Source organism: Typopeltis vanoorti, chromosome 17, assembly GCF_054136105.1.
Source record: "Typopeltis vanoorti isolate ZY-2024b chromosome 17, IOZ_Tvanoo_1.0, whole genome shotgun sequence".
Lineage (NCBI taxonomy): Eukaryota > Metazoa > Arthropoda > Arachnida > Uropygi > Thelyphonidae > Typopeltis > Typopeltis vanoorti.
Genome location: NC_143565.1, coordinates 37038002 through 37100487, shown reverse-complemented (window position 1 = coordinate 37100487; position 62486 = coordinate 37038002). Strand labels below are relative to the sequence as shown.

The following is a 62486-nucleotide window of genomic DNA, read 5'->3' as shown; positions in this document are numbered from 1 at the left end:
GTGGGAAGTGATGAGAAGAACCATGTAAATATCTATCAGTGTGGGTGGTTTTTCGAAAAATTGAAAATATATATAAAACAGTCAGGAAATCTACTGATCTTTAGATCCAAGAAGGGGAGAACGCCGTTAATCTCTAGTTCAAATGTGAATTTAATGTTTTGATGTTGGTTATTTAAATAGTTTAGGAAGTTTTGCAGTTCCTCTAGACTATGTCCCCAAATAAGGAAGACGTCATCAATGTAACGTAACCACAGTTTAGGTTTCAAAGTAGCTGAGGAAATAGCTTTCTCTTCAAAATCTTCTAGAAAAAAGTTAGCTAAGACTGGAGATAGAGGGCTGCCCATAGCTAAACCGCTAGTTTGTTTGTATATTTTCTCTTCGTAGCAGAAATAGCCGGAATTGATGCAGTGAGTTAGAAGAGCGAACACTTTTTTTTAGAAACCTTGTCCTTAAGAAGACTCAGAACTTCATCCGTAGGAACATTCGTAAACAGAGATACGATGTCAAAACTCACCATTCTGTCCGAGTCTAAAAGATTCAAATTTTTTATTTTTGAGATGAAATCTTCAGAGTTTTTGATGAAGGAAGAAGAATTGCCAACTAAATGTTTTAAAGAAGCTGCAAGATATTTAGACAGATTGTACGTAGTGAGTCAATCCCTTCCACAATAGGTCTTAAAGGGGTGTCAACCTTATGGATCTTAGGCAAGCCGTACAACCGAGGAATGAGGGGATGGAGAGAGCAGAGAGATAGTCTTGTATGTATGTCTAGTCTAGGAAGTTCAGAAGTTGATTTCAGAAGATTGTTCGTACGGTTATGAAGTTCTCTTGTGGGATCACTTTCTAGCATAGAATACGTACTAGAACTTAACAAGTTGTTCATCTTACGATGATGAACTGTAATCTTAGATGATTACAGTTCATCAACTGTAATCATCCAAGATTACAGTTGCATTCCCTTTATCAGCAGGTAAGATAATAATGTCATTGTTGTTACGAAGTTGGGGTATTGCTTTCCTTTCTGTCGGCGATAGATTATCTGTATCTGTCTGTAGGACGACTGTTGTTAATGGTAAAGATGGCATCGATCCTAAATAGATTCGCGGTTTGTTTTGGTAATTATCCAGCTGCCTTCTCAACTTTCGTAAGAAAGAGTTCTTTAGGAATGAAGGTCGGAGAAGGAACGAAGTTAAGGCCCTTTGAGAGCACACTAAGTTCTGCAGGAGAAAGTGTGTGAGAGGATTTATTTTGGACAGACAGACAAATCTGTTTCACTTCGTCTTGAGGAACATAGACGTGACATCTACAGTAGAGCACGAGCGAGCGCCCTTTCCAGTCATGTCCTTTTCTCTGCAAACTCTAACCTTGAAGAGCAGCCACATCAAGTTGATTGGGAACGCACTACTAATTTATATATATTTGCAAGGATGAATTAGAAAGAATTATCGAATCAAAAGAAATACAGTAGTTCTGGACCCTTCACATTTAAACAATAATCTTAGCTACAATTTGCCTGATTCTCATAGCGCCGTAATCCAGTACTGGCGCTCAAAAATTAGCTGTCGCACACATTCTACTCATGCCAACGGTAGCACGCGGTCACCTATTCAAATATGACTGTTTTACTATTCTGCTTATTATTATTAAGCTGTAAAGTTCATTTTTTACCGTGTTATTTTATATCTTATGTTTTTATTTCTCACCTGAAGAAGTCGGAGCACCAATGAAACTAGTTGTGATGTATCAAAGGTTTTTGTTATACTTTCTCGGGTTCTAGTCAGTTAAATTTATTTTCATAAATGTATACATCCCGAGTAAATCCTAATTTCAACAATATACATATAGTATATAGTATATATATAGTATATATAGTAGCAGTTTGATGTGTGTGATATTTAGTTTCCCAATGCAGAGAGAAGATACTATTCCATGTATGGTGATGTGGGAGAGATTTTATTTTTATTTTTAGGACATAATTAATAATTAAGAGACAACTGTTTTCGTCGAAGTGATAGAGCCAGTTCATTTGCTTCTACATAGAGACTTGGAGTGGACGAGGTGCGAAAGGCACCAGTAGCTATATATATATATATACATATATATATACACACATACACACACACACCCTGATGATGGATGGAATCCAATCATCGTTGGGTTCCATCCATGGGTTAGAAATGCGAGTAGTTACTGTTATTCCAGTAACTACAGAAACGAAGTCCAAAGAACTTGGTCTCTGTAGTTACTGGAATAACAGTAAGTCCCATTCTTAGTTCAGGATCTGAGTGAGGAGTGCGTTTTCGACAGAAGTGTACACTTTTCTGTTGAAAACCTGAACCCATTATTAAGGGCCCACAGACAGACATGATCAATTGCTTGCTGAAGTTATCTTTCAATTACCTCATGTTATGTGAGTGACAGTAAATTGTGAAGTCATCAACATTATATATAGAGCATTGTCTACAGTCGGAGGAAGCAGTTCAATAATTGAGTTGATTTTAATAGCAAAAAGGATTACACTTAAGACAGAGCCTTGGAGATCACCTTGTTCTCGAAGATATGGTTGAGATAGCATACTTCCCACTCTGACTTGGAAAGTTTTGCCTGGACAGAAAGTTTTTAATTTAATATATATATATATATATATATATATATATATATATATATAGGGAAGTGTCCTTTAAGACCAAGATATATGTCTTTTAATGTCATCAAGAATTTTTTCAACGCTTCGACCTAGTATATTAGTTGGCATTACCCAATAGAGTATTGTGACTGTTCAAGTCACCCATCAAAAGTATCAGTTCAGGTAGTTGCGAGATACGGTTATCAAGATCAATTTCGTTTAACTCAGCATTTGGCGAGTTAAATGAAATTGAACATACTGCAATAAGGAATCCCACAGAGAAGTATTAACTTAATGGAAAGGAGTATGACTGCCCACTAGGATAGCTGTTCCTCTATGAGCAGGACCATTTCCAGTTCTATCCTTACAAGTTTATTTATCCACTGTTTCAGGGAAGTGTGTGTGTGTGTGTGTGTGTGTGTGTGTGTGTGTGTATATATATATAAAACTTAAATATAAATGACGGTGAATAATTTGATGAAGTTACGTGTATTAAAAGTTATGTCACCAGTGAAAAGACCAAAGAATGGTCTTTTCGCTTAAAAAAATTTTTTTTTCAACTTACACTGAAAAAAAATCAAACTATTGATTGTTATTCAGTTATTTAATGTTTTAACTTTTTGGGGGCCTATAAAATTATATATATATAGATAGATAGACGGCCAGTGTCCATCTCTTCTGCTGGTAGTGTTCAAAACATGTTTTAGGGTCAGTTGGTGTGCTTAGTTTGCTTTTAGTGGGTATCGAGAAATCCGATTTTTCTATGCGAGTGTCTGGTGGCTTATCTTTGAGTGAAGTCTCCACCATAATTTTTTTGACAATGAGTTTTCATTGAATGGTACCATTTTTGAAGTTTTCTCTGGAGTAAGGCCATGGGAGTAATGCGCTCAACAAAGAAGTACTTACGATCGTGAAGTTCAGATATGGTGAAATTATCAAATGGTAGAATAGACATACAGGTTTGAGTTGCTGTTGGCACTTTTTTAATTGTTACTTTTTCAGCATATGAGGATCGTGGAACAGGTGTAATGGTGGCTTTCTTTTTGCATGTTTTTATATCTTTTTCATCTTCCCATATCTGATCTGACAAGCACGAGAGTATGCTGGATGATCTCCCTGACAGTTGACACCATTTATTTATATATATATACAGGGTGTTCGGGATAAATTTGACATATTTATAATTAATTATATTTTTCCGTAAGTTACATGTATTAACACACACTTCTCTTCATTTAAAAGTTTGGACCCTTCTTCATTCATATACAAGATGTCAGAAAGGATGGATAGCTGGAACCCACCTGAATCATGGAAGAGAATAACTTGTATCATGATGATTCGTGCCCGCCATCAAAATAAGGATATTACGACTGCTGCCCAATGCTTCCTGAATACAGTAAAAACAATCAGGCATGAACTAGAGACTTGCAATGGTGACTACGAGGATGTAGCAAGAAAAAAGATCCCTAGCAGACGATCTGATTGCGTTCGTACAGCAGAATTCCTCGCAAATCTGCAGGAACAGGTGTTGAAGAACCCTGGCATTGGAATTCGGGCTTTGCTCGTGGAGTTGCTAACTGTAGTCAAGCCCTGGATAACAAGGGTAGCCAATGGTAGGCCGTATGTATGGCAGCAGGATTCGGCCCCTTGCCACACCTCTGGGAAAAGTAAAAAATGGTTGTCTGAAAATTTCTACGACTTCACCAGTCCAAATGTTTGGCCTCCAAACTCCCCAGACCTTAACCCCATGGATTATTTTGTATGGGGCGCAGTTGAAAAAGACACCAATCGCACTTCCAGTAATACAAAAGCCCAGTTAATGGATAAAATTAAAACAGTTTTTGCGGCCCTTCCCAGGGAGACTGTAGCATCAGCTTGTTCGAGGTTCCGAAGCAGAATTGAAGCTGTGATCGATGCTAATGGTGGTTATTTTGAGTAAATCTTGTTGATAGTATTGTAATTAACTCTGCCTGTAATGTTTTTTTGTCAATTCATTAAATTTAATAGATACAAAGAAGATTTTCTTTTTCCTTACGAAACTGTCAAATTTATCCCGAACACCCTGTATATATATATATATATATATATATATATATATATATATAGCCTTTTTTTCCCACAAGATTTATTTTCATGTTTATTTTCATGTTCTTTACTACCACATCGAGCATAGGTAGTAGAACCACGACAGGCAGTTTGGGCATGTCCATATCTTTGACATTTAAAGCATCTCAGCAGGTTAGGGGTATATATATATATATACATTCTATTCTATATACATTCTATTCTAAGAGGACAGCTGAGATACCCTGCTTTTACAGATGTCTGGGTATATCAAATCAAAAGTAAGGATGGTGTTCTTGGCTGAGATCAGGCGACCTTCCCTGCATATCAGGATGTGCCTCACACCCATCACTGCTTGATCTTTAAGCTCTTAACATATATATCTCATCAGGAACCTCAAGGAGATCCCATTCTGATATCACTCCTCTACTGAAATTGAGTGTTCTGGGAATGTTACTGCAATGTGTTCTACCCACTGTCGTTGCTTTCAGAATGTTGTTTGCATTTTTTCCACGAGGATATCACCAGAACGCAATTTCTTGACAGTTTGGGGGAGATCCAAACGAACATTTCGTAGATGTTCTTTATTTACGAGTGGCCTGATATCGTCATCACTTGAAATCTCGATATCAATAGCATAATTCTCATCGAGTGCTTCGGCTGGTTTAGTTACCAAGAGGTCAGTAATAAGACCTTGCTTACCACTACGGTGCATTTTTTTTTTTTTTTATCAAGTTCATAATATAATACGGAGCTAAACAAATATCCAATTGTCTCCTGAATTTTCTGGGGCGCTCCATTGAGGGTTAATCATCTGTAAAATACCTTCTCAATTTTTTGCCAAGACCAATTCTTCTGTTAATTTCTTTAATGGATTCACCACAATAAGAATCTTCAGCAGAACTTTCCCTGCCATTTGGTTCGTCATTTATTAATTGTATTAATCGTACCAGTTCCTCATTTAAATCTATTTCCCCGTCAATTCACCATTGAAGAGATTGGAGCACTTATGAAGTTCGTAAAGGTTGCGTGTCATGTGCTGATAGAAACCGAATGCATCTCCAGTCTTGTTCAATTGTTACCTTGGCAGATTACAGTAGGTGGAGTTAACCCTACTAAAAAACGCGTATATCGCAAGAGGTGTCTAAGTGGCCATTACTATAAAAATATTTTTTACATAAAAAAAGCATTACATACTGTAACTCACCAAAAATTGCTCATCTGCAGTTTAACACTTATGATTTTAAATGTGCGCTTTTCTGGCAGAAAAGACAATTTTCAACAATGTACATGCATGCTAAAGGGCATTTCCCCTAATATATAAAATCGCTATCGCTACTTATATAACTACATGCGCAATACAGCCAAACACAAATTTAATGAAGATAAAATTTGATTTTTAAGTCGCGCGTTGAAAAATATACATACCAAAAGATAAACGGTTACTAGTTTGTAGTCATCGAAACCGTATATAAGTCCCGCGTTCATCAAGGGTTAGTACAATTTGTAGACAGCGTTACCATGGCATACCTGTATGTTATAGTCTCCCTTAGACACCTGCTTGAGGAAACTCCATCAATGGGCCAACTTCCTGTTTGGGGAAGGGCAGAGCAAAGAAATCTTTCTGCAAAAGGACGGAAATGGCAACTGGAACATCTCTCTGACAGGAAATAAGGAACTGGTCGAGGAAACCAAGCACTACAAATTAGATTTAGTCAGGCTTTCTTTGACCAAGAGGAAGCTCTACTATGGTGTGAACCCAACAATGTTTGCCTGCTCAGGCAGATGTAGGGGGATACTCACAAGTCCCCGCCCACCCACACTCTGTCAGACTGTGTTGCTGAGTGGATCCCACTTGGGGGGGGGGGGGGGGTTCAATGTGTTAGGGCTGCAGATGGAAAGCCATGACCTGGCTGTGATGCAAGCGTATGCACCTAATCTACTCAGAATACTCTGCCTGCCTAGAGGAAGTGGATGCTGCTTTTGACTGACATGGAATCAGTCCTGCTAATGGGCGACTCCAATTCATATATTGGAACAGATCAGATCAGACGTGGAGGGTGTGGTTGGAACGGAGACCCTGAACTTAACACGAATGGTTTGGAATTCTGCTGTACTAACAGCTTGTCCATAATGGATACCTTCTTTCACCACTAAGTCAATATATATATATATATATATATATATATATATATACACACATATATATATATACACACACCTGATACAGGGATACACTTGGACAAAGCTCTCTGATTAATAGTCCTGTGCTGGACGTTCGTGTGAAGAGGCAGAACTGTCAACTGACCACCACCACCTTGTTGTCTGCACTCTATGGCTTCAGCCAGATGCTGCCATCAATCAACACTGGTAGGTCTAAACAGCTGTATATATATACTACATACTATACTACATGAAATGGGAAGCACTGGAAAATGAGGCTGTGAGGAAGAATTTTGCATTGCAGACATTTCCTCCGGGTTCAGAGATTCCCAAGAATATGTATAATGTAATGCAGATATTGAGGAGTAGGAGCTGTTCAGAACAGCTGTCACTGCCTTACACTCTCATGCTGACAGAAAGCGCCCGGAGTGGCTAGAGGCAGTGAGAAAAGGACACCTTGGTGGAACCAAGTGGTCCGGGCAAAAAAGGAGGCCTACCTAACATGGCTTAGGGTCAGGTCACCTGAGATGCGTTTCCAGTACACTGAGGCACGAAAAGCTGCTGCTGGAGGTAGTAAAGCAGAAGGCTTGGAAATCCTTTGGAGAAAGATTACATCCTATCCTAAGCAAAGTATTCTGGCAGACCATCCACCGCCTTCGAGGGAAAAAATCGTGCACAGTAGGGCAATTAAAGCCCCTGATGGTGCTTTAATTGCCCTACAATTAAATATGGGAAAGCATATGCACATTTAACAACCAAGGATATCCTCCACAGATGGAGGAATACTTTGAGAGCCTTCACAAATGCTGGGCCACCTCGGTTAAGGACACCCAAGAGGTGCAGATCAGGGCAATGCTGCTGGTGATGAAATTCGGCCCGAAATGCTAAAAGCCTTAAATCGAGACTGGGTTCTCTGGCTGACTCGAGTGTGTCAGGCTGCTTGGATATCTGGGCAAGCACCAAATGGCAGAAAGCCATAATAATGGCTTCAAGAAGGGAGACCAGAGAGATTGCAGCAACTATGGTGGCATCTCTCTCTGCTCAGCCTGCCTGGGAAAGCATATGCATATGTGCATGCATGCTAGGAAAAGGTGCAGCATAATTGAGTCAAAGTTCCAGGAAGAACAATGTGGCTTTCATCCTGGTAGAAGCACAACTGACCAAATCTTTACTTTATTATTATTAAGGCAATCTTTGAGAAATCTTGGGAATATGCCAAGAATGTCTAGACATTCTGTGGACTTGGAGAAGGCATATGACCTCGGGGTAAGCTTTGGCAAGTACAGGAGCATGGTGTGGATGGCCAACTATTAGCTGCCCTCAAGTTCCTGTATGAATACCCAGAACACACCATACCCAGAACACACCATTGGCCTCCACCAAGGACTGGATTGATAGGCACAGCTGAGGCAGTGTCAGAATTGGAAGATGTAGCATTGGACGTCTGCTTTTTGCAATGACCTAGTTTTGCTTAGCTCTTCCAGACCCTGGATAGGTATGTAGCTGTTTTTGCAGAAGCCAGAATGAAGATCACTGTGACCAAAACTGAAACATTTCTGGTGAAGACAACCATCCCAGTGCACTCTACATGTGAGTGGAGTCCCACTGAGGCAGCTGGAGAAGTTTAAGTACCTTGCATCCATATGACTGATAGAAAGTGGGACGTAGGGCTAGATACTAGGATTGGCTCAGCAAATGCAATATTGCGAGAGCTCGGCTGTTCGGTAGTTTCAATACAGCCTATGTGCCCATCCTCACCTATGGTCACGAGGGTCAGGTAATGACTGAAAGGATACGGACACGAATCCAAGCTGCTGAAATGAGGTTCCTTCGAAGGGGTGGGGGGCTGACAACTCTACAGTCAGAAGCTCTGCAATTCGGGAAACTCTCAAATAGTCAACTGTTGCTTCTCCATCTTGAGAGATCAGTTATGTTGGTACAGACACCTGGTCAGAATTCACCAAGAGAGGCACCCCCAGAATGCCCTCTTTGCCAAGCAAGAGGGTGGGAGGCCACGGACTCGCTGGATAGATATCCAACATATTTGGGAGTCACATCAGAACACCTGAGCTTGATGGCAGAGGATTGTGCCACTGGAAGTTCCCCTTGCAGCTGCTGCCCCCACAACCCAGTTAGGAAAGGCAGACCATAAAGATGAATGAATATATCTACTCTATATTATATTATAATATAATAAGCTGAAATTGGAAAAGAATGAGACTTCAGCTTTGAAACAATGAAAAACCTACATCCTACAAATCAAACAATGAGAATAACAGTACGCACCAGTATTCATCACTGAAATTAGCATAACTGGCTTACCACCCCAGAACTCAGGGGGGGGGGGGGGGCATAGGCTCAATGGGGGAACCCCATTTCAGGTTTTCAAATTCGAGTCATCAGAATTCAAGAATCGGCCCTGTCTGGAACTCGGGGGGGGGGGGGTTGGATGGCATAGGCGTCAGAGCCCCTAGCAAGATAATATATAAATAATAAATAAAAACTTGAATTGTGTCTGCAAGAGCATGGCAGGATTAGTACCAATCAAGCAGTGCCCTGGCACTAATCCTGCCATGTTCTTCCAGACACAATTCAATGAATTTTTCAGTCTGAGCAAAATAGTGCATGTTTTAGTTGCACCAAAGACATATTATAGCCATTTTGATTTTGAAGGACCATTTTTTGTTAGTTCATCCTTTCCTTGTCAGTAATGGGCCAAGGGGCTCCCGCTCCTAGTGGAAAATACCAAATGTTTGCTATCCATAGTGATGGGAAGAGGCGATGTCCGTGTGCAGCTTTCGACATATAGCCTATCGGATAAGCAATTTATCCAATTGCTTATCCGATAGTTGAAGATCCAGAAATGTGAGTGAACCATTAGATTCTAATTCCAAGGTGAATTAATTTTTTTATTTCATATTTATTTGCCAAAATATTGGAAAGTGGCCAGATAGATGGAAATGAGATACTGTATGGGAGCAGCATGGTTTTCTGAAGGATGGTCATGACTCAGTAACTTGCTCACATTTTTTTAAGTGACAGCTGAGATGGAAAAAGGTAATGGATTTGCAGTGATACTGCTGGACTTGTCAAAGGATATACACAAACCAACAGGTGTCGGTGGGAGAACTATCGGCTATTCCATGAAAACTGAAAGAGTGCTAGAACTAGGTTTTTTTTTTTTTTTTTTTTTGGCTTGGAGTAGTGTTCTCTTCCTAGACCAAGAATAAATTGCAATATTACATTACAGGTCTTGAATGTCTAGGTGTTTTTTTCTCATTTCAGAAAGAAAAAAAAATGTGCCCATCTCATAAATTCAGGAAGGTTTTTTGTCGTTTATCTAACTGCCTCACAATTATAGATTTTGAGGGTCTACTAATCAAACACAAGTTTTTTCGGTTTGGCACAAAGCCAGAATGGCAAAAACTGAAATTCAAAGATATGATTTTAACCATAAATGTTGCAAACACAAGAATATGTTAGAAGTTATGCTTTAACACTTTTCAAGGAATGCTTTAATGTTGCACCATTGCGAATGCTCTGGTTTATGGAAATCAGTGCAGCTCATAGGTGCTTTAAGATTTATAATTACTTTTGTAAAACATTTATGCATACAACCGTTTTCATAATAGGAAGCATGCTTTTAACACACTATTTTAACCTCTTTGTTGGTTTATTTCTTCACAGCAGCACAAAAGAAGTATTAACAAAAAATCAATTCAAAGCACTTTTCAAATTTTAACAGACTTCAAGTCAATTTGTCAGCAGCATTTCAATGTTGCAAAATGCTGCTTTAACAAATTACCAAGGAGTTTCATATTATGGATGCCATAATACATGCCTACAGGAAGAATGGTCCAAAATTCCAATTGATCACTATCATACATAACTATAGAAAGTATGCCCCAAAAAGATTGCTGCAGTCATTGCGATGAAAGGTCTTGCATCTTATTAAGGTGGATGACATGGCTGTTTGTTCCTCACATTATAGTGTCAGTTGACTACTTTTTAAGCAGTGTATGTGTACCTGGTCAAGTATTATAATTATAGTCAACCTCCATTTAAATCTGAAGTTATAATATGCTGCTGCATATATAACTTCAGATTTAATTATGACTGTTTTTATAAAAAAAGGCGGCAGCATATTTTTCCTGCACTTACAAAAAAAAAATCCACAAGGTATACACATCCAAAGATGGAGGCAAATTTGTGGACCACAACAGCCTATCCAGCAAGTAGATAAACATGTGCAGGTGCTGAATAGATTAAAGCCAAAAAGGTGTATTATGAAAAGCAGCACTGGGAATTCATTTTGTAGAAAATTATGAAGTATAATAATTAAATGGATCAATGAATTATACAGGACACATCACACATTGAAGTAATACTGAGAATTGCATTGCAATGCTACATTTTTGTGCGATGCTATCAGCAGCGTGCTATTTCCATACATAGAAAAGTCTTTTCTTGTTTAGTTACATTTCGCTCACCTGAAACTTATTTATGTTAATATTTCATCTGAACATTGCGTTCAGGTGAAATATGAATGGCAAGAAACTTATGTTTCACTATTTCAAATTTTTAAAATTTTTTCATAATGGCAATCATCCTTAGCTTTTGGACACCAGTGTATGCAAGAAATAGATATATAGAAAATAAAGAAGTACCCTTAGATCATCCATAGTTACTAATGTACTAGTCACACACCTTTCATGGGTGGGAGTAAAATTCAAGAATGTGCAAGCAGAGTTAATTCCTGTGATAACAGGAATGTTAGAGAAAAAGGAAAGCAAAATGATACTATGAAGAAAAGGGGAAAATAAAAACTCAGAGGAAGACTAAGATCTTGGTGGATTGATGCATTTAGAAGCGACTCGAAATATAAGACTTAACAATACTGTTGATACTGCTGGCCTGGTTGGCTGAGTGATTAGCATATCCGCTCTCCAGCCAAAAGGCTTCAGGTTCGAATCCCGCTGCGAGCATGGATGTTTGCGATTGTCTGTAAAAATAGTGGTGGTGGTCAGCTGTAGATGGTGCACATGATGACAGTAGTTGTGGTTATTGAAGTGTTGAACCCTCCAGAGAGTCCAAAGACTCCCTCAATGAGTCTTTGGACTCCCTGGAGGTGTTATGTAATAATAATAACATAAAGATAATTAAAATATATCTCTGAAGTCTTATCACAGAAGATGGAAGAAACCGATCAGATATTAAAGCACAAGTAATATTAGCCAAAACAGCATTCTACAACAGAAGAAACATTTTTACCAGTAAAGGACTTAGCATACAGCTCAAAAAAAGGCTAGTGAAAACATACATATGGAGCATTGCATTATATGGTTGTAAGGCCTGGACCCTAACAAAACAAGACATCAAAAAGTTGGAGGCATTTGAATTTTGGTGCTGGAGAAAGATGAAAATTAGTTGGACAGAAAGGAAAAGTAATGAAGAAGTTCTAAATATAGTTCATGAAGAGTAGTCATTAATGAAATATATAAGAAATAGCCTAATTGGACACCACCATGAGTAGAAGTAAAGAGGCCACAAAACAGACCAAGAATTTCATATATAAATAACATAATGATGCTAACTAGCACAAAGAGTTATGAAGAGATAAAAAGGAGGTCGCAAGACAGGATGTTCTGTTATAATTACCAATCTTCAGATTGATGCACCAAAGATAAAGATAATATAAATGCCAACTTATGTAATATTATTACAGTACTTTATAATTTCAACCAAAATTCTGTAAAATTAGTGCCATAAGGTTGAGTATAGCCAAGCTTTCACTACAAATTATTTCTTAGCCACAAATTCACTTTAACTTATTGAAGAATTTCAGCTACAATTTCACATAATTTGGACAATGAATAGCAACTGATATATATATATATATATATATATATATATATATATATATATATATATATAAAATGGACTAAAAAATTTCCTTCATAATATCAACAGAATCTACTGGCACATCAGAACAACTAGCTTGTCTTATACATCCAACTTCACCCTATTTGCAGAAAGCCCACTTTCAAAGATATTAATGTAGCTCCTTCATCCATCTAGCTAGAAGCTTGGAACCACTAAACTCCTTGCTAATGAATTATGTCATTTGCACTGTTTTCTATTAACACATGATTATGACAGTCTGTATTTGTTCATATCTATTAGTCTAAATATCTACTATTGATAAGATACTAAATATTTTCCTAATCAATCCTCAGATATAAATTGGAACTGGAGATTGTTCACCAGCCTGATTGGCCAAGTAGCATATCCTTTCTCCAACCAACACCTCACAGGTTCAAATCCCTCCTGTAACAGGCATGGATGGATGTTTGCAGTGTCTTTAGGTGGGAGATGAATTTCATCACACAATGTGAAACTGCAGTCACACTTACTGGAAGCCTGAAGTGATTTGAAAAATTTTCATGTTTGGTTTCTAGAGCAGGATTTCGACACTGTAGAAAATAAACTATATATAAAATTGCTAAAAATGTTAAAAAATCCTTATCCCACCCATCACAGATGGATACATCAGTCTTTGCACTACTCTTGTGCAATGGAATTACCATACATTCCTTCCATTCCTGCATAGGTTTGCAAATAACCTTTTGTGGATGGGAACTACATAAAATTTTGAAAACTTAGTTCTATCTTACAAAAATTCCAAGTTTCTATTTCTTCCTCCAGTTCAAAAACTCCTCCTGGTATTTACTATGTTCCATGTTAATGTAATGTGGTGTCTAGGCAAAGAACGTATGTATTTCATTCGATTCCACTAACTTGGTATGTTTGGATTGTGCACTGATGCCATTAATATTATCACTATGTTAAATGGCAGGAAAGACACTTACAGTTCTTTTAAATTTGCTGGATTATTCAAAGTATTCTATCAGGACTTGCTACAGTAATCAAATCTTAAGCATTCCACGTCAATCTCTTGAATACAGAAAATAATCATAAATGAACATTTAAATTTGTTCTTAATTCTGTTGTGATTTTAGTTACTCTAATGTAGCTAGTGTTATATGAGATATGAGCTCAGGTTTTTTTTTTTTTTTTTATTTAAAGTTCATTATTTAAGCATGTTTTTAATCCACTATAAATCTTTATAATAATGAACACAAACTGGGAATGCTATATAGCAACATAAATAAAACCGGTATTCGTTTTATTATAATTTAATGTACTTAGCCTGAAAGTGAATATAACACCATTCAGTATAGTTTTCATAATATTGTTTCAATGAAGCAATTTCAGACTTGAAAACTCAAAAAGATATTTCCTGAAAAGTATGATCTATAGATCTTCAAATCTAATGTTAAGATTTCTTCTGTCCTCATCAATAATATTAATGTACAAGTTGAACAACTGATGTATGGATTACCATAAAAAAATAAAATAAAATAAAAAGCAGGATTTACAGTGTGTGCAAAAATGAATTTTTTTAAAAATTCATTTATAAAATAGAAAACATAGGCAATCACACCATCAATACTAAGCATTTCCTGTAGTTCTAAAATCCGGCTTAAATAAAAGGCACAAAGCCAGAATGGCAAAAACTAAATTCAAAGACCTGATTTTTGCCATAAATGTTGCAAACACAAGAATATGTTAGAAGCTACAATGCTTTAACACTTTTCAAGGAATGCTTTAATGTTGCACCATTGCGAATGCTCTGGTTTATGGAAATCAGTGCAGCTCATAGGTGCTTTAAGATTTATAATTACTTTTGTAAAAGTAATTATAAATTACTTTTACATTTATGCATACAACCATTTTCATAATAGGAAGCATGATTTTAACATACTATTTTAACCCCTTCGTTGGTTTATTTCTTCACAGCAGCACAAAAGAAGTATTAACAAAAAATCAATTCATAGCACTTTTCAAATTTTAACAGAATTCAAGTCAATTTGTCAGCAGCATTTCAATGTTGCAAAATGCTGCTATAACAAATTACCAAGGAGTTTCATATTATGGATGCCATAATGAAGGACATGTCCTGTAGTAAACCACTGACTATAACATTGTTCCTTTAGTTACTATGGGTATGCTACAGTGATAGTTGTTGTACTAAGAAATACTTTCCAACGCACAAACAATAAAATGTCTGCATACAACAATTGCCTTTTCCATTTTATATACTGGCTATTCCAAATAGGAATAGCCAGTGAGATTAAGAGTCTTGAAAAATTTTTGGTATCCAACAGGTGGGAGAGTGAAAATAATGTGATGAGTTACTGAGTGATCATTTTGCAAGTGTATCATCCAGGTGGAGATTTTGCAGTTGCTGATTTGATGCATATCAATGTGAACAAAGCAATAGGGCAGGATGGCATGTCAACTAATGTACTACATGAATGTGTAAGAGAATTCACTTTGACTCCGATGAAGTTGTTTAATATAAGTCTTAGTTGGTAGGGTTCCAGGTGAATAGAAAGAGTAAGACATTTGGATTGCATAAAGGTGCCACACACAAAATAATATATCAGGAATGGTTGTTAAAGTATTGGAAAAGTTGGTGAAAGGTAAAATCCAACAGTGAGTGGATAGGGATGCGATACTCTATAGTGGGCAGCACAGCTTGTAAAGGATAGACCACTTCTTACTTAATTTAATTACACCATCATGATGTAATTAAATTAATTACACATCATTTTATTATAAATGTGAGTGTGGAAATGGCCACACCATGATACTGCTGTACTTTTGCAAAAGCATCTGAAAGAATACCCCATGAAAAACCATTACAAAAGTTGAAACAAATGGGAATGGATATGAAACTAATAGCATTGATTGCAGGGAACTGATTGACAGATACAGACAGTAGTATGTAGAATGGGATGACTAGTGTGGTACCTCAGGGTCCTGTACTAAAGCAACTACTCTTTAATCTGTATATCAATGACACAAGAAAAGATTTAAAATGAGGGGAAGGGAGAGAGTTTCGGTTGTTTGCTGCTGTTACAAAACTAGAGAGAGCAATAGTTTATAAAGAAGATGCAGATATCATACAAGATGATTTAAATAAATTAGCATTGGGGACAAAGGATGATTGTCAATTTAATGGTGCAAAATGCACGGTTATTGACTTAAGGTTGAAAAGGCTGCATATGGTGTATCGCTCATGGTACTGTTTGCAGGAAATGGATGAGGCTAGGATCTTGGGAATAAAGGTGAAGAGAGTTGAAGTTCAGAGGGCACTGCAAAAGTTGGTAAAATAACTCAAGAGGTTTACTTGGATATTCAAAAACACCTAACAAGTAAAGATAAGGAGGTGAGTGTGATTAAGAATCAAAGCTGTATAACTGAGAGGAGACCTCCACATAGCCTTTAAAGGAATGTGGAGAACTGATCAGGGCTTCTGACCTCATGTCCAATCTTCACCTTCTCGTGGTGCATCCTGTTAGGTATCTACCTGGATACTGAATGAATAAGAATGGGTCAGATGTGGGATTTAGCCAACCAAATTCTATTCTTATCAGCTTAAACCACAATTTAAAATAATGGTACAACATGATGGGGGGGGGGGCTTGCCCAATTAAACAAAGCCCTCTTTGCTTTCACCAGGGAAAAAGGGTAAACAGCAAAGTCAGCTACTGGAACAAATCCTGAAACACATCCCAACTCAGAGTTCAAGATCAGTACTATCAACATAAGAAGCCTGAATAGCAAGGAAATGGATTTTACTGAGGAATTGGATAAGTACCAGATCAACATAATAGGGGTGACTGAAACAAAAAAGACAAAAACTGGTGATATCTTTGAGCAATAAACACAAAATGCATTATTCAGACAATGGCAATCAAGGAAAAGGAGTTTCCATAGTATTCAACACTAAACATGAGGCTAATCTTTTTGAAGGGCAGGCAGTCTCAAATAGAGTGATGTGGGCAAATATCAGAATGGGGAACTGGACAATGAGACTTATTTGTGATTATGGTCCCACAGAAAGTTCTGAATCATCTGAAGTCAACCTGAGGCCCTCTTGGAAAAAATGCGGAGGCATCACATTGCCTTCAGAGGATACACATCCGAAAACCATCACAGTTTGGGGAAATTTAGTCTGCATTACACGAGGAATGTCCTTTGTACTGTATGCAAGCCATCTGTTATTTTGCGTGTTGTGTTTTTGATCCTGGCAAAAGTTTTTCTCATCGGAAAAGAACCAGATTGTTTGTGGTTCCGCAGGATGTTTCACTTTGCTTAGAAGTTTCTTCGCGTTTATCAAACGTTTTTCACGGGCCTTTTCTGTAAGCAGCTGACCTTTGCGGCGCTTGTATGAGTAGTAGCGGAGGTCTTCATTGAGTGCAAGCTTCATAGTAGAGGCTGCAACATTCATTTCACGTGACAAAGCCCGAATTCCAATGCCAGGGATCTTCAACACCTGTTCCTGCAGATTTGCGAGGAATTCTGCTGTACGAACGCAATCAGATCGTCTGCTAGGGATCTTTCTTCTTGCTACATCCTCGTAGTCACCATTGCAAGTCTCTAGTTCATGCCTGATTGTTTTTACTGTATTCAGGGAGCATTGGGCAGCAGTCGAAATATCCTTATTTTGATGGCCGGCACGAATCATCATGATACAAGTTATTCTCTTCCATGATTCAGGTGGGTTCCAGCTATCCATCCTTTCTGACATCTTGTATATGAATGAAGAAGGGTCCAACCTTTTAAATGAAGAGAAGTGTGTGTTAATACATGTAACTTACGGAAAAATATAATTAATTATAAATATGTCAAATTTATCCCGAACACCCTGTATATCCTTTCTCAGTTCTATAAAATAAACACTAGTCTTATTCCCAGGATTACCCAAATATTTTTATTTAGGTACTCCAAATATCCAGAATAATTCTTATCTTCAGTGTAGATAAGAATTTATGATCTGATTCCACTTACAATGCTTTTTTGTCAATTTCTGAAATTGTTCAGCAGACTGAAATAAATAAGATTCGTGTGGAAGGAAACTATTTATAGAAGCTGGTAATAAGGAAAACTTGACTATGCTGAATTATAATAATATTATATACTCATTTCATATCAACAAGATGAATATAACTTGAGTTTGTTTTTTCTCCGAAAATAAGGCATTAAATTGTCTATCAAGTTATTAAAAGGCAGAAGACACTGGTCTGTTATGTGTTACATAAGTCTTATTTAACTTATTACAGCAGTCTTAAAACCTAAGTTAGTGTATGATCAAAATGCAAAGTGTTAAATTCAAGAGCTACTTCTCTAGACAGTTGGATATAACTTTCCTACAACATCAAACATGTTCACTTTTCAGTCTGCTAAGGTAGTTCATTGTTGTAAGTCAGCTGTATGCAAGTTTAAGGGATGCTGAATATAACTTAAGTATTGTTACAGTATATAAGCCTTTGTGATTATTTTTGTTTTTATGACTTCAAAAATAAAACCATCAACTGAAAAGGCAAACAAAAACACACGCATTTATTTACTTGCCCTTACATTCTTATTTGGGCACCATTAAAAGAAGAACCCTAATATTTTGCCCCCTAAATGTTTCTTCCTCGCTTCCTCATGATCCATTATCCCACCTGATGTGGTTAACACCAAATAACTGAAAAATAAAATGAAATTTTATTTATAAAAATACTGTGCTGCTATAGGAGAAAAAAAATGTACAAGTATCTAAAATGAAAAAATAACAACTATAAATTGCATTTTACAATAGTGCATCCATACAAGTCATTAAAACTGGAAATGAAGCATCAACGTTTCCCCTCTGGTGTAAATGAATTCAGTGGAATTCATCTAGAAGAGGAAACTTTTTTTCACTATAATGCTATTATAACTGCTGCAAATAATTCACATTATTTCATAATAGAGAATGAAACCCATAAGGTTGCTTATGCTTGCATCTGCTGAAACTTTTAGTTTCTATATATTCAACACAAAATTCTTGTAGTGTCTCTATTCACCTATGAAATAATGTTGAATTCAATATCCACTTGCACCATCATGTATTATATTTGCATTGTTTTTTCTTTATGTTTTATTGCTTGTTTGCTGAGGTCTAGAGAGTCATTTTGCTTGTTATCGTAGAATTTATGCCGATAAGAAAAAAAAATGTTCAAACGACTCTTGATAACTTCTTTTGATAAAAAAAATTGCAGTAAATAATGTACTTTACATTCATTTTTTATCTTTCCTAAAAGAGTACCATATAAAAACGAATTATTAATACAGTAATCGATCATGGATGAATTGTAATTTTTATCATTGATTATTAGATTTGATTAATGCGATTTTGATATACACGGTAACATCGACAGATTAATTAACAGCGTTAATTAATCCATCGAGGGATGCCTGTATATCAAATATAATCAATTTTCACCATAGTAATTCCTAGAGAACAAGTGAATAGTAAATCTACGTTATTACAAACCAGTCATGTCAGTACAACACTGATATGGTGATTCGGCTGAGACTTAACTTTGAACAAATTCACTATGGGTGCATTTGTTATAGTGAGAAAGCCGATTTAACTGAGTTCTTTACTCTAGGCCAGTATTTCTCAACCTGTGGTCTGCAGGCAGACTTAAATTATATTTTTTAATTATCCAAACAAAAGAAAATTAATATTGAATAAGTAAGCAAAAATTATTGAAATAAAATGGATACTTAAAAACCAAACAAATAGCAGCAGAATGTTCACGGAATGAACATTCTACGGCTACAATAATTTGTAGTGGCACAATGACAAGTAATAAGAGGGGCGAATTGAACAACAATATAGTTTTATTTTTTCCAACTCTTTCCCTTGCTGTTTTGTCAGATTTGAAATAAACATGTGTTATCCACATTTCAACCAATCGCTCAGAGATATATATCATCTCTCCTGTCCTTGGTATCTGAATCGGTATATTTCATACATTTTTCTCCGTGTTTTTTTTTTTTATGTGCACAAATGCAAGATAATTACATGCAACTCTAATGTATAATTATATCTGAATGTTATAACTATCATTATTATAACTATATGCTATACAGTGATCTCTGCTTTTCACATTATCTCACTTTGTGGTTTGAATTATTCACAAAAGTCCCATGCATGATATACAACTTTTGCTTCATTCTGAAATTCGCTGGCTTTCCAGGGGCAAAGTACTAACAAGGTTATTTCAATTAAGGCATGAAGTTTTATTGTTTGTAAATGAACGTAATTCTGATTTTGCATCACTCCTTGTTGACAAAGCATAGTTATCAACACTGTCCTATCTTTCAGACATTTTCTTCAAAATTAAATGAACTAAATCTCTCCCTTCAAGGAAATTCTTCAACTGGTCTTGATGCCTAAGACAAAATAAAGACATTCGAGAAAAAATTGGCGTTATGGATTAGTTATGTAAAAGATAGACAATTTGCACCTTTCCCAACATTGGAATCCTTTTTAGTGGAAAAGGATATTTTTGTTGATTCGGAGTTTCAGGAAAGGGTTTGTGCCACCTCAAAACTCTAAAACCAGAATTTTGAAACATATTTTCTGAATAACTTTCATAAGAAATTTCTGTGGGTTCTCAAATCCATTTCAGGTTTACAGTCACGAGAACGACCTTTTGTTATAGGAAAAAAGAAGAGTTAATTGGGCTTTCGAGTGGCAGTGGGCTTTAAATGCAATTCCATGATCTTGGTTTGTTTCGAATCTGGATTGCCTTCAGTAAGAAGAGAATTTCTTGTTTAATAAAAATTAAAACTTTGTTCAATGATGAGGCACTTTTAATTGTTTACTTCCAATTTAATTATGTATCCATATGTATTCAAAATATGTTTTTAAATTTATCATGTTATAAATGGCACAGTTTTTTCCAAATGTTGGTAATCTCCACATAGGTTTTTTTTAAAAAAAGTATATAACTCAGTGGTCTGTAGAATTGTTTTAGGCATTTTATTGGTCCTTGGGCTTAGAAAGGTTGAGAAACGCTGCTCTAGGCAATTATGATAACATCTTAAATGAAATGCTGCAACACTTTGGTACAAAAATTAGTAATAAAAAGAAACTAAAATCACAGACAGGAAACATAGATTGAAATTATCAGTAGCGAACTATAGAGCAGGTTACATAAGACAGAAGCAGCAGTATACAACAACATAGTTTGTATACTGCTGCTTATATAACTCAGATAATTTTTTAATGTATGGAATAAAAGAAAACGGGTTAGAAATAAAACAGTATATCAAAGACTAGATATCTCAGATATGAGAGTTCAAGAAACGAATGGAAACAGAAGGAATGAACAAATAGAATTAAAAGCATACTGAAAACAAAAGATATCAGGAAAGGACTGCAACATTACTATTTAAGAATACTTAACCACAACTAATTTAAGACTGACCACATCTTAAAGTAGTTGTGGTCAGTCATTTAAACAGAATGGGAGTTTTTTTTTTTTTTTTTTTTTTTAGCAAACATGTTTGAAGTCAAAAATGACAAGGAAAATACCACAAAACACATTTTTATGACAGAACATGATTAGTAATAACTAGTTCATATCCTGAACAGGCATCCAGAAGTACTTACCATTATTATTAGCTTTGCTCTTTTCTCCAAAAGATTTCTGTCAGGTAATCATTTCCTACTCTGCTATTCAAGTCTCCAACAAGGACCAAATTTTGTCTTCTTTGTTGTGTCATCTGCCTTCTCTATGTCTCAAAAAATCCATTTCTTCCTTTAGAATTTTCAGTGAACCATATGCACAAATATGATCTTATTGTTCAGTTCCATATTCTGATGTTTGTCTACACTCTACTTGCTACTACCTGCCACTCAAGACCATCCTCATATTTTGTGAGGAATATTATACTTATTTTCCTTGACTTATTGCTCGAGTATAGCATTTTGTATTTCTAGCTAAAAAAGACAAAAATGTCTTTTTTTCAGCCACATCTATTATGTCAATCTAACACTTATCAAATTCTTCTGCTAGTTCTTTTTCATTTCCATTGATGCCTCTTACATTGATAGTGGCAATCTTAGCAATCTTGAACTCTGCTGGTGTTCAGTTGGGATGTGTTATGGGATTTGTTCCAGTAGTTGACTTTGTATCCTGAAGAAAATAAGGGGAACCTTGGTTAACTGGGAGATGCTCCAGCTAGCATGAATAACTGCCATCATTTTGGTTTAAGCCCAATAAGAATACAATTAGGTTGGCTAAATCCTAAATTGCCAGCCCATCCTTGCTCATTCAATATCCAAGTAGGTACCTAACAGGGTCCACCACCGAAAATGAGGATTGAACATTAGGTCAATAGTCCCAGTCAGTTCTCCGCTTTCCTTAAATGTCTATGTGAAAGTCTCCTCCCAGTTATACAGCTTTGACACTTAAGCATGTCAAGTCAATGAAAAGCAATTGTGAGATGTGAAAGAAACACTCACAAAAATTATAAATAAATAGTTTAATTTAGCAATAAATGGGTGCATGAAGACAATGGTCTAAAACAAGACCAAAATGAGATTGTAAAAGCATCAATAAGAAATATGGTCACCCCTCAAATCAATATATAGTGCTCACAACAATGTTTCATGACGTTTATCACTTTATCATAATGTATAATGGCAAATACCTAACCTGCAGAGATTTTTCAAAGCTTTCTATATGCTTATGGAAACAGATACATGTAACATTCCAAAATTCACCTTGAACTTCGTGATATAGCTATTATAGACAATACAAGCCATTGCTGATTGTTGCCACGCTAGTTAAGGAACACCTCATGATCTTCGAATGTTTTGCGTAGAAAGGCCTACTCAAATTCTTCACTTATTCCACCAGCATGAGATTTTCTCTAGGTGGCCACCTGTCCTATGTAATGCAATGTCTTATACTTATGTTTGAAGAATCCTTCAAACTTAGATTACTGTTTAAAAGATCAGTTGTTTTATTCTTTTTAATTCATTATTATCATTCATTCAATAACATCAATTATGTTGACATGGGATTTCCCTAATATTGTATTAGAGAAATCCCATTGTAACCTCTTGTTGTCTAATTTTTTCCCAATTACGATTCTCGCAGTGATGGAGAGTTTGAGACATTAACAAATTCATTCATATTTTACTCAATTGACTGATTTAGTATAAGGAAGTAAAACACATGAATGCAGATAAAAGAAACTACATGTATAAATTGCAAGAATTCATGAATTACTTTACAGATCTTTGGACAGATAACACTATCATAAAAAAAAAAAAAAAAATTACGCGAAAAACTTCCAAAATGCGTTAAATAATAAAACAATGAAAGAGGGGTGCTTAAGGGTCAAAGCAGTATAACTGAGAGGAAATTTCCACATAGCCTTTAAGGGATTGCAGAGAACCCACCAAGTCTTCTGACCTAATGCCCAATCCTCACCTTCTCGTGGTGCACCCTGTTGGGTATCTACCTAGATACTGAACGAACGAGGATGGGTTGGCAATTTGGGATTTAGCTGACCAAATTGTATTTCTTATTGGCTTAAACCAAATAACAAAGTGATGGTACAACACGACAAAATTTCATGCCGGTTGGAGCGTCGCCTGGTTAAACAAGGCCCTCCGTTGTTTTCACCAGGGAACCAGGGTGAAAAGCAAAAAGTCAGCTAATGGAACAAATCTGAAAAAACACCAACTCAACATCACCAGAGTTAAATATCGGTACAAGTAATAAGGACCCTGAATGGCAAAGAAATGGTGCTAGCTGAGGAATTAGATAAGTACCAGATTAACATAATAGGGGTGACAAACAAAAAAGACAAAAACTGGTGCAATCTTTCTGAGGAATAAATACAAAATGTTCTATTCAGGCAATGACAATCAAGAAAAAGAAGGAGTAGCCATAGTATTCAATACAAAATACGTGGCTCATTTTCTTGCATGTTAGGCAGTGTCAAGTAGAGTGATTTGAGCAAATATCAGAATGGGGAACTGGACAATGAGACTTATTTATCCCTATGGTCCCACAGAAGATTCTACTAAGGTAGAAGTGGAGGAATTTTTTTAGGCTCTAGAGAAAGCTACAGACACAATGAAAAAGGAAAAGTTGGTCCTTGTTGGGGATCTAAATAGCAGGGTAGTAAGTGATTGTCAGACATACAAAAACGTTTTGGGAAAATCTGGAGAAAAGAGCACAGCTAATAATAATGGCAAATACATGTTGGATTTCTGCTCAGGACATGGACTGGTTATTACTAACACCATGTTCCAACATAAAAATGTGCACAAATTCACATGCAGAGAAGAGGCAAGGATTAAGAAAAGTCTCATTGACTATGTTATTGTTGATAGTGATGTTTTGTCCCTGGTGCAGGACACCAGAGTGTACAGAGAATTTGAAATTGGAAGTGATCATTATTTAGTCTTGAGCAGAATAAAATTGAATTTCATATTGAAAAGAATAACATAAGAAAGTTTTAAAGTGAATAAAAGTTGAGCAGCTCTCAGATGAACAGTTGACTAAAATACACAAAGATAATTAAAGAAAAAACAAGAGTTTGAGAACAGGAATCAAACCTTGGAGATTCAGTAGGAGCCTTGAACAAAGCCCTGATTGATTCAGCTAGAGAGGCATGTGGTGAAGTTGTCTGCAATGAAAGAAAAATTAGAACTCCATGGTGGACACAGGAAGTTAAAGAGGCAGTGAAGGAAAAGAAGAAAGCATATTAATAGTTACTGGCAAATAAGTCAGCTTGTGCTCTTAGAGAATACAGAGACAAATGCAAGAATGCTAAACACCGTGTAAAACTAGCTAAACAAAAGTCATGGAACACTTTGATAAGAATGTAGAAAATAAATATCAAGAAGGTAGTAAGATATTCTGGAGGTTGCTGAAGAAGCTTAGGAATGATGGGAAGAGTACTGTAAAAGGAGTTAGAGATGATAAAGATGAAATGAAAATGGGAGAAAAAGATATCCTTGAAGTATGGGGTAATTATTTGAAAAAACTGCTAATTGAAACATGAAGTGATGACAGCACAGTGGTAAAAAACACTGACCAGGCATGGAATCAGGAATACATATCCATACTTGAAGTAGAAAAAGCCATCAAAGGCTTAAAATGTGGAAAGGCAGCAGGAGTAGATGATAACTGACCAGAAATGCTGAAGTATGGTGGTATAAAAGTCTTACAGTGGCTGCACTGCATAGTTCAGAAAGCCTGGACAGAGGGACGAATTCCCGATGATTGGAGAGTAGAGCTCTTATAGTACCCGTATATAAAAAGGGAAATAAAACTGAATGTGAGAATTACAGAGGTATTTCCCTACTAAGTGTTCCTGGCAAGATCTATGCAAGTATATTTGAGAAAAATTGTGGAAGGAAAGGTGAGTGAAGAACAAGCTGGATTCAGGCCAAATAGAGGCTGTCAGGATCAGATCTTCACTTTACGACAAATAGTGGAGAAATCATGGGAATATAACAAAGATCTGTATTTAAGTTTTGTAGATCTGGAAAATGCATATGATAAAGTGCCAAGAGAGAAGCTATCCCATATGCTACAGTTATATGGTGTCAATGGGGCATTCTATCAAGAAACACTTAGTCTTTATTCGAGTTGTAAGTCAGCAGTTAGAATTGAAAGTACAGGACGATGGTTTAATGTTAAATCTGGTGCCAGACAAGGATGTACATTATCCCCTCTGTTATTATCTATATGGATCACATTATGAAGGAAAGTGGTATTAAAAATGATATCAAAATTGGAGATGTTAATGTGAGTCTTTGCTTTATGCGGATGATGTTATACTTCTAAATAAATCCGCTATAAGTCTGCAAGATTCTCTGACTAAATTGAATAACTGTTGTAATAGATATAGTATGAAGGTCAGCAATAAAAAGACAAAGACAATGAAAATAGGCAGAATCATTGAAAATGTCAATTCTGTTGTGAATAGTCATGTATGGTCACTTAAACAGAATGGGCGAGGAAAGATTAGCAAAACAAGTGTTCTTTGCCAAGTTGGCAGGAAAACGACCCAGAGGAAGACCAAGATATAGGTGGATTCATACAGTAAGAAGTGCCTTAGACGATAGAAATATAAGATCTGTTAATGTTGGAGTCTTGACAAGTAACAGACTGATTTGGAGGAAAATTGTAGATAGGAAGTTAGTAATGATGTAAATTTTTCATGTAGTACTATCATATTCTGTACACCCCATTTGAGGGTGCATGGAAGGAATTTGACGATGATGAATTATTTTCTATAAATCCATTTCGCTAAAATGAATGTACAGAGAATTCATTTCGACTATTTTATAGAAAATACTGATTATTTTTACAACAGCCATTTTTATTTACACTGAATGGAATTCTTCAGGGGTGCTTAAGAGAAGCTATTCAATACGCTGCATATGGTGTCGATGGGGCATTATATCAAGCAATACTTAGTCTTTATTTGAGTTGTAAGTCAGCAGTTAGAATTGAAGGAAGTACAGGAAGATGGTTTAATGTTAAATCTGGTGTGAGACAAGGATGTACATTATCCCATCTGTTATTCATTATCTATATGGATCACATTATGAAGGAAAGTGGTATTAAACCTGATAACAAAACTGGAGATGTTAATGTCAGCTCTTTGCTTTATGCAGATGTTATATTTCTAAATAAATCCTCTACAAGTCTGCAAGATTCTCTGACTAAATTGAATAGCTGTTGTAATAGATATGGTATGAAGGTCAGCAATAAAAAGACAATGAAAATAGGAAGAATCATTGAAAATGTCAACTGTGTTGTGAATGGAGAACCTGTGGAACAAGTAAAACATTTCACCTACTGAGGCACGATTTTTACTGAAGATGGTAAATTAAATAAAGAAATAGACAACAGAATCAGCAAAGCTGGTATGGTGGTGAGTCAATTGAATAAATTCATATGGAATAAGTGAGAAATTAGTCGGAACACTAAATTAGCTGTATACAAGACAGTGTTCAAACCAGTTTTAACTTATGGATCTGAGAGTTGGGTCAGAAGTAAAACACTTGACCAAAGACTAGAGACCACAGATATGAGAGTCCTGAGAAAGATTAGAGGCGTGAACAGATGGCATCAATGGCAATATCATATTAAAAACGAGGATATTAGGAAAGTACTTGACATTGTCAGCATCCAGGAATGCATTAGCAGAGCTAATCTCAGGTGGTATGGTCACTTAAATAGAATGGGAGAGGAAAGATTAGCAAAACAAGTGTTCTCTGCCTGGTTGGCAGGAAAACGACCCAGAGGAAGACCAAGATATAGGTGGATTGATACGGTACAAAGTGCCTTAGACGATAGAAATATAAGATCTGATAATGGAGTCTTGACAAGTAACAGACTGATTTGGAGGAAAATTGTAGATAGGAAGTTAGTAATGATGTAATTTTTTCATGTAGTACTGTCATATCCTGTACACCCCTTGAGGGTACATGGCAGGAATTTGATGATGGAATTCTTCAAGCTCAATAGGTAACCTTATTTCCAGAAGAAATAAGTTAATTAGGGATCATTAGTTTTCTTACAATCGTTAATGATAATGAAAACATATTTACCCAAATTGTCGAGATGGAAGAAGATTCCTCATCCATGTTTCCAAATCCCTCAGCTGGACATCAAAACGTGGACTGATGACACCACATTTATTCAAACGACCAATGAGATGTACAACAATCTTGCCTGCTCTATGATCATCTACTATTTCAAATTCTCCAATGTAATCTATAAAAAAAAAAAAAAATATTTTCCCCAAAATTAAACATTGCTAGACATTTTCTAAACATCTATTAATACAATAAATTGAAATATTTTGTTCAAATGTAAATTTAAATTGTTGTCGGATTGTTTTTATTTAATGTACAAAGAAAACAAATTTAAACAGTATTCACACACTTGTTTTTCACATACTGACCACTTTAAAATTATATCCTCATACTAGCATTAATACAAATAAATGCATGTAATTAAAAAATACTTCCATCAACAGTTATTTCAATTTGTTGCTGTGCTAATGGACCAAATTTAATTTCTGGCATAAGTTTTGGTTTGCTTAAAAAAAAAAAAGTCAAGTATTCATAATAATCTGCTAAAAGAAGAGTCCAACAAATTTAGCATAAAACATATTTTCAATGACAAGATAAAACATATTGCTTATCAAAGTAATTTTCAAACTAGAAACTGATAGACCATATTGATAAATTGCTTTTTATTATTGTCATCTTACTATTGTGACATCTGTATTCATGAAACATAAATGTTAGGTTTTCAGAGTGATTTACAAATAAGACACACATTTGTTGTTTTTTCCCATTTTAAAAAAAGGTTTAAGCCAGTTAACTTCAATGAGTAGTTGTGTGATGTGTGTATCAGATGTAATTAGCAAATGTGAGAAAGTTATGGGGTAATATGAAAGTTTCTCTACAATGTGCACTAATTTAAGGAAACTAGTAGTGTGCCTCAAGGATCAGTCCTTGATCCATTGTTATTCAATTTATGCATTAATGACATTGGGAAGGATTTGACATGCAACTATTTGCTGATGAAGCAAAGATAAGTAGGGTAATTAGCAGTGCTGTTGATATGGAGTACTTGCAAAATGATTTCAATAGGCAGGAATAGTGGGCATGTGAAAATGGCAGTCAGCTGAATGTTACTAAATGCAAGGTCAGCCACTTTGGTGTGATTAGATATTAAACGTAGATATTAATAAAAATTCTTTGGAATTATTATTATTATTATTATTATTTGACACCTCCAGGGAGTCCAAAGACTCATCGAGGGAGAGTGTGCCAACAGCATCGAACGATTGGTCCCTTCCAACTACTAACCGCACTCAAACTTACTTAACTGAGCCATTAGTAGCAGAGGCTCTACCAGTCGACCAACCTTTGCTGGCAATGGGATGAATGGGATGCTTTAAAATGAAAAAGGAATGTGTAAATTAGACGAAGAAAATAATGTATTTGGAATGCATTCAGAATAAAGCTGAAAATAACTCGCCACTGTCTTTAATAACACAAAAGTAGTGAACAGATTTCTGGAGCCCTATCTCCTCAGTGTTCATCCCAATTCCAAAAAAGTCAAATCCCAGAAATTGTGAGAATTATAGAACCATCACTTTACTTTCACATGCAACTAAGGTTACAACAAAATTGTGAAACAAATTGCCATTTCATAAGTTAAGACAGGGCTGTCCAAAGCACTGCCAGTGGGCCACATGCGACCCATGGTACAATTTTGTGCAGCCTGCTGAAGCAAAAAAATAAAACAACAATTTGAATCAAATGCGTATCACATATTTTAATTCTATATGCGTATTACATATTTTAATTCTATCACTAATCGATAATCTCGATATTGATAATTTTATTTGGTGTTTTTACATCACTATATACCCATGTGTTTTTCAAATATTAGATGTGTCAAAGAAGCATTCTTACACCATTTTGTTCCAACATACATGCCCCAGGCGCTCATTGGGAACGTTAGTACACAGTGTTGTTCGTTTGTTCAGCTTTAGAGGTTGTGTCACTGCTACTCACCAAATTACTAGACATGCATTGTGATGCAGCCTTGGATAATTTTTTTTTCCTAATCCGACCCTCGGATTACCTAAGGTTGGATAGCGCCGAGTTAAGACAAAATAATTCCTCTTAGATTTTTTTTTTTTTTTTTTCTTGTCAATCAAAGTCTCACGTCATGTACAAGTAGATGAGTGTAGTTTGTGCCCTATTGTCCCCATTATGTTTTTCAGATCAACTACATTTGATCTAAGCTAGAAGTTGACCTAATGTATTGAGTGCATCTGAATGGAGTAGAACTAGAATAATGGGCGATATATGAATACTACAGGGTATGAGGCTGTTTGATGTGAGATAGTACATAACAAGACATAATACATAGTTGGATTCTGCTATAGGTAGGATTATCAAAAGAGGTTGACTGCATAGACACAAACCATGTCGGCTTCAGTGATAACTATGACCAAATATAATCAAATTACCAGCTGACAAATGGGTTGTAAAGTTATCTGGCCATCTGTTTGATTCGGTGTGCTAATGTATTAGCACAAGGTCATAAGTCTCTCATTTTGTCTAAACGTGTTCCTACTATAGATTTCATATAAGACATTGAAAGAAACCCCAGCCTTTCGAAATAGCCAAAGTAATCTATGATGCCAACCCTTCAGATTTTGAATATTCCACCATCAGAATTAAAAGCCCTGAACTCCTTAAAATGAAATAAATACATAGTTATCACCAAAGCGACAAGGGAAATACCACTGTCATCTTAGATATGAAATCATACAACCGGAAAATGAATATATTGCTTCGAGATAGAAATACATACTCCCAGCTAGATTATGATCATACAAAAAAGACAACCCAAGAAACTCAACAAGTTACTGGATGAAACAACATCCACAGATCAGGAAACTGTCAAGACTCAGGAAAATACCATACTAGGCCTCCTAGAATATGGTTCAACCTAAATTACACAAAAACAACTGTCCACTTAGACCTATTGTGAATTTTATAAACAGCCTGACTTACAAAATAAAGATTTTTTGTCTAACCTTCTCTGTCTTCTCATAGGCCACTCAGCTTTAGTACCACAGAATTTCACAGAAAAATAAAAAATGCATTCAACTGTCAGAAACAGATATGCTAATAAGCTTCAATACTGTCTCTCTTCACTAGCATTCTTCACAAGGAGACAATAAAATTGTTAACTCAAATATTTCCATCCGATATTGTGGAACTATTCAAATTTGCTATCACATCCAGATACTTCACATGGAAAGACAAAATTTATAAACAAGAGAAAGGAACAGCAACGGGTTCTCCCTTATCACAAAACTTAGCCAACCTTTTCCTGGAACATCTAGAAGATAGAATTTTCGCTCTTGGACCAAAACCAAAAATATGGATACAATATGTTGGATGACGCCTTTGCAGTCTGGAGTCACTCTGAACAATACTCATTTTTAGATAAGATCAACAACTTTCATCTTTGCATCAAATTCACACTAGACAAAAGAATCATTGCAAGGTATCTTTGTTTCTTACACACATCCAATGTAAACAACATGGTTTACGATAGAAGTGGAAATGTAACCAACTTTTTCAGGTAGTTACATCTACAATTCATCGACTCACCATCCATCTAAAAAATATGGCATCATAAAATCTTTGGTATCCACAGCACAAATTTTGTTCCTCTGAAGATTCTTTAAAACAAAAATTGAAAATTATTAAAAGATATAGCCTTATTAAATGGATACAATAAAAAAATAAAAATTAATATAAATAAAAAATTAAAAAAAAATCATCAGCCACTTCCCTTCTTATCAATCCAGATAAGAAGCCCATAGGACTCCTGTACCATATATCAAAAAAGCATCTCAGAACATCTGTCAAAAATTATGAAGAAATACAAACTCGCCACTACCTATAAACCAATCAACCAGATCCACAATTTGCTACCTTCTCCAAACTCTCACTTATGATGCTACCTGGCATATACAAAAGTTCCATGTTCTTGTAAGATATTTACTACAGACAAACAGGAAGATCTATAAGTAAGCGCATATCTGAAAACACATCAAGACCACATCCGTCTTATCAAACCACACAAATCTGGCCTCGTACAACATGGAGTTGAAAACCCTGACCATAGAATCCAGTGGAAAAACACCAAGCTGCTACATAGATCCTTATATAAACATGAGCATTTATATAAAGAAAGTGCTGAAGCCTTACATCAGACCCAATCTGAACCGTTATGACTGTCTCACTATTCCAAAAGTCTGAGAAATTATTATCCTCAATTGTATAAAATAAATTTTTATCACATATTTTTAATTACAGCTGATTTCTATCTTTTTTTTTTTTTTTTTTTTTGAGAGCGGGAGAGGGTCCTCAAACATGCTACTGTACACAGAGATTCTAATGTAAGCATACGCATTAACTGTTCCATTGAATGCAATTCCTAGTATTGTTTGTAATAACTGTACTGATGATGTCTTAAGATACTTAAGACGAAATATCTACATATTATTAAAATTTAATTACTGTGGTATACGTGTGAATTTTTAGTTATGAATACTCCCAGGTAACATTATATAATAGAGTATTATCCCCATGAAGTCAAGACTTATCTAGTCAAATTCTCTGCAGACACCATACTACAATGAACTGTGTGTGTGAGAAAGAGATCTCCCACGATGAGTTTCTTGACTCTATGAAGGTCTGTTGATATTAATAATAGAAGCCAGAAAAGCAGTACAATTAAAAGTTAAACATTTTGTTTGTCATATAAATTAAAACATAACATCTGAAAAAGAATCTAGTGAAAAATGTCAAATCTTCACTGATGCATAATTACTCTGGTGTCCAAAAGCTAAGGACAAAACTACATTTCATTATTATTATCCCAAGACCACATGAAGTCAAAGACTCATTTAGGATACCATGCCTTAAACATATTCAAATTTTCTGCAGACACCACACTCTCAGGCAAATGCATTTCAATTATTCGCAACTCATCATGCAAAAACTTGATTCTCAATTCCTTGGTCACAACATCCTTATACAGCTTCCAAGGATGACCTCTTGTTCTCCTCCCACAGTTTTATGAAACTCTCTTCAATGTTAATCCTATAATAACCACTTATCAAGTTGTACATCTATCATATTATCCCTTTTCCTCCTATCCACTAGACTGAATTGCTTCTTTTCAACATTCCAGAGATCAGAAACTACCTCAGTCAGTTTGGACCCTTTCCAATATATCCCCATCCTTTTGAAAACCAGATGACCAAATCTGTGCACAATAATCCATATGTGGCCTAATTAAGGCCTTATACAATGGAACCAGAATCTCTACAAATCAGTGCCAAAACCATGTTGCCCTCAGTTTTGGCAATGTGAATTCCTGTAAATTTTAGATTGTTATCCACCATCAACCCAAGATTTTCTCCACCTCTAACAATATATCCTGCCACCAAGTGAAAACTTTACGTCTCATTTGTTTCCCAAATTTAAAACCTTGCATTTTGCAAGTGAACTAGCATCCACAACTATTATGCCCATTCACTTGGTCTATATTCAAGTCTTTCTGTAAGGCTGCAACATCATTAACATACAGGTTAAACAGCACTGTTATAAAAACAATTTCCCTGAAACACACCACTAGTGACTTCCTCTTCCAGATATTGCTTCTCTATATGCAGCTCGCTATTCTCAGATAATCAATCTCCAATCCAATGCACTAGTCTAATATCCACATCCACTCTAATTTGACTATCAACTTAACATGCAGTAATCTATCAAAAGCCTTTGCAAAATCTAAGTATACTACTGTGTATACATCTCTTGTCCAATGATGCTATCACCTTATTGGAATTTAAGATTACAATTAAAGATTACTAAACTCAGACCTCCCTTTTGCAAATCCATGCTGTCCATCACACATAATACCACTGTTGGCAATCGAATTCTGGATCCTGGTTCTCGTCAGCTGCTCCAACAAGATTGGCCTATAATTTGATGCCAAGTTCTGTCATCTCTCTCTTAAAAAGTGGTACAATCTTGCCTTCCTTCCACTCCTTTGGAACTTACCATTTTTTCAATCAATGTCATCCCACCATATCATTCTTTTTGCTGGCTACATATCAAAAGATTTTGGCATCATTAGCAAACTCGGCATTTCCCAAATTTTTCCTATGACGGAACACTTCACAAATCCTGAAATTTTAACGGAACACCTTGGTTAGAGTCTAGTGTAAAAATAATCATAATTAAAATTCTGAATATTTTTACGAATTGTTTATGTTAGAATGTTTATTAGTTTTAGTTTCATAACAATTTGAACCCTAACACGCATTGTCGGCACTTGAAATGTGCCCGTTATTGAAATTGCTTTGTCAAAAATTATATGTAAAGAAGTTAAAAAAAATTGATGTATTTACCAGATTTGATATTTGTATTACTTACAAGAATTTTATTGTAATTTAAAATTATCAAAAGTTGTGTTTAAATGAAGACATTCTCTTGTCGCTAACAGAGACGTGTCAGCCATTATTTATATCTAACTTCTTGCTTACCAGTTTCATGAAGTGCGCATGCTTGCCGAGAAGTGTGATGTGTGATTGACAGCTGACAAGTTCGGTATCAAAGCAACGGGAGAGTAAACAAAGATAGCGTTCAGAAGGAATTTAGAACACAGGCCAGCAGATATTTAGGTTCGGAGGAACTTTTTTATGCGACAGTCTGAAGAAAATTAATAGTATATTCCGAAAAAGGAATCGTGGAACTATTAAGTTTTAATGTGTAATAAGTATGTGGATAAATAAAAGAAAATATTGCTATATGCGTTTTAAACAGAATATTGGAGGAAACACTAATTGAAAGATTTATAGTAGATTCCGAAAAGGAAATCGTAGAACTGTTCAGTTTTTTTTTTAAATGGAAGAGTTAAGACTGTGAATGAGTATTAGTGGATAAAAGAAGAAATTGCTATTTATGTTCTAAAGGAATGTTCGAGAAAACTCTGATTAGGAAGTTTCATCTGTATTAAGGACGCGGATATGACTATTTCTACTGAAGAACAGGGATAGAATTAAGTTCGGAAGAATTAATGTGCTACATAAGTGATGAGAAAGGATCGTGTAAAAATGAAGAATAGTCATATATCTATTGAAAAGGGCCTTGACAGAGAAAGAAACTGGCTATGAACATTGTGATTATGCAAACAAAGTGTTTAGTCTAGTCTTAAGTGTAAGTTTATTTAAAAAGGCCTTGGATCCAATTAATTTGTAGTTAGTCATGTAATATTTGTTTGAAGTGTGTATATATATATATATATATATATTGTTTTTGTTTTATTAAATGTGTTTATATTGTATTTTGGTCTTGAGTGAGTGATTATTTGGATTCTGAAAGAAAGAGTTAAGATCATTGCACCAATTGGAGTGAACCCTTGTGCATATAATAATATATAGGTACACTCAGAAATAAAAAAAATAATCGTTAGAAACAGAGATCATCTCTATGGTGGGATTAAATATTAAGATAATATCTATGAATCTTCTCTATATAAAAATTCACAAATTATTAACACTAGTATCATCGGTCTTGTATTGCATATAAAGCTAAGCACACACACTACAGGCATGCCAGGCCTTGCTTGTGACCGCATGTTTCTTATAATAGATACCTCCGTAGTTTACTCGCGCTCGGAGGTGTCGACAACCACAGGCAGCTGTCAGCCAGCACGCGCCACCCTCAATAGCACAATCCACACATGAAGTGAAGAGCACCTGATTTTCAAACATGTTTGAACTTGTCGCAGCATTTCAAACCATTCCAGACTCGTTAATTTTGATAATTATTCACTTTCTGCAGAACACAGTTTGGGAAACCCTGAGCTAAGTGGTGCTCATACTGCACTTACCAACTGAGCCATGTTCCTTTCTACTTTGCACTCCTCATGGAATTGATTACTACCAATCATCTTATGTTGCCTTCATAATGCCTTCTTTCACAGTATTGCATGCTTAATCTCTTCATTCATACATTTCTCACCTATCTTATTTAACCTTCTGACTTTTGCAATACACTTAGGCATTGCTTCTACTATATAGCTCTTCAATATCACCAAAGTAGCACTGATCTCCTTTTCACCCAATTCCTCATTCCATGCTACAGCTGCAAGCCATCTCCATAATTAGAATCACCCTAAGCTTCTCATAATCACAAACCTTGTAGTTCCACATACCTTTCCTGACAGAAGTCCTCACATGGCTACCCACATAATCACTTCATGGTCACTCTCACCAACTGGAGTGGGATTTGACCTTCTCTATAATAACATCCTCTGATGAGATGATCAAATCCAAGACCCTCAATCCTCGCATGCTCTCATTACATACTGACTGAGGTAATTGTCCCTCAAAAACTTAACCTGAAGTAAAGAAAATTAGTCATCTCATCATCCCAATCTATTTTGCCATAATTAGAATCACCCTAATGAAGACTTTCATATTTTCTTTGTTAATTTGCTTATAGATATCATGGTCACTGCTGTCCATATTACCAGGTCTATAGCAACATTAGACTTAAGTATTTCATTCTATTTACCTCTAATCTCACACTAAATGCCTCAACCAGTGTCATTATTTCCCCTCTTGTATATCTACATGTATGGCCATAACTCTTACTATTATCAATAGCACTTCACCTACCTTTTTATCCTTTCTATCTTAATGAAATACATCATACCATTCCATCTCTATTCCTGTCAGGATGGCCAGCCATGTCTTGCTTATTCCAACAATTTTCAGGTACGCTCTGGTATTATCCTTCAAAGAGAAAACATCACTATCAACAATAACATAGTCAATGAGACTTTTCTTATTCTTTGCCTCTTCTCTCCATGTGAATTTGTGCACATTTTTATGTTGGAACATTGTGTTAGTACATGTCCTGAGCAGAAATCCAACAGGTATTTACCATTATTAGCAGCTTTGCTCTTTTCTCCAAATTTTCCCAAAATGTTTTTGTATGTCTGATAATAATTTCCTACTCTGCTATTTAGATCCCCCCAACAAGGACCAAATTTTCCTTTTGCATTGTGTCAGTTGCGTTCTCTAAAGCCTCAAAAAATTCCTCTACTTCTACTTTAGTAGAACCTTCTGTGGGACCATAGGCACAAATAAGTCTCATTGTGCACAATCAGAAACTGTACAATTAGTCTCATTGTGCTGTTCCCCCATTTGGATATTTGCCCACATCACTCTACTTGAGACTGCCTACCATTCAAGAAGATGAGCCTCGTATTTAGTGTTGAATACTATGACTACTCCTTTTCCTTGATTGTCATTGCCTGAATATAACATTTTATACTTATTGCTCAGAAAGATCTCACCAGTTTGTCTTTTTTGTTTCAGTCACCCCTATTATGTCAATCTGGTACTTATCTAATTCCTCAGCTAACTCCATTTCTTTGCCATTCAGACTTCTTACGTTGATAGTACCGATCTTTAACTCTGCTGATGTTGAGTTGGGGTTTGTTTTCAGATTTGTTCCAGTAGCTGACTTTTCGCTGTTCGCCCTGGTTCCCTGGCAAAAACAACGGGGGCCTTGTTTAACCAGGCGACGCCCCAGCCGGCATGAAATTTTGTCATGTTGTACCATCATTTTTTATTTTGGTTTAACCAATAAGAATACAATTTGGTCGGCTAAATCCCAAATTGCCAGCCCATCCTCGTTCGTTCAGTATCAAAGTAGATACCCAACAGGGTGCACCATGAGAAGGTCTTTGGACATTAGGTCAGAAGCCCTGGTCGGTTCTCCGCATTCCTTTAAAGGCTATGTGGAGGTCTCCTCTCAGTTATACAGCTTTGACCCTTAAGCACCCCTTGGCATTAAATGTGATATGAAAATCCGAGAGAAACTTAGTTCTTTGCTTTATGCAAATGTACTCCTAAGCACATCATCCAGTGGAAGTCTCCAAAGTTCTCTAATTAATTGCATAATGGCTGTAACAAATGTGGCAAGAAAATCAGCAATACAAAGACCAAAACTATGAAAAAAAAGACAGAAACAGAAACTTCAGATATATTCTCAATGGAGAACCTAAAGAATAAGTAAAATATTTCAGCTATTTAGGCAGTTTTCAATGAAGGTGGCAAATTAAATTTGGAGAGAAACATTGGAATAAGTAAAGTTGATATGGTGGGAAGCTAGAAAAATAAATTTATATGAATATTCAAGACGGTATTCAAACTAGTTTTAAGTTATGGAGCTGAGAATTGGGTTAGAAATAAAGTAGACCACAGATACGAGTTTTGAAGAAAAAATAAATAAATAAAAAAAATAAAGAGTGAACAGATTACATCAAATGGCAGAATCATATTAAAAATGAAGACATTAAAAAGAAATATGACACTGTTAACATTCAAGAATGTGTGAGCAAGCTAATATAGAGTGGGATGGCCACCTAAATAGAATGGGCGAGGAAATTATAGCAAAACAGGTATTTGATGCCAAGATGGCAGGAAAGCAACCCAAACCAGTCTAGGGGGAGGACTGAGTCAGTCAGAAGCAGCTCAGAAACACAAGATGTTAAATACATCAATACTGGAATAATGACCAGTAATAGACTAATTTGGAGGAAAATTGTTGATAGGAGATAGTAATAACAAACTTAATTGTGTAGTGCTGACACTACTGTCTCTGGAGTTATTTTCAGTTTAGCAGTATTAACTTGCATTAATAACATACAACATAGTTACTATGTTTTAATTAAATTTACTCAATGATACAAAGGAATTTCAAACAGATTCGAGAACAGGCAGGTCTTGCACAAAATGTTTTGATTCCTGACAAATGGAAAACCTATAGATAGTGCTTTAGATGGATGCATCATTATATATAGTCCAAACTTTTTTTTTTATTCTGTTAAAAGACATGCAAAAAATGGCAAACATGAAATAACTATCATTTCAATTTCTAAGAAAGTAAATGATAAGCATGACTAATTTGCAAAATATTTCCTTCAGAACACAGTAATCAAGTTTTTCTTAAGTAAAATACATAATAGCTTACTATGTTTCATCATCACTGTAAGAAATTTGATTATAACTTTAGAACATGGCCGAATTAGCACTTGTCTTTTTCCTCTCTTTTCAGCATTGTTGATAGATTTCAAAGCATCAGCAAGCACATTCATTCGTACCATTTTCTATCTAAAAATATATAAAGTTATTCATTTAGAAGAGATAATATATTAATTTGAAAAACTATTTTCATAATTAAGGGATATAAATTCAGAAGTACTTACAGCAATAACCAGTGACATCACTAACAGGCAGTACTGTACTACCTTCTCAATAAAACCTGATCTGGAAGTTTCTTTTTTTTTTTTGAAGAGGGTTGGCATTCATGGGCATTATTAGGCAGATTTGTATGTTCAGTAACAGATTTAAGAATTTGCCATATTGAAGGATATGATTATATTGACAGTTACTAATGATCTGGCACAAGCAAATGAGGGAGAAAGCAAAAGACGGAGTTTTACCATAGAGGGATAGAGTTAAGTTGAGAAAATTGAAAACATGTTAATGCATAGCTTGTGCAAGAGAAATGGTATGAAGTCTGTACATGTACGCAGAGAGAGAGAGAGAGTTTGGATGGACAACATGACTAATATATTAGTCATGTTGTCCAATATATCAGTCATATGGCTGATGGTTTGCATTTCAATGGATTTGGAGCTAGGGGTCTTGAGAAAAAGTGTTTTTCAGTGAAGGTTCTGAAGTGCAGTCACGGAGCTCCCATAGCTCAGTCAATATAGATGAAGCCCTTTGGTTGGAAAGACATGACGTGAGTAACCTTTATCTAGTCTCATGCAGAGGTAGGGTTTTTTCACCTGGAAACTCAGATTTTTCATCCTCCAGAACAAGCAAACCAGCCCTGTGAACACACACACACACGGACCTACAGTCATAAAATACGCAATACTGAATCCCTCACTGGGAGGAGAACCCCCATATGAATAAAGTAAAAGAGTGCAGTCAGGAAAACAAGTTTTTAGGGGGGGGGGGGCCTAGGCATATGTGATCAGATGATGTTTAATGTAGCTCCTAAGGTTCTGAAACAGTTTATGTATACCAATGCCAGTAACATCTGGAATAAGAATTCTTAATATTGATTAATTCAATTTTGCTAAAGATTATATGCATTTATGAGCCCCAACTGATAAAGAATATAGTCACTGGGATAGAATGTAATGTGCATGCAATTTTTCAGAACACAGGGATGCAGAAGACTTTGCATTTGAGACCATCTGGAGAGACATACGTTAAATGAAACATATAGCTCATTGTCACTAAAATAAATAGTATGGGGGGGGTATATGCAGGAGAAAATTTAGATGGATGTATCCAATTAGCACAATGGGTGCAAAGTGAATATTATGGGAGACTGGTGTATGAGAACAAGGAGAATGATAATGAAAGGAAAGGAAATGAGATTTATACAACTGCTGAAAATTACCTGAAACAGCATGTAATGGAGGGGACTCAAGGTATGAGAGTGCAGGATCTGGTGGCATCACCTCCAATTAGGAGAATGATCATGTTGGCCTAAAACAAGTAATTGTCAGATGTGGAATTCTATGACAAACTAAGAAGCCAGTTTGAAGCAGAGTCATGGTATAAGAATCTATGAGAAAAGATGCGAGCAATGCAGAGATGGCTTGCCAAGTAGTTAGCGTATCTGCTCTCCGGCCAAAATGCTGCTGGTTCGAATCCTGCCGTGGGCATTGATGTTTGCGATTGTCTGAAAATGCTAATGGTGGTGGTTGGCAGTAGTGTAGATGATGAAAGCAGTTGCAGTTCGTTGTAGTTGGTGGAGTGAGTGGAGACAGGGTTGTAGAATAGGTACCCTCCCTCAATGAATCTTTGGACTCCCTGGAGGTGTTATGTAATAACAGTCAAAGGGTTTTTGAAGAGAGCAGTATCAGATCATATACCAAGAGTTAGGAGGATAACTCAGAAACTAGATAGATGAAAAGCACCATTATTCAGGAAATGCAGAAATTGTTTTGGAGAATAAAGAGGAAGACAACTGGAAAGCTTATGAACAGTACAAGGTACACACAACCAGAGTGACCAGTATGATAAAGGCAAAAGTGAATTAAAAGAGGGAATATAAAAAAATTAAATCAAAAAGAGTTCTATGTGGAAAGTAAAAGAAAGAAAACTGCTCTTGTAGGATTGTTGATGGTAAGGAAGTAACAGAAGCAGACAAAATAGTTGAATATTACTGATTTATCACTTTGCAAAGTGTAGTGCCAAGTGTGACAGTAATACAAAAATACACAAATGAATTGGAGGTGCTTAGGATATTGCAGACCTTAATGCAAACACAGCCATAGATGACATCATTCCATATGTATTACAAGAATGTACAAAGGAAATGGAAACTCCATTGACCAAGCTGTTTGTCTTAACTCTGGGAAGGTGCTAAAGGAGTAGATTACTCTGCTGAAGTAATCTACTCACTTTTTATAATAAAGTGACTACTGTATTACAGTAAAGTAAACACCAACAAGAAATGATTTTTTTCACTAGAGGTCAGGCGAATCAAATCAGTCACTTTGGCATACGGTTTGAAATGTAATATAGCTTGTCTTTGTATGTATATACTGCAAATGATGACTTTCGATATGAAGGTCAAAACATTGGGAAACGAAACTAATTATTCCTAACACAATTGTAGTCCCCCATTATTTTACTGGAATGAATGCTGATCATTGTGTAACACTAAAAGAAAGAATATGCAAATCAAAAAGTTTGTGTGAAATATTTTCACTAGTTTATTTATATATGCACACTGCTGACTTCACAGTAATCATCCTAGGATATTGCAGACCTTAATACAAACAACCACAGATGACATCTATGGTTGTGTTGGCATTTTCCCAACAGTGAAATCATGCTCCTAGGAGATTTTAATGTCCACAACACCAGCTGGCTTTCCTCCTCCAGTTGTACAGATCTTGCAGGCAGAAATGCTGAAACATTTGCCATCACTAATGACTTTGCTCAACTTGTTCAGATGCAAACCAGAATACCAGATAACCCGAACCGCTCCCCAAACACCCTAGATCTCTTCCTCACCAATGATCCTCCAAATACACAGTGAAAGTAGTGAGCCCCAGGGTAATTCTGACCACAATCTAGTGCTAATCTCCTCCCCCATGCAACAACGCTTATGCAGACATTTCCATACAAGAGTAGTTTGGCATTATAACAGTACCAAGTGGGACAGCCTCAGCAACTTCTATGCCACATTCCCATGGTTGGACTGTTGCTTCCGGCTTTCTAACCCAAACATATGCACCAAACTTATTACCAAAGTAATCCTCATTGGCATGGAAACATACATTCCACACTACTCTGAACTACCATTCCCTAACTCATTGGAACACGCTCAACATCCCTTCACAGTAACACCTAAAAACAAACAGAACTTAGTTTCTTATCCTCCTCCTTCATCCCTGCAATTGCTGCACTGTGGAAGTCCCCCCCCCCTGCCGTTTTCCAAGGAATACAATTTATAGTTATTTAAATCAAATGTAAAACAACTTCCTCTACTCCAAACCCAATACTGATACACGGTACTAATGTACTATAGGTTGATCAACCAACGTCTTGTGTATAGGCACAATATAAAAAAAAGCTAAGTATCCCACAATGCGGAGTACACTTCTTTTTGAAGATGTATACTGCATTGTGGGATACTTTTTTTTTTATATTGTGCCCATACACAAGACGTTGGTTGATCAACCTATAGTACATTAGTACCGTGTATGGGTATTGGGTTGGGAAAAGAGGAACTTGTTTACATTTGATTTAAATAACTATAAATTGTTTTCCTTGGGAGAGGGGGGGGGGGGGGCAGGGAGACTTCCACAGTGCAGCAGTTGCAGGGATGAAGGAGGAAGAAAAGAAACGTTCTGTTTCTACCAAGATCACATCAGTGCAGATGTTATGCTTCCTATATACAAGTAGAAAAATGGTATATCACCAAATTATTAAATATGCCAGATCAAAAAAAAAGTTGTAGAAAGCTTTACCACCAGGTTATAAAGTAAATTATAAATAATAAGACATATTTTCATTTATTCCTTTACTCAAGCTGGAAATCAAGGTTTGTGTGAAGTGTCTTCACTAACATTATTTGTATATACACAATATTGATATAACATCAATTGTCTCGGTATATTGTGTATAATACAAAGCATACTTTCTTTCAGATGTGATGATATAAGTAGTAAAATGATGTGATTTAACCTCATCTTCCCGTCATTGATGAGATCTCAATAAAGGTTAAAACTGACCTGGGCAGTGACCTTCTCCACAAAGTAATAGCACTATACATGTTGAAAAGAAAGTGTTCTTCTTTGCATAATGCGACGACTTAAACCAACAGTCTCTATACAAACTTTGGTTTGTATGAAGTTCAATAAAGGGTTTATTGTGGGTGTCTATCTGACTGGAACCACAATTTTAAAAACAGCAGAGCTGACTAGTTTCTCAAAAGGCGAGTTATCCCAAATTTTAATCAGTAGAAAAATCAACACTGTCTAAGAGACTTAACTGTAGTCCTCAGACAGTCAGGATAAAGATCACTGTTGGCTGAGAATGCTTGTACAGACAAACTGAACTGTGTGCAGCAATCGACAAGCATTTAATGAAGGCAGTTCCTGACCATATTCACAGAACTATTTGCAGAGGTAAAGAAGATTGGTATTGGCAGTCGCATGCTTATATGTGAACCACTAATTTCTGCAAAGATTCGTCTATAGTGGTGTCAGGAACAACATGAAACAACGAGTGCAGCTTGCCTTGTAGACACAACTGAAGATTTTGGAGGTAGTGTCAGGGTGTGGGGCATGTTCTGTTGATATGGAATGCCCTGATACTGCTGGAAGATCAGGAGTCCTCCAAGGAATATCTGAACATTATTGCCAATCAAGTCCATCCTATGATGTTGACTTTTTATCTAGCATGTGATGGTTGGTTCATGGACAACAATGCTACTATATACAAGTAGAAAAAACAAGACAGCAACTTCAACCATCTTCTCTGCCCACAAAAAAAACCCAGATCTGAACCCCATTGAGAATGTATGGGACATGTTAGAAAACCAGTTCTGGCAGCAATGTCCACTTCTGTCAAATATGAGCCAGTTAAATGCCTGGTATGTTGTATACATAGATGCAGTGCAACACCTTGTAGAATCTATGCCAAACTACACATGCTATAATTCAGGCTAAAGGAGATCCAACATTGTATTAAGTTTATAAATTCAGTAGCCAGTATTGCATATTACGTACTAGCCATTTTCTTCCATAATTCTTAAATGGATATCTTTTCCAGCCATTTTATTTATAGAATTCTTCTTAAACATTTACAAAGATTACAGTTTTTTCCTAATTGCTTTTATTGTTACCCTTGTTTCTGATGCATAGATTAGAACTAATTTATTATTTCTATTAAATAATCTTACAGGTAGGAAAAAAATATAAAGAAAAAAATCCCTTGATCACCATATTCTCCTTCTGTTTATTACTGATCCTAGGTAAAGTTCTCCACCGTATCTAAAATTTTACAAACCAGTACTGTCTTCTTTATGTCTGTGATTCATTTTTATTTTATTTATTCTTAATCCGACAGTGAAAAAAGTCCAAGCAGCCGGCTAACTTTTACCCCCCCACACACTGACATTATATCCTATATAAAAAAACTTGGGGTGCTTAAGGGTCAAAGCTGTATAACTGAGAGAAGACCTCCACATAGCCTTTAAAGGAATGTGGAGAACCGACCAGGGCTTCTGACATAAAGTCCGATCCTCACCTTCTCATGGTGCACCCTATTGGGTATCTACCTGGATACTGAACAAACAAGGATGGGCAGGCAATTTGGGATTTAGCCGACCAAATTGTATTCTTATTAGCTTAAACCAATATACAAAATGATGGTACAACATGACAAAATTTCATGCCGGCCAGGGCATTACCTGTTTAAACAAGGCCCTTGTTGTTTTCGCCAGGGAACCAAGGCAAACAGCAAAAAGTTGGCTACTAGAACAAACCCTAAAACACACCCCAACTCAATATCACCATAGTTGAAAATCGACTGAGGAATTAAATAAGTACCAGATTGATATTATAGGGGTGACCAAAACAAAAAAGACAAAAACTGGTGAGATCTTTGAGCAATAAATACAAAATGTTATATTCAGGCAATAACAATCAAGGAAAAGGAGTAGCAATAGTATTCAACACTAAATACGAGGCTAACCTTCTTGAATGGCAGGCAGTCTCAAGTAGTGATATGGGCAAATATGAGAATGGGGAACTGGACAATGAGATTTATTTGTGCCTATGATCCCACTAAAGGCTCTACTAAGGTAGAAGTGGTTTTTTGAGGCTCTTGAGAACGCTACTGACAATGAAAAAGGAAAAGTTGTACACCAGAGTGTACAAAGGATTTGAAATTGAAAGTAATCACTATATAGTCTTGAGCAGAATAAAATTGAATTTCATACTGAAAAGAATAACATGTAAGAAAGTTTCAAAGCGAATAAAATTTGAGCAGCTCTCATATGTGAACTGTAGACTAAAATACACAAAGATTATTGAAGAAAAAATGAGTTTGAGAACAGGAACCAAACCTTTGGTTACTGTTCTGTGGCAAACCGTAAAGAAAACCCTCAATTGATTCAGCCAGAGGTGAGTTTGTCTGCAAGGATAGACAAATCGGAAATTCATGGCGGACACAGGAAGTTAAAGAGACAGTGAAGGAAAAGAAGAAAGCATATCAAATGTTACTGGCAAATAAGTCAGTTTGTACTCTTAGAGAATACAGAGACAAATGTAAGAAAGCTAAACACTGTAAAACTAGCTAAACAAAAGTCATGGGAAGACTTTAGCAAGAACACAGAAAATAAATATCAAGAAGGTGGCAAAATATTCTGGAGGTTGTTAAAAAAGCTCAGAAATGGAGGAAAGAGTGCTGTAAAAAAGGAATTAGAGATGATAAAGGTGACATGAAAACTGGAGAAAAAAATTCCTTGAAGTATGAAGTAATTACTTTGAAAAATTGCTAAATGAAACAAGCAGTGATAGCACAGTCTTAAAAAACACTGACCAGACATAGTCAGGAATACATACCCATACTTGAGATATCAAAGGCTTGAAATGTGGAAAAGCAGCAGGTGTAGATGATTTGACCAGAAATGCTGAAGCATGGTGGTATAAAACAGAGGGTCGAATTCCCAATGATTGGAGTAGAGCTCTCATTGTACCCATATACAAAAAGGGAAATAAAACTGAATATGAGAATTATTTCCCTACTGAGTGTTCCTGAAAGATTGATGTTAGTATACTTGAGAAACTGTTGAGAAGAATTGTGGAAAAAAAAGCTTGGTGAAGAACAAGCTGGATTCAGGCTAAATAGAGGCTGTCAGGATCAGATCTTCACTTTACGATAAATAGTCGAGAAACCATGGGAATATAACAAGATCTGTATTTAAGTTTTGTCGATCTGGAAAAGGCATATGACAAGGTGCCAAGAGAGAAGCTATTCAATAAGCTACGGTTATATAGTGTCAATTGGGCATTATATCAAGCAATACTTAGTCTTTATTTGAGTTATAAATCAGCAGTTAGAATTGAAGGAAGTACAGGAAGATAGTTCAATGTTAAATCTGGCGCCAGACAAGGATGTACATTATCCCCTCTGTTATTATCTATATGGATCATATTATGAAGGAAAGTGGTATTAATACCGATATCAAAATTGGAGATGTTAATGTCAGCTCTTTGCTTTATGCAGACGATGTTATACTTCTACGTGTGGACAGACTTATGTGTTCGTCGAACATGTTGTTTATTATTTTAACGGTATAATAGAACACAGAAACTAAGTAAATAATTAATTTATTAACTTGATGCTGATATTTCGTTATACTTCTATATAAATCTGCTACAAGTCTGCAAGATTCCCTGACTAAGTTGAATAACTGTTGTAATAAATATGGTATGAAGGTCAGCAATAAAAACACAAAGACAATGAAAATGGGCAGAATTGTTGAAAATGTCAATTAAATGTTGATTGCTGACAAGCATTGTGAATGGAGAACCTGTGGAACAAGTAAAACATTTCAGCTACTTAGGTATGGTTTTTAGTGAAGATGGTAAATTAAATATGGAAATAGACAACAGAATCAACAAAGCTGGTATGGTAGGAAGTCAATTGAATAAATTCAGTCGAATAAGAGAGAAATTAGTCAGAACACTAAATTTGCTGTATACAAGACTGTGTTCAAATCAGTTTTAACTTATGGATTTGAGAGCTGTGTCAGAAGTAAAACACTTGACCAAAGACTAGACACTGCAGATATGAGAGTCCTGAGAAAGATTAGAGGCGTGAACAGATGCATCAATTGCAATATCATATTAAAAACGAGGAAATTAGGAAAGAATCTGATATTGTCAGCATCCATGAATGCATTAGCAGAGCTAATCTCAGGTGGTATGGTCACTTAAACAGAATGGGCAAGGAAAGATTAGCAAAACAAGTGTTCTCTGCCAAGTTGGCAGGAAAACGGGCCAGAAGAAGACCAAGATATAGGTGGATTGATATACAAAGTGCCTTAAACGATAGAAATATAAGATATGATAATGTTGAAGTCTTGACAAGTAACCGACTGATTTGGAGGAAAATTGTATATTAGGAAGTTAATGATGTAAATTTTTCATGTATCATATCTTGTATAAACCCCTGAGGGTACATGGCAGGAATTTGATGATGATAAAAAAACTTTACCAATTTAAAAATCTTGATTGAAAATCTAACTTTAAATAATACAGATATATTGGTAAGCTGTTGGAAGTTTATTTTCCACTTGATTAGACTATAATACCCGGGGCAGAGCTTACTACTACCGGGTGCGTCCCCAGGTGACGGATCGGGGAACAGCCTTCAGATGTGGAGGTTAGCTGTGATATAAGCAGCCATGGACCAACAGCGACTGAGCTATCAGGGCGTGGGGGAGCAGAAGTGGCAACTCTGTCTCACTTAAAACCTCACAAAGCCCAATGACAACTCGGTGACATGGCGAGTAGTGCTGCCATTAAATAAGCACCTGCTGGGGTCACTGCCCCTGACATTGGGAAGCAGCAATGTCAGTACTGACACAAGGTTGAAGCCTAATGATGATGGAAAAGCTTGTGATCAGAGATTTGAAGATGGTAATATGATTATATTGTGTACGTCTGTAATACTGCAGAGCAGAAAGCAAATGGAGAAACTACTGCTCTACCTTATCTCCAGAACAACCACAATGGCGAGCAAACCCATACAATTGGCCCCAAGTTCCCGCCGTCCCTTAAATAGGACAGGAGTGCGAAGAATCTCCGGGCTCAAAATGGTGTCCACTTTAAAATCGCAACTTGGAATGTCAGAACTCTGTATGAAGCTAGCAAATTAAGAAATGCCACGAGAGAAATGAAGAGGCTGGGCATCCGGATTTTGGGAATTTGCGAGACAAGATGGCCAGGATCTGGAAAGTGTCAACAAGATAATACAACAATGTATTACTCTGGGAATGATGAGAACAAACATCGACATGGTATAGCTGTAATAGTAGATGAAGAAATCAATAAATCAGTAATAAATTGGATTCCATTTTCTGAAAGAATAATGCTGTTACAACTTAAGGGAAACCCCGTTCACATAAATAACATCCAAGCTTATGCACCCACAGCTGACAAAAGTGAAGATGTTGAAGAGTTTTATGAACACCTAAAAGAGATTAAAAACCTAACAAAGTGATATAAACACAGTGATGGGTGACTTCAATGCAAAAGTGGGAAGAGGGGGTGATGGAAAAATTGTTGGAGAACATGGCGTAGGCACCAGAAATAACAGAGGAGATTGCCTAGTCCAGTTCTGTCAGGAAGAAGATCTAACAATAGCAAATACCTGGTTTAAACTTCCACCCAGAAGACTGTACACTTGGAAATCGCCTCAAGATAACCGACATAACATTGTCAGAAATCAAATTGATTACATACTGATAAATAAAAGATTCCACAGTAGTATAAAGAGTGGAAAGACTTATCCTGGAGCAGATATCTCATCAGACCACAATCCCATAGTTGCAGAAGTACGTCTTAGATTAAAATCAGCTAAAAAAAAAATCACAAAAGAAGAAAAAGAAAATTTATGTAGAAAAACTGAAAGACCTAAACATAAATAAAAGTGCCAAGATACAACTTAACCTGCAATTACAACAGATTAACATAGAAGAAAATAAAAGAGTGGAATCTCTTTGGAATAGATTAAAGAATGCCATCGTAACAACAAATATTTAAGAAGTAGGTTATGTGAATAATGTGAACAACAGGAATGGATTACAGATGAGATTCTTTCTCTTATTGATACAAGAATGTACAAAAACAAAGACCTAGCCAGATATACAGAAACACATAACATCATCAAGAAAAAAATAAAAGAAGCCAAGGAAAATTGGATGAAAAATTTATGTACTGAAATTGAACTGCTTCAGAAGAAACATGATAATTTCAATCTGTATAAGAAAATCAATGAAATTTCCAGAAAACTCAGGAAAAAGCAAATAGTGTCTCTAAGAGAAAATGGAAAAATGGTTCTAGAAGAGAATAAAGCACAGATTTGGATAAAATACGTAACAGAACTTTTCAATGATACTAGAAAGAAGCCTATAAATATAAAAGATAACATTCAAGGACCAGAAATCATGAAATGCGAAATAGAGAATGCTATATGAACAAGTAAAACAAGAAAGCCAGTGGACCAGATGGTATGCAAACAGAATTTTTAAAATTAATAGAACCAGATAAACTTGAAAAACTATTTAATAAAATATATGAAAGTGATGAATTTCCATCAGATTGGCTCAAATCTACATTTATCACTATCCCAAAGAAACCCAAAGCGAATTCCTGTGGTGACTTCCGACTTATTAGTCTAATGAGCCAAACATTAAAAATATTTTTGAAAGTAATTCAGAATCGCATTTATAGAAAAAGTGAAGAAACTCTTACGTGAAACACAATTCAGCTTTCAAAATGGTTTTGGTACTAGAGAGGCCCTTTTCTGTACCCAAATATTCATACAAAAATGCATAGAAAAACAGAAATCTGTGTATTTCATAGATTTTGAAAAAGCATTTGACAAAATCAGACACTAACTTAATAGAAGTCCTTCAACAAATAAGGCTAGACAAACAAGACATAAGACTAATAACAAATCTGTATTGGAATCAGTCAGCTACCGTTCAATTAGACAACATTACCACCAGTGATATTAACATCAAAAGAGGAGTGAAACAAGGATGTCTGCTCTCACCACTCCTGTTCAACATATATGCAGAGGTAATCTTTAAAAAAGCATTGGAAGAATGTTCAGAGGGAGTCAAAATAAATGGAAAGATTGTTAACAACCTACGATATGCAGATGACACCATGCTAATTGCAGATAACATTATGGATCTCCAAAAACTCATTGACAGAGTATACATAGAAAGCCAAAGAATGGGAATAAATATAAACATCAACAAGACAAAATACATGATCATCAGCAAATATCCAGCCTCAATGAAACTGACACTCAATGGGAAAAATATTGATCAAGTGTCAAGATATAAATATCTTGGTTGCTGGCTTAATGAACAGTGGGATCCAGAAATAGGTATAAAGACAAGGATTGAAGTTGCACTCCAGTCCATGAAAATGAGAACACTATTCTACAATAAAGACCTAAACATGGAAGTCAGATGCCGAATGCTACGTGTGGTCTATTCTGCTCTATGGGGTCGAAACATGGACATCGAGGGCAACAACCATCAAGAAAATCTAAGCCTTTGAGATGTGGCTATACAGAAGAATGCTAAAGATATCATGGACAGAAAACATTACCAATGAAGATGTCTTAAAATCCATTGGGAAAACTAAACATCTTGTACAAATAATCAAGAAACGAAAAACATATCTTGGCCACATCATGAGAAACAGCAAATACCAACTTCTACAAACTATTTTGGTAGGAAGAATTGATGGCAAAGGAACCAGAGGAAGAAAATGAATATCATGGTTTGACAACATCAAGACATGGACAGGAAAGAGCAGTGCACAACTGCTCAGATTAGCACAAGAACGCAGTTTGTTTGCCAAGATGGTCGCTGACCTTCAATAGAAGATAGCACAATAAGAAGAAGACTATAATAAATTTAGTTTAATCCTTTATCCAAGTGTAAGCAAACAAAGTTTGTGCTTGAAGTATCTTCAGAACTGAGGCAACTCGTGGTAAAGGTGGACTAAGCTCTCATCACTTGTCTTAGCATCTCCCATAATGCAAAGCACATCTCCTTTCAGAGATGTATAATGCTATGCATTAAAGTAAAGGCCACTACCCAGACCTTTATTGGGGTCTTGTCAGAGGCATACTTCAGGAGCAAACTTTGTTTGCTTACACTTGGATAAAGGATTAAAAACTAAATTTATTATAGTCTAACCAAGTGAAAATTAAACTTCCAACATCTTTCTCTAAATCCAGAGTAATTTAATAATAAGGTGGTACACCTTTTGGCAATTGGTATAGGTAAATATGATCTCTCCATTGCTTCTGCCTTAGTATCACCACTTCTGGGTCTGGCTCCCACTGCAAGACCTCAATAAAGGTCAATACTGGTCTGGGTAGTGACCCTTCCCTTAATGCATAGCAATATACATGTCTGCAAGGTGCTTTGCATTATGAGAGATACTGAGACAAGGAGTGATGAGATCTTGGTCCACCTTTACCATGAGCAGCCTCAGTCCTGAAGATACTTCAGGCACAAACTTTGTTTGCTTACACTTGGATAAAGGATTAAATTAAATGTATTATATTGGTAAGTTTTGACATCACCTCACTCTTTACCAATATTCCCTTAAATGACACCTTAACACTATTAAACGTTTTTCTTTCGAATATCTTAGATCTCTTTTCCTTTGCCATCAATTCTGGTTATGTTTCTTGGAAGGACAAAATTTACAAACAGATAAAGGAAACTACTATGGGTTCCCCTTCCACCAATTTTTACATGGAAAATTTTGAAAAATGAGTCAGTCTCAGACCTTTTCAAACCTTATCTGGCTAAGATATGCAGATAATGTGTTCTCTATTTGGCCTCATGGCCCAGATACTCCTTCCTCAGTCACCTCAATAGCCAACATCCAAGAATCCAGTTTATTAAGGAAAAGGGAAATAACAATAGTTTATCTGTCCTAGACACTTTAGGAAGGGTAAACTATTAACAAGCCTTCCTAATGGTAACCTTTCTTTCACTGTATATAGAAAACCCACTCACAGTATAGGTAGATACATTTACGAACTCTCCTACCACCAATCCTCTTAACAATATGGAATTAATAAAACCAATCAATGGAGCCCACAATCTTCGTTCCACTGGAACCTTCCAACAGAAATTAACCACAAGCACAACACTTTCCTTTCCAATGGCTACAGCAATTACAGAATTATTTCGCATCCAAACAAGTGGTACAGTAGTAAGTAATTGGTACATCTACAACAAATTAGGATACATTACAAATGAGAACAGCTTAAATTTAATAAGTAAATTATACAAGGAATAAGTAAAATATGAAGGAAAAGGAAACTATACGTGAGTTATATACAATAAATATGGTCAGTTATTCCTCCAGTATCTTGTGTAATCAACTGCTCTTTCTGTAAAAGATATCAAGGTCCTTTTTTGCGCAAGGTGATTGAAAAAGGGTGACAAGAAAGGAGGAAGGTTTTTCAGAAGATTACATAATTAAAAAAAATAATCAGTTCCTCCCTTCCCTGGCCATCTCTTCAGAAGGATTACAGAAATGCCATCACTGTCCCCACCTACATTCATGACACATCTGAAAAAAAAAAGTACGACCTCTGCTGCAAGATGGCTTACTTCAGACACACAGATAGATCAATAACCATCCGTTTAGAACACAAATCATACATCTGCTATCACAACTATGATCAATCTGGCCTTGCAGGCTATGTTTTGGAAACAACCCACAAGATTTGGAGAAAAAACACCATGCTCCACCATAGTAAATTCAAAAAAAGAAAGACTTTTTTTAGAATTTGTGGTAAAACACTGAAATCAACTGAATGTAAATAAATATGATTGCATAAAACTTCCCAAAATTTGGGAAACTAATTATCAGAGGTCCCACTTTACATCCTAGGCCACCTACAAATGCCCATAAAGGACATACCACCTAGATAGCACTTTAGAGTCACCTACGTGTTTCATTTAGTATTGTGCTGTATTTTAGTGTTACAAGAGTTATTTATAATCCCTAAAGTTGACTCAGTGACAGACGAAATATTGGAAGCATTAAAATCAGTTTTTAATCCTTTCCTAGTGCTGTAAATATTCCATCAAATCTCAAAAATAATGTTTTAGTATCACTTCAATTAGCTACAAATTCTGTCTCATTTATCATGTTTTCTATAAACTTATCTTTTCCATTTCTCTTAATCTCTTCATATATATTTTTTTTTCCCTCTTGTAATCAAATGTTATTTTTATCTTGTATTTTTTCTATCCCTATTTCATTCTTCAATTTTCAGTTGTGTGTGAAGATAACAATTTTGTCTTTTCTTTTATGCACTCTTAGTACTTTTGACTGCTTCATGATATATTTTTAATCTGTCCACAATTCATTAATGCTTCATGCTCCTTTTTGTCTGGTCTGAATTAGAATTTCATAAGAATCTAATGCATATTTTCCTTCAGTTTCTCCATATTTTTTTATTTTGTTTATATTATACACTAATCTTATTTTAATTTCTCCTATTAATAAAAATAGTCTATATGAGCATATTATACTAGGGGAGGGTCAGCGTCCCTCCCCTAGTATAATATAAAAATGTAATTGATGTATACTGCTTTTCAAAAATATTTCATTCCTTTTTCTTTTACCCATAACTAGGGCTTTTAATTACAAAATTTGGTATATCTACTGAATTTTCATAAACACTGAATCATGCTTTTTCTGCGTCAAGCATTTTCCCCCCTTCACCAGTGGTTTTCTGTTTTCCATAAATATTTTAAACTTAATCCTGGACAGTCACTGTGATCTAGACTTTAAATTTAATAAACCCACAATTAGCTGTAAAGTGCATAAAAGATGTGAATAAATAAAACGTTACTCAATGGGAGGCGATTTGTTAATGATACAATTAATGTAGTGAGTACAGGTAATAAAATTCAGTCTATTACCTACTGTAGAAACTCCATAGCTAGTTAATATAGATGGCCTTTGGTTGGAAAGATACAGATTCAAATACCAGCTGAGAAGCCAACATGAAGTTGGTATCCAGATTCAGTTGTGTGTGCTATCATGTGGTTTATACAACTTGTGATACAAAATTCACATCAATATAACTATGATTTCATTTTTTTATTGATGTACGAGTTTTAAGAGTGCATACCACATCAGCACTCATAAATGGTCCTATGTAATTAACTGCAGGATAAATTTGAATATTCTAATTTATCAATTAATTGTAACCAAATCTACACAGTGCAGGGGGGGGGGGACAGTTTTAAGATGTATTAGAAAACGATAATGAAGGAGAATGTTATATTTGGTTGGCATATTTAAATTACTCCAAAGGTGTAAATGTGAACCATCATTAATAAGTCATGTGAGAATGGGAAATGTGCATGAAATAAGTGCGAATAGAAATATTTTCATTAATGGTAATCAAATTATTAATAATTAGACATCTGATTTGTATCCTATAAATTACCGGGTGAGTGAATAGCATATGATGCTATAAAGTATATTTTAAAAAATTAAATAAACTTACATCCTGAGGGGAAAAGATTTGTTTGCAAAATATAAAAGTATAATTAACCAATAATAAACAGCTGCTATATACATTTAGTAGTTCAGTTTAAACTATAGGGAGAGGTTAATCCAATGAATTAATAATGTTGAGAACATGATTCATTTAAGTATAGCAGGAATACACGTGGTTTGATGCAGCAAATATCCATAATTTTACTGAGATTCAGTATATAATGAATGCCGAGTCTCAGTAAACATTTTCTGTAAAATAAATTTACAGAAAAATGTTGATTACATATTGGGGAAAAATAAAATAAAAAATTTACAAACATAATACACTAATAAAAGTACACCAGAAGGTCCATCAAATTTTTGCTGCCCAGAATTTGGCCAAATCACAAGCTTTAGGTCGCATTAATCAAATCGTCCATTGTACAACTAAAGGGACATAACAAGAAGCGAGCCATAGTTTGCTCATCCCCAACATTCACAAGCCCCCGCTTTTTACATTGTCTTTGAATCTTCTGATGCCACATCACAGCCTATTCACAGCTTTCCAAATAGTCCAGTTTTCTCTATTGCCTGGAAGACTTTCAGACTTTCACCCAATGTGTAAGGTGACTATCTTCCATGAGGCTAGTCTTGATTGTTGGAGGTTTTCAGTAAGGCTTTCACTGGTATCAAGAAAAACATTTCCTGAATTTTAACCATTCATGGACAGGTTGATCTACAGACCATCCTAAATAGAGGATGGTCTGTAGATCAACACGGATGCTTTAAGTCTCATTTCTAGCTGCCATCTCGCATCTAATATCTGGAGGTGCTATACCAGCCAAACAGATTTTTTTTCATTAGGTGTTATCTCAAACAACCAGTAACAAGTCTACATGTCTCATTTAAGGCAACATCCACCTGCTTAGCATAGTAGGATCCATACCATACAGGGCACAGGTATTCTACTGTTCAGTAACATAAGAGCCAAGGCAGTGGTTCTTATTGTTGGGGCTTGTGTTTCCCAGGTAGTGCCAAATAGTTTCTTGAAAATACTATTCCTTGGAGTTACCTTATGTTCTGCATTTATGCAATGTCTTTCATAAGTGAGAGCATGGTCTAAAGTTATCCCTAAATATTTAGGTGTTGGACAATGATCTAAGTGAGTGCTCTCCCAAGTTATTTGTAGTTTCCTTGTTGCTTGTTTATTCTTTAAATGGAAAGCAGACTTGGGTTTTTAGGGGATTAGGTTTCAACTGGTTTTCACTATAGCAAGAGCTTTTGTTCTACAAAATAATCTGCCTGAGTGGCAATGGCATGATCATCAGCATAGATGGAACTTAAACATTTTATGCAATAATAAGATACATAACATCCAATCATTATCAGAATTATCCACACTTTCAGGAATCCTACATTCATTTTTTTTTGTTTGTTTTATTTAGTGTCAGCAGCTCTTCTATCAATAGATCTCACATATACTATTATTTTAGTGTAGATCAACAACTTCTTATAATACACAAGTATTCATTTTTGGTCCCACAGAGGGTTCTACTAAAAAGGAAGAAGTGGAGGAATTCTTTCAGGCTTTAGAGAAAGCAACTGACACAATGAAAAAGGAAAAGCTGGTCCTTGTTATGGATCTAAATAGCAGAGTAGGAAATTATTGTCAGGCACACAAAAATATTTTGGGAAAATTTGGAGAAAACAGAAAAAAGTTAATAATAATGCAAATACCTATTGGATTTCTACTCAGGACATGGAATTATTACTAACACCATGTTCCAACATAAAAATGTGCACAAATTCACATGAAGAGAAGAGGCAAGGAATAAGAAAGGTCTCATTGACTATGTCATTGTTGATAGTAATGTTTTCCCACTGGTGCAAGACACTAGAATGGAAAGAGAATATGAAATTGGAAGTGATCACCATTTAGTCTTGAGCAGGATAAAATTGAATTTTATACTGAAAAGAACATGTAAGTTGACATCTGCAGTTCACATCTGAGAACATGAGCAGTTCTCAGATGTGAACTGCAGACGAAAATACACAAACAATATTCAAGAAAAAATGAAAGGGTTTGAGAACAGGAACCCGAACCTTGGAGATTCAGTGGCAAATAAGTCAGCTTGTGCTCTTGAGAATACAGAGACAAATGTAAGAAAGCTAAACTGTGTGAAACCACATTTTCAGGCTGCCTTTCGAAGAAATTACTCAACCACTGATCAACTTTTCTACTTAACCAAGTCAATTCAAGATAACTTCCAGATCAAACCTACAAAATCCACCATTGCAGCTTTTATAATTTTAGCAATGCCTTTGATGAGGTGTGGAACAGAAACTCTTTTCCAAACTTTGTCATATTGAAATAGAAGGGAAAATTCTAAACCGGATTTATGACTTTCTAAGGAATAGAACAACTCGAGTTAGAATAAATAATACTTTTTCCAAGAAAGTGAAAATAAGACATGTATCCCTCAAGACAGCATTTTGAGCCTGCTCCTTTTTTTATTGCAGAAAAATATAAATAAAAAAACAATTTTGTTTGCTAATGATTTAGTTCTATTCTCAGCTCATAACTTAAAACAAAGCCACTGTTTTATCTACATACTATCAAAACCCAAAAAAAATCAAAATTAACCCTAATCAATCAGAAACACGTATATTTGCCATTAATTAATGAAAACTCCAAATACCTTGGAGTTACCTCTGGATCCATCATTAAGCTTCAATAAACTTATCAACAATGTTGCAGCCAGAGCAAAAACAAGATTATCATGAAAAGTTACCTCTGGTAAAGAGTGGAGAGCTGAAGTCACATACACCTCTGTTATCCAACACATAATGGAATATGTTTCACCATCTGGATGCAAACATCACAAGCCAGTTTAGACAAGCTTATAAAAATTCAGAAAATTGCAGTTAAAATCATATGTGGACTAAAAAATACAATTCCTGGATTTATTTAGCATATGGCAATCTACATGCAGTTATAAAAGTAGAAATGTGGAGGATTGATTGCATCAGGTGCCAGTTTCGGTGAGGGAATTTTTCCACACTTGTACAGTAAGCTTGCACATCTTCCATATCTGGTGCGAATCCTGTCCAGTGTTCAATGTATTTTGGCTCAGTTCCATACCCGAGATGTTGAGACAATGCCTATTAAACCAAGTTTCGAGTTGGGCATTGGTGTTTATGCTCCACGTTTGTTTCCCATTGTTCTTTGGTATTGTAGTTGATTGTTCTCAGGTGTTTAGCTTCAAGGAAGGAGGATTTCAGTCTATTGAGCTGTAGCTCTAGTATGCACCGTTGAGTTTCTTCTGATTACCGATATTTTCTCCAAGGACAACATGGAAATATCTATTGCTAAGCATATTATTAATAAGCTGTATTGTTCTTTGGCATGATAGTACTCGCATTAGTTTATACAGCATAACCTCTCTCTCTCTGCAGACAGTGTCCTATGCAGCAGTTAAATCAAGGAAAACTATGGAAGTTATTAGATTTCGTTGAAAGCCTGCTTCAACATATGAAGTGTAAGCAAACAAAAGTTTGCACCTGAAGTATTTTCAGAATGGGGCAGATAAACTATGGGCTACCATCAACTCAAAGTTTAATTGCTGTGCCACTACCATGATCTCTTGCCTTAAGACTAGCCACACAAGACCAATCAAGTTTAACAATGGCATAAAAGTCTTCCTATCTGCAAAATCTGTAACATCAAGGAAGCATTACCACTGCAGTATGAATATTTTAAAATGTGAACTTTATAACAACCCAGAAAAGGCGCTTTATAAAATAAATGAATTTGACCTCTATGATCTGGTATAATAATAAAAGAAAAATCTTTAGAATAGATTCTGACACCAACTCCGACATAATTCTTCAGTAGGGTCAAGGAAGTATTGATCATTCCACCCAGTTCATTCCATGATAATACTGCAAGAGGTCTCAGCAGTGGCGTAGCTAGAGCTTTTGCCGCCCAGGACGGTCCCAGAATTTGTCGCCCCTCTCAACACACACACACCAAAAATACTACAAAAAGTCAAAATGATGTATAGGGAAATAAATTAAAATTTATTTAATTATATAAATTATGTTTATTTTTGAAGTAAAGCTTTAACTTCAACATTCAAAAATGATTTTTCTTGCTTTTCTGTTAGCAAAATCAATGACAATGGTGAAGTCTATTTCATAGTAACCTATGTAATTCTCAATCTATTTTATTTAGAAAAACTACTCTCACAACTAGCAACACTTACAGAAATTGTGAGGAAAATTCACAGCAGCATTACAATATTTGGAACTGAGTTCTCGCGACTGTATTTTAGAATTAACCGCAAAAAGTTCAAAAAGGTTCAAAGTGCCGCCCGGGGCAGCCGCCCCTCCGCACCCCCACTAGCTACGCCGCTGAGTCTGTTTTTCATAATCACCTGCCTTACTGTTCCACACATATCCCTTACTAATAGAATATATAATAGCAACAGTCAGAGATTCTCTAAAATTCCTTTTCCAAACTCCCACTTTTACAATTGATAATAACTTAATCTTAACAGATCTTTATGTTAGCCTGTCCCCTATGCTCAAGTTTAAGCAAACTTTTAGGTTCTTTATTTACTTAAAGCTTCTGGTACCATACTCTTAAATAATACCTAAACAATGCTACCAGAGTAGCAGTTAACCAGGCTAACAACCACACCAACATCTCTAAACACATTTAGAGAAGCGTTCTCTCCAAGACTCTGACATACACCTAATAACAAATGTGAATGCAGGGATATGGAAATGAAAATAATTAGGCAAATTTCCCAAATAACCAACACCTGAGCAACTCTGAATGCAGAAAAGACAAGCTAACTATCATTATCCCTTATCCAAAAAATAACAATTAAATAAACTAAAAAATAAAATTAATTAAATTAAAAAAATAATATAAAATAAAACTATATTGGAAAAAAACATTAACAGTAAGGAAAAACACCTACCAAATTATATAAGACACTACTGTCTAGCCCAGAGTGTTTCCAGAATCCACTTTTGGGAAGCTGCCCCCCAAAACAGGAGAGTCCCCAAAACTTAAAAAGTAAGATCTATAAATATTTCACCCGCCCCTCTTTCAGGACAGACAACTCACTTCATCTTTCCTGTCTTTTTCTCTCTTGAGGCCATAGCTTCATACGAGACTGTCAAACCTAACACAGGAGCAAAATACCTGATCCTGTAAGAGTTGATTACAACCTGGAAAAATGCAGACAATGTTAGTACTCAAGAAACAAGATGGCATGCAACTAAGGTGTGATGGATAGAGTGGTGGAAAGTTGCTGAAACCATTCTACCTATGAATTTGTAATGAATGCAACCTTCTCTGTTTTTCGTGGATAAAAATCCAATACCACTAACAAGAAGGCGCTAATTATGTAATTAGTAAAACAGATCTGGTATTCAAACAAGTCAGATTTCTTCTGGATATTTGGATTCAATAAATATTTCTGGATATTTCTTGAATCCAAACCAGTTTTTCTGAGTAAGTAGAGTTCGGGCCTTATACCGAGTAAATTTCTGTCTAAAAAGGAAGACCAAATATAAATTTTAAGGAGGTTTTGAATTGCAAAAACTTTGACAGTAAGGAAAAACACCTATCAAATTATATAAGACACTACTGTCTAGCCCAGAGTATTTCCAGAATCCACTTTTAGGAAGCTGTCCCCCCCGAAATTTTTCGCATCAGTATTAAGTTTACGTACCATAGATTACCACATGAGAATGATGTACCCACTGCAGAACTACGATACCTATCAAGAAGGAAACTGTCCTATTTATGAAAACAAACAGAAATAAGCAACCAAAAGTATATTTCAAATCAAGAGGGTGACATCGTACGACACAAGATCTCTACGAATACATTTATCTCCAATAACCCGTATGAGCTTACAAACCAGCAATCCATTTATAAATCATTTCAATACTTTTCTTCAGTAAATGAATAATAAAAATTCTTTTTATAAAAATATATTCTAATAAAAAACATTTGAAACGTTATAAAAACTTCCTTTACACCGCCGAACATTATCCATCAAAAACTACTAAATATACTGTACATAATACAATCTATCTTCCTGTTGTTTCAATGGCCAAGAGTTAACCAACTAAGCCTAATCGAATATGAATCATATACAAACATAATTTAAGGCAATTTTTGAAATAAAAAACTAATTGGATAAGTTTGTAAATAACACTTATAATCACCTGAAATTGTCCTTATCCCTCTAAAATAACAGTACAGTAAACCAGATGCAGATGATTCAAAACCTCATACCCAATGTCTAATAAACCTTACACGCTGCCAAGAAAAGGACGTAAAATCTATTCACTCATGGATGTGTTTCATATATTGCCTAACAGATGGCGATATATACAATAATATAAATTAATTTCAATATAACTTTCAAAACTATGAAATAATACTGAATTTAATATCCACTTGATTTATATAATTTTGCATCACCGAACTGAAGCCTTTTGGCTCTTTATTTTAATAAAACTTTACGCACCGAGAGGTTGCTTACGAAAAATACACCTCTCCGACACATCACGTTCCCAAGTACTGGAAAATTGGTAGTCGAGTGGGTTTTTTGCATTGATAGTGAGCTTTTCAAGATTTCAGGCAGATGAGTGATCGCCAACACAGCGTTCTTGCAGTTATCTTTTGTGCAAGGTAGGATTTTATCTCACTTAAATTTTCTCAGGCCCTCTCCTGTTCCCTGCCCAGTGCCCGGCAGTAGTCTTCCGCCTTTAAAGGTAGAAAGGGACAAGGCAGGTCCTGTTCCACGTGAAATGCCCTTCAAACTACAGATTAGGCATAATCATGAATACTCCATATGATGAATTAAACTTTAAGGAACTCCTTGCAGTTTTCAAGCATGTTGGATGACACCTTAATTCCAAATGGCCTGGTAGGGTAGAGATCCATCAGATTACTGAAGTCGAATCAGAGGACTACCAATCCACTTTCCAGCACTTCTCAAAATAACACCAGCGTGAATATGTCGCCAGCTATCGACCAGCCCCTGCTGGACTCAGATGACTCTACAGACTGTCAAGTGGTCAGTAGAAAGAAATGCAGGAAGGACTCTCCAACTGCAGAACCTGAAACAACAGCAGAAAGAGAGGTTCAGCCCAAAGATAGGATAGCACCGATGGACACATCGGTACAGACCGTTGAAAGAGCAGCTACAAGGAACACAGTGTCTCAGCCCCAAGAAAGAATTCCACTAGTGATTCTAAGATCTAAAAACAAATGGTGGACAGTAGCAGAGGTGATGAAGAACACCAAAATCAAGTTCACCTCTGCTAAAATTCAGATGGTGTCCGCATTCAACCGGAAGGAGTAACGGACTACCGTCGGCTTACTAAATTTATGGACGAGCTGAAAATTCCATATCATACATTCCAGCTAAAAAGCGAGAAAAACTTAATAGTAGTCATATGAGGTCTAGAGGAAACAGTAACATCAGAGGGGATAGCCGCTGACCTCAAGTCTCAAGGCTTAAAAGCTATAAAAGTTTCGGCCATGTACAGTGCAGACAAACGTCCCATGGCCCTGGTTTTAGTTGAAATTAGTAAAGACCAAAGAGAAATATATGACCTAAAAATTGTTTGCAACCTAGTGATTAAGACAGAGCATATCAGAAGGAAGACATCTGCTGGTCAATGCCACCGCTGCCAGAAGTGTGGGCATGAGGAGAAGCTTTGTAAAGCAGAGTACAAGTGCGTTAAGTGTGGAGGCAATTACCCCTCTCATACATGTTCTAAACCACGCACTACGCCTGCCAAATGCGCAACTTGCGGTGGGCCGCACCCAGAGAATTACAAGGGTTGCTCATCCCATCCATCTAAAATGTCTAAAGCTAGAGAAACAGGAGTCCCATCAACTCAGAAGAATGATACACCTCCTACAACAAAAAACCCTTTTCAAGCTTCTACAAGTAACAGATCGTACAACTCAGTGGTTGTCTCACACACCAAATCAGCAGAAACTATACCAAGCAGTCACAACTCCGCCGCGATGCTTACCGCCATCTTAGGAGAAATGCTAACAGATTTTAGCAAATCAAATCCCAACCAGGCTGATACAAACAGATTTCTTAAAAATATCCAAGTGATATTCTCAATTATTAATGG

At 35.9% G+C, this 62486-nt stretch overlaps 1 protein-coding gene across 1 annotated transcript; it reads right to left on the bottom strand.

The window, feature by feature from the left end:
- Nucleotides 1–18297: 18297 nt before the first annotated feature.
- Nucleotides 18298–60689, bottom strand: LOC150097297 (small ribosomal subunit protein uS8). Its single transcript, XM_090407750.1, has 4 exons — nucleotides 60552–60689; nucleotides 38453–38592; nucleotides 27398–27563; nucleotides 18298–18454 (listed from the first exon to the last, which is right to left on the bottom strand). Exons 2-4 carry the CDS (start codon nucleotides 38583–38585, stop codon nucleotides 18361–18363), a joined length of 393 nt encoding a protein of 130 aa, XP_090263876.1. The 5' UTR covers nucleotides 38586–38592; nucleotides 60552–60689; the 3' UTR covers nucleotides 18298–18360.
- Nucleotides 60690–62486: the final 1797 nt, after the last annotated feature.

Coding starts and splice junctions, on each gene's coding strand:
- LOC150097297 (XM_090407750.1), bottom strand. CDS start 38,585: ATGGTACGAATGAATGTGCTTGCTGATGCTTTGAAATCTATCAACAAT. Junction 27,564..38,452: donor TACAGTGATGATGAAACATA/GTAAGCTATTAT, acceptor TTTTTTTTATAG/ATTACATTGGAGAATTTGAA. Junction 18,455..27,397: donor CTTCCATCTCGACAATTTGG/GTAAATATGTTT, acceptor TTTATTTTTCAG/TTATTTGGTGTTAACCACAT.